Below are 53651 nucleotides of genomic sequence, written 5' to 3' on the forward strand. Positions count from 1 at the left end.
TGATGTATTTATTTCCTAGAGCAGGGCTTTCCAACCCTTATTTAACACAAACACACACCCAGATGAATAAGGTGTTTGCTTTTTTGTTCTCCAAACAAAATAACATAAATAATATAAAATTGTATTTTAGTACAGAGCAGGCGCAAGTATCACTCTCCTAGGAAGTCAAGAGTTGCATCAGGAGGAGGCATTTTACTGAGACTTTTCATCAGTTCCTGCCGGCCAGACCCCTCACACGGTCTACGTGACAGCTGAGGAATTCACATGAAGTCCACAGAAAACGCACATACATGACGATGGTGGACAGAGCACAGAGAGAAGCAGTCAGTGGGTCTCAAAATCAAGGTGTTTTTTATAATAAAGTTATACCAAAAGCACAGCAACAAATGAAGAAGAGTTTATTAGACAAAACGAGAAACCCCTCATTGTGTAACAGCCCTGCCGCCCAGAGCCTGCGACTGTCGACAGTTCAGCTTCACAGTGAACACTGCCAACCGTCCCCGCTCGCGCCAGTGCTCTTCAGGGAGGGTCCTTCCCCCCTCAAGCGGGTCTTCAGACTCAGTGGTACCACAGTGAAATCGTACACGAGCATTGACTAGGCGAGGTTTTAAAACACGTGTCAGGCTGCTTCACAGGTTGAGATGAACACACGGTCTTAAACAGTTCTTAGTACAACATCATGTTCTTAAGGAAACAATAGGAAAGCAATCTCAACGGTTTAAAATGTTAGCACTATTTGCAGCAGCAGATAAAATGCATTCACCTCCGGCCTGTACCGAGGAACCTGGTGTTGGCAAGATTTGCGGCTTAGGAGAGAAACCATGAGCAGGACTTCTCTATAAAACTTCGTGCACTTGACCACCCTTTCATTTCTTAACAAATCCTCCTGTTCTTCAATGGAAACAGGTATCTATTCATCAAGAAAGAAGGTGAGCGCAGTTTTACAGGAAGGAGATGAGATACTTGTTTAAAATACTGGGATGCCAACCCGCATAGGTGTCGTCTCCGGAGACTCGGTGTCACTGTCTGCGGGTGTCGCTGTCAGCTAGAGGAGACTAGCTGTAGGGTGAGCCGGGGTCTTCGGTGGCGAGAAGCCTGCGGCAGCCTGTGCATCTGCTCCAGGAAGGCCCGGGCAGCAGGAGATGAACCGCAGGAAGGCACTCACCTAGGTCACCCATAAAAGAAGAGACCAATCCTGGTGTCATGCCAAGTCTCAGGAAAGTCAGCCATCCACTCTCCGAGCCCCCGCAGCCCCTTCCCCCGGATCCGTCCGTCCATCAGACCCGACAGGGGTGCGGGAGCGTCAGGTCCTCCTGCTGGCGGGCGTGCCGTTCGCTCTTGACCGCTGATGGTCGTATCTCACGGAAACAATAAGGAAAAGCAGGAGGGTGGCTCCTTGAATGGCCGCCAGAAGGAAAAAGTAATAGTTCAAATAGCAGCCGTTGATGTTGCCTGGAGAGAAGGAAAGGAAAAAGAAACAGAGTTTAGAAAGGAAGTTTACAAGATTTTCTTTCTTTTAACTTAGTTCCTACCAAGGTCAGGGTGACTTTTAATGTTGTCATTTAAAAAAAAAAAGGAAGAAAAAAGAATACCCTACCCCTAATTCGAAGTACACAAGTGCTTTGCTCCCAGAGCCACCATGACGTCAACACCAGCTCCAGGCCGGGGCCCTGTCACCAGCCTCTCTTGCTCCACAGACAAGGAGCCCAACTGTCCCCAAGTCAGCTCCAGAAGCGGAGGGTCTTGGTATCCTGGGTCCAAGGTCTGTACATTTATCAAGACCACACAGCAGGCCAGGACACAGCCTGGACATCATGTCTCATAGGAGTCCTGGACCCCTGCACTCCTGCGTTGTCACCTGACATTAGACACACTCCAGTGTACCCTTCACAGGCCAGGGCAGGTGGCTGAACACACAAGCCACACGCTACGGGGAGACACAAGTCTGCTTTTTAAATTTCTCCTTAAAAACTTCAGGTTGCCAAAGAGCTGACATACTGAAAGCCCGAGCACCACGCAGGCATCCTATGTGCAAGGTTCCATTTAATTCCTGATAAACCCTGAGGAGGCAGAGGTTAAGATCATGGACCTCAGAGCTCAACCAACCAGACTCAAACCCAGTGTCATGGTCTCTGGGCTCAGTCTCATTTGTAAGATGTGAAAACATAGCGGCCAGCCCCCCACCCTGCCCCCAGGCAGGAACAGCGCTGCCGTGAGAAGCAGCCAGGGCCTGTTACAGCGCCCAGGGCCTGAGGCCGCCTCCTCAGCAGTACCGTGAGGAGCCTCAGTCTTCACGGAGGTCTGGGGTACCAGGTCTGCACACCAGAGAGAACCGAGGTTTCACAGCACCACCCAGCACGGCCCCTTGGCGTGGAGATGCAGGGCTGTGGGTGAGGGACCACGTCACCCCAGCTCCCTGCAGACGGCTGTCCCCACAGGCCACAGGTGGCCTACCGCTTACACTGCTTGTCACCAAATGAAAAGGGCCTGACACATGGTCAAGCAGAGGGGCGGGGAGACACGTCCATCAGAAACATGTCCAGAGGAAGCTGGCATCTCGGAAGGAAAGCTGTGGTTCTCTCCGACAGGCTTCACAAGCATTTCCACTTAGCTTACTTAGAACACCAGACTTCCTTCCTTCTGATGGTCTCCCTCAGGCTGGGTTATTCTGGAACTTCCTTTTTCTGTCTGAACATACACTCATTAAAATTAGACGTTCAACACTGCTTTCATTAAACAGAATGAACAAATAGATATAATACATGCGTTTTTAAAGAATTCTCACTCAGGTTGTAGAAGACAACGATTTGCTATGTTTACTGCTTTGGGAAGAAATCCAGTAATACCTAGAATTTCTACTAGACTGTGCTATTTATTCAATAGATACTTAAAAGCCGTGGTTAGGTCCTCACTGCCTGCGGGGCTCTGCCCTGGACAGAGACCCTCGCTCCTGGAGCCTGGTGTGCCCGCGCTCACCACGGCACTGGTGGGTGGTGCCAAAGTGCCAACCCTGAAACATTCATCTCCCCAAATGACACAGGCAGTTAAAACTAGCAAAGCTGAAAGCCGGCAGGCCGAGTGGACCGTACACGGCGTTTTCGCTGTCAGGGCGAGTCTCAGCCTGGGCTAGGAAGGGTGTTCAGAACTGGGTCCACCACCTAAAAGCTATCACAATCAGCCTTTGCTTTCTTGGGCCTCTTCTCAGACAGAAGGTAACTGCATACGAAGGTGGTAAACTCTGGGTGTTCTTCATTTGATAAGATAGACTGCTGGGCCCCAAGGAACAGGCTCACGTGTCACCAAACACATGCACGAAGGCATTCCCAGCTGCTCTATCCATGACAGCCTCCAACGGGCGCCGCCCGCAACACCCATGCACAGCACAGTAGATAAATGAGCTGTGACTTATTCGTACAACAGATACTCCACAGAAATAACAAAAGAACCGGTTACTGGGGACGACTCGGAAAACTCATCACTGCATGAAAAGACAGCAGCCGCGGCAGAGGACTGGGAGGCCACAGGACTCAGTGGGCTGACATCACAGCAATTCATCCTGCCAGGGCCTGGGGGCTTAACGCAGCAAGGACAGGAGGAAGGCTTCCAACCGTCCTGCACTTGGGTCGGGATGAAGAGCACACCGAGCTGCGCCAGAGCCCCTCACAGCACAGATGTGCTTCCCAATCTAAATACAGCAAGGACAAGCAGGCCAGGCAGAGGATGGGGAGAGAAGGACACAGTGAAGGGAAACTCAGACCACAGCCCAGGGACCCGACAGGAAGTGATCCACACGTTAGTCGGGAAGCACTGAGTCAGCTCCCACCGCCACCTGAGCCCTGGTGGAGCAGAGAGGAGCAGGGAGGAGCAGGGGGCGTAGAGAAGCTGGCCTGCTGCTCCTCCTCTAGAAGAATCTGGCACAGCTTGGGGGTGGGAGTGGAGTGCCATGGGGCCCATCCTGTCCCCCATCCCCGCCCCAGCAGCCCTGCCCCTAACCGAGAGGGAGCCCTGCCATGCCCTCCTGCGTCACCGTCAATGCACCCAGCTCCCGGCGCTCCAGGCAGAAGGGGCGCAAGCTCTCTGCACTCGAGGGAAAGAGGGGAGACCACCTGCGCTCCTCGACAGGGCAGGCGATCCAGGACACACGACCCGGCGCCTCCCTCTCGTGGAGATAACATCAACACACAGGACCCGGGTCCAGCGCTGGTACCTGCGTGCATCAGCGCTGGAGGTGACCCTCACAGCTGCAAGTATTAAAATTACCTGTCAGAAGGAAAGGATGAATGACAGACAAACCACAAGTTATTAAATTAGTGGTGGGGGGATTAAATCACCGGAAGGCAACAAGGATAACCAAAGCCAACCAATCTACGATGCATTTAAAAATGAAACAGAAACTAAGAAACAGCATCTCCATCTGAAGAACTACAGAGGTTTGATCTCTGTGACTAATCTCTGAAGGAGGTCTGCTCTGTGACACCAAGAACCCAGGAGAACTCTCAGAACCCCTGTGTAACCGAACCTTACCCTCCAGGAGGGGGGCAGCCCCTCCTCACCACAACCAGGCTGGGCCTGCCCACTCCCCATAGCCCTGGTGCTCACAGCTTGACCACATCACCCATGGCGCCCAGGCGGTGCTGGGGGCTCTGGTTTCTGTTACATCAGGGCTTCTCGGGCCTAAACCCTCACCTCAGGACAGGAATTTTAACTGAATCATGGGAGGGCTTTTGGAATTCTGCCATTTCTGGATAAGTCTCTAGGCTTGCATCAGGTTTCCAAGGGGATTTACAACCTACAAGTACCAGGGGACAGCAAATACCACACAACTACACAAGGAAAAGCAACCAAAAGCAACGGTGGTTTTTACTGGTGAAACATATAAAGAAGAAAGACGCCTCCATCTCTGGGTCCGTTTACAGGCGACATCAATCTGCAAGCAGCAGAGCTCTCATCTCTCGCCAGTGATTTTGCTCAAGATGCCACCTACTGGCAATGGCTGTAAAACTCCATTATGATTGATCACGAGTCATATTTGTTTTTAAAAAGGCAACTTATTGTCTATCTTTATTTTAACCACAAGGAATTAAAAGGTACTGTCAGGGAAAGAAAATACAAAACTAAGATAAATGAAGGGAAATTTGTGATACAGATTTTAGTTGCCTCCTAATGAAACAAAGACAATGCTGGACCTGACAGTAGAGAAAGAAGGTGGTCCGCACATCACAGATGTGGGAACAACAGGGGCCACTTGGCCGCTGGTGGCGGATGTGGCCAAGGCTGACCTGGGCAGGAGAGGCTCACCTGCCTCTGGGAGATAGCGCGTGACATGGGTAAACGGGGTGAGGTAGGTGGTCTGATGCAGCTTGGGGAGCAGGGTGGGGGCTCCTGGCCCAGCCCAGAGACACTGATCACATCCGGTCCCAGCTGCCCCACATGACCCAAGGGCAGGGGCTCTGGATACTGGTCACTGATGATGGGGTGGGCAGGGGTGGGGTGGTCCTTACCGAAGTCCGTGTGGCTGCTCATCCACCCGATGGCCTTCAGAGACACCAACGCCAACAGTCCTGAGCCCACAAAGGATCCAACGCCAGAGAAGAAGAAGAACAAGCCCATGATGGCGCTCTGCATGGACTTGGGGGCAGCCGAGTATGCAAATTCCAGGCCTGGGGGGGTGGAGGATGAAGGTTGTTTCTGGAGAGGACACAGCGCTGCCTCTGCACTGCAGCCCTTGGGGACCTGGCACTCTGGGCACAGCCCCCCCCTGCCCTGAGACAGCCCCCAGCTGGCTGCTCGTCTCCCACCACAGCCCCTGGAAACCCCAAGAGGTGGTGGTCACCCCCACCCTCACATCAGAGGGCAGCATTTGACTTGACAGCTCTTGGAATTTCCTGTTCCTCATGGAAAGAAGTTGAAGAAGCCAAATTTCCTATATTCTTAATTGATGTGAGTTTGCAAATGAACCACTGACATAAAATGGGGAAATCTACTCAGGAATTCTACCTGAAAGGCAAAGTGCTTGAGGATGGTTTTGGCAGGCGCATCTATAACCCAGTTCTTGCCGTGATAACCAGACACGGAGATGTGCACTGGGCTGTAAAGGAAGGGCCGCCCTCTTTGATTTATTCTCTCCCAAGTTCATGAGCCAATTCCACGTGAGCACAGGAGGAGGGGCAGAGAGGAGAAAACCACTGCCCACGGCCCGGCCGGCTCTGGTTATCACTCATTTCCTCCTTCCCTCACTCCAGGCAGTGGGAAACAGGCCTGCACAGAATGCACTTGTCCACATGCCACCACAGGATCTCAGCAATAGGGAAGAGAGGCCTGTGAGAACACGCTCTATAAATGAGGTTTCTCCCTAACACATCTAAAGGCAGATACCGCTAGCCGGGCAGCAAGGGACCCGAGGCCTGGCCGCGGCCGCAGGACTGCGGGCTGGGGAGCCAGTGCCAGGCCAGGCAGCCAAACCCCCCGCCCTCCCCCCACCGGAACGGGGCTCGTCCTTCTCCTTTCCTGTCTCCTGTGGACGTGCTGCAGCAGGTGATTTTCATGTTGATGTTGTGTGAATCCTACTTTTACATCAAGAAAGGGAAGCCTCAGCCATATGTCACCCTTTCCTCACCGATTCCCATTCTGAACCACCCCTGCCCACCAACACCCACCAAGCACTGTGCGGTTCCGTCTCGACGCAGCCTAACAAGGGAGGAAACAGCATGGCCTTAATCATGCAGTGAGGGGACTGGACACAGATGCCCCCAACAGGAGGAAACCTCACCTGCGATGCTGGCGAATATTTCACTGACGCCGATTAGCACGTACTGCGGGACCTGCCACCAGATGGGCAAGTCCGCGGCGTAGTACACGACGTTTCCGATGGTCTGGTTGATGGTCTTCTCCTTCACGAGGTCCAGCCTCTTGCTTTCCAAAATCCCTACAATTCATAAGTACTTATAAGTATTTATTCACTAACATTTGTAATTAAACTGAAAAACCAGATCCTTGGGACAAGATGCCTGTCGATGATTCTGAGAAATGCATGAAAGCTTAACACCAGATGACACATATCCCCCCAGGCACCCAAGCTCAGGAATTACCCTTTCCCCCTTTCAGCTTCCGAAGTAGGTCACTGAAAACCAGAGGTCATGTCATCCATGTCTCACACGGGTGTTCTGCAGTGCCTTATAAAACCAGCGTTCAGCGTGCTTAACACAACCCTCAAAGCTCTGGATCGCTCACCTAAACGCCTTTTGCTTCCTTCAAAAAAAGGAGCAAAAGAAAGCTACACAGTACTGCAATAAAAAGATTAATCACGCTATTTACTTACCAGAAGGTAATAAATCTGGAGATGCTTTTCCCTTCAAGGTAACATATTTACGCTGATTCACTGACTGATTATCCTGATTACAACGACTACCACTACCACTACTAATGCCAATTTCCCCATTAGATGGGCTCAACCTTATCAACAAACTACAGTAGTCCCCCTTATCTGTGGGGGATACGTTCCAAGACCCCAGTGGACGCCTGAAACTGAGAACAGTTCTACATCCTACATATATACATATATATACACTATTTTTTCCTTGCCCACACAAACCTCTGATAAAATTTAACTTATAAATCCGGCACAGTAAGAGATTAACAACAGTAACTAAGAATAAAACAGAACAATGATAACAACACACTGTAATAAAAGTTACATAAAGTTGGTGGTCTCCCCAGGTATCTCACTGTACTGTAGGTATTTTCAGACTGGTTGATCCTGGGGTCACGGAAACGATGGGAACCCCAACCAGGGATAAGGGGGATGGCTGCACACTGGGCCTCGCCCCCACCAGTGGCCTTCTGCCCTCAGCAGCAGCCAGGACTCCCTGGACTATCAGTCGTCTGTCAGGTGGGACAGATGGACACAGGAAAATAAGCAAGATCAGAAATAGCTACACTGCAAAAAAAAAAAAAAGATCGAAATGAAGTTTAAAACAACAACCCATAGGATCAAGTTCTTAGAGTAAAGATGTTTTTAAGGAATTCTAGTTGCAAATGAAATAATGGACTCTCATAGCTAATGTATACGTAACAATTGTGTGTTTAAAACAGTATGAGGAAGGACAGGAGCCTGGGTAGAGGAATATTGGAATATACATACATAAGGGGCTTCCGTGGTGGCTCAGTGGTAAGGAATCCTCCTGCCGATGCAGGAGATGTGGGTTCGATCCCTGGGTCGGGAGGATCCCTTGGAGAAGGAAATGGCCACCCCCTCCAGTATTCTTGGCTGGGAAATCCCATGAACAAGGAGCCTGGTGGGCTACAGTCTATGGGGTTACAAAAGAATCAGACATGACTGAGACACTAAACAACAAATATATATATATATCCCTTTTAAGATCTGAGCATGAAAAAGGACCAGGATTTGACGGACAGAGTGAAAGAATCTGCCCCCACACCACATCTCAAATGTCCAAAGATAAAACACATCAAAGGCCCAAGAGAAGGTGAGGCCTCCTAGCTCATTTCCACGTGGAAAGCCCGCATCTCTTCCCTGATGGTGGGTGACAGAGGCAGCTCAGCCCTCACAACTGTCCTGTGACTGAGAAACAGGAGCAGACCAGGTCTGCAAAGCGTCTGCTGCTCTGGAAACGGGAATATGAGGCTCAGCCCAGCAGTTATCTCAGTAAACTGGTGGCGGCATTAAGGGCCTTGCCCAAAAACAGCAGCTTGGCTCCCTGGCAGGGCAGCAGGCAGCACCACTGGGCCCGCAGTGGTACCCTGGTTGGAGCACCTTCAGACGCAAGGTGCTACAGGCTTCCCCTGGGTCAGCCGAGGTCCAGCCGGCCCTGGGCCACCGCCCTCAGACTGGAAGATCACTGCACTGCACGGGCCACCAACCCTCTAGCTTGGAAGGGTTAGATTTAAGTACAGAGAGAGGGAAGAATTCACTCAGCCTGGTTTAGGAGAATAAATACTGAAGCTGGATAATCTCTTGCCCTTCATAAGAAAGGCAAGGGAGCATGAAGATACCAAGTGTGAGTGTTTATGGCGGGGTGTCACTGGTGGGAACCATATACGGGTTTAGTACCAGGAAAAGACACCATTGACTTCTGGCAAGCTGGCAAAGAACAGGAATTTTTAAGCCATAGGACAGAATCTGCGGTGGTCTCATCAGTTAGGAAAACGCAGACTCTTGTGAAGGCTGAGGGTGAAAAGGTAACAGAAATCAAGGGGCAATGGCAAGGGGGACATAAACCAGGACCAAGCCCTGAGACAAGAACATGAGAAATCAACAGAGCGCCTCTTTGGTGGGACCGGAGGAAGGATGGGGAGGTGTGGAGCACACGGCTGACACTACAGAGAACAGAGGAAGGAGCAGGGTCCTGAGAGGCCGACAGAGAACCCGAGCGGTCCTCGGGCAACGGCGGTCCTGCGGGGTCTGGGCAGGCCTGTCCCTGAGAGGCCGCAGAACTAGTGACGGAAGAGACAAGAAGCGTGGGTACAAACCAGTATAAAGACAGGAGCTGGGAGAACCGAGACAGAAGGAAGAGGGGCAAATTCTTCAATTAACAACACAAACTTACATCAGGTCAAACACAAAAGAAAACCCAACACTGTGGGTGAGAAGGAAATGAAGTGTGGCAGCCGCAAAGGTCGGCTAAGAGGAGGGGCGGGCAGTCACCTGGAGGGAGACGGGACAACGGCAACACAAGGGCAGGAAGGAGGCATCAGGAAAACACACCGAGGGTCAGCAAAGGGCCCCTGTGCCCACTCGACCCTGCGCCTGCTGCTCCCTGCTGCCAGCTCATCTACACTCACGACGAGCCAGAGCGAAACATGCAGCAAGAACACCGACCAGGGGTGTTGACTGGGCTTTCACTGGGCCTCCCCACACGGTGCCACTCCCCCATAAACCTTTATGAGTAAAACACCATCACAGGCTAGAAGTGCAGAGAGAATCTGAGGCACACCAGCCCTGCTGGTCATCAGAGCACGTGGACGGAAAGGATGGGGCTTTGTCTTGGCTTCCCAAGTAGCGCTAGTGGTAAACAGCCCGCTTGCCAATGCAGGAGACACAGGAGACGCAGATTCAATCCCTGGGTCGGGAGATCCCCTGGGAGGAGGAAATGGCATCCCACTCCAGTATTCTTGCCTGAAGAATCCCATGGACAGAGGAGCCTGGCTATGGTCCATAGGGTCATGAAGAGTTGGACACGACTGAAAGGACTTAGCACGTAGCACATGCTAGAAATGCAGTGAGAATCTGAGGTACACCAGGCCTGCTGGTCCTCGTCAGAGCAAGCAGATGGAAAGATACGGCTTTGTTTGGTGACGGGTTGCTAACTGGAGGAGACCCAGGGTAGACCCACGTACGTCCTGAACTTTAGGGACACTAACATCTGTGCCTCCTTGGGGCTTAGTTCTAACAGACTCATGCTGCCTAAGAGAGAACAGTATCTCTCTAAGGACACTGTCCTCTGGACTGGACAGTGCTTCCCATTCACCAGAGCCTGCACAGACCGTCGCATCCCTGGACACATGTCATCCCCATCACCCCAGGCAGCACTGGACTCCAGGGCTCCTGCACACAGGATCTGAACTACCACGGCTGACAGCGCTGCAGCTACCCTACCATCCTGTGCAGCACCCCACAAACACTTTTAGAAAGGGATACTGGCCAAAAAGGAAGCCTTGAAATGCATGATACAGGAATCATAAACACGATCTCGCTCAACTCCTCAACTAAAGCTTTCTCGGTAGCAAATGGACAAACAACAGCATCAATTATTATGAATTGAAAAAAGTTCTCTAAAAGTACTCTTGGATCAAAAAGAAAATAAAAACCACAGTCTCAATATTCTCCCGGGGAGAAAAATAGAAACCATTACAACAAACCAAAGTGCAAGGGACCTTGATAGAAAGGCAGTAACAGGCCAATTAAAAGAATAACATGGTCTTTACTGTTAAGCAGGAACGAATAAATAGAAGTGAAGAATTTTAACTCAAGTGATGAGAAAAAGAAATCAGCAAAACACAATGAAGGTAATAAAAGTTAATATCTTAATTATTCACTGAGAAAACATAAAAATAATCAAACGATAAATTCAAGAGATACAGCTAAGGAAAAATTGTAAAATACCGTTTGGGGCAATCTAATAAAAGAGAACACATAAAAAAGTGAAACTGGAAAAGAGGAAGGAAATGCAACAGTTTATTTAAATGACCATTTTTATCTCCTCTCAATTTCTCTAACTCAATAAATTATATTCTAAGGACACTAAAAAATAAAAAGCTTAAGTGATTCAGCAAAAAACAAGATCTGTACAAAACTGAGAAAAAGGTGGAAAAATGATCATATTTCCTTTCAGAGAAGTGATGCACCCTTGTAATTTTCTAGGTAAAGACTCGGAACTTCCTGGGAACAGACAGAAATTTCTCATCCTGTTAAACACAGCCCGCCTCCAGAAACAGGGCATTTACCAACCCTTTAATGAAGCTGTGCAATCCAGACACCAAATTAGACAGAGATGCGTAGTCACTCAGCAAAACAGCAGCAGAGTCCAATCAGACCATCAGGGTCAGCCCTTTTAACAAAGAGGGTTTATTTATTTCAACAGTTAAACACCAGAGGTTAAAATAAATAAAAACATGAGCTGCGAAAGGTGGAGAGGGGAGGGCATGTCATCCTCCTGAAAACCAACGTAAGATATCTGAGAAAAACTCAACATTCATTTCTGCCAAAAATACTCAGTAAACTTGAAATAAAGTTTAGATAGTTAACATCAACATAAACACCTATTTCAAACTAAGAGGTGACAGTGAACTGCGAACAGTGAGCAGCTGAAGGCATTCCGTCAAAGTCTGGGATAAACGGAGGGAGTAGGACTTCCTTGGGGGGGATTTGAGAAGCAAAGTAATTTCACTGGGCATGGCAACCCACCCAGGATTTTTGCCTGGAGAATCCCAAGGACAGAGGAGCCTGGGTACAGTCCACGGGGTTGCAGAGAGTCAGACACAACTGAAGCGACTTAGCACACACAGATGCATGATGGTAACAGTGAGAACTAGAATCCTAAATAACCAACAACAAAGGACTGCAGGTGAATGTTTAACATGGAAGGATGCTTTAGTTTTTTCTTTTTTAACAGCGGGTGACAAAGGAAATACACACACATCACATCATATATAATTTTTCTCATGCACTTGCAGACTGATAGTAGAAGATAGCCTTGGGTGGAATTATAAGTGCTTAAATCTCTGTGTGTGTTGAGACAGACACAGAGACCGAGGAAGGAGGAGAGCAATGAGGGGAGATGCTCATCTGTATTTGGTGGATTTTTTGTTTTAACCTGCCTACAGTTAACAAGTGTTTCTTTATACCTTTAAGGGTTTCTTAGGTTTAGTTTTTAAATCAGGCTCAAATCACTGTACACAACAGGATTTCATTTCTGCAGAAACACAAAAAGTGTATGTGTATGTACACACAGATACACAAACAAAGTCAGAGAGACATGCACCATCACAGCAGTGAGCATCTCTGGGGAAATTACAGCTGATCTTTATTTTCTTCTTTATGTTTCTAAGGTTCCCTTTTCTCCAGTGAGCATCTATTAGTAAGTTAAGAACACATACAATTTTGACGGGGAAAGCACACTTCTCTTTTCCTCAAGCAGAATGGAAGAAAACCCGTTGGGTGTGCCTGATTCTCACCTGAGAAACTTTAAAGAAAGAGCTGTTTCCAGCAGGGATGGCACTAAACAGAAGATTCTGATTTATTATGGATGAACGTAGCAAGTTAAAAGGCAAAATCATCTCTTTCCTATTAAAATGTTAGTCTGCTGTTATGATTTCTGGTTTCCATTCAAAGTTCATTAATGCCCCAGTTAAATAATATTCACTAGAGCTGGAAATGAAACGGCATGAAACACCAGTCACTGCTTACATTAAATTTAATAAACTGTGCCTAAGTCAAGTTATGAGACATTTAAACTCTGTGAATCAGTGATGGTTAAGTTCCTTCCTAATATCTGGTCACTCAGCAAAGAAAGCCTCTTTAAGATCAGCACTGGAGGCGTTTTCCGTGGCTAAGCAAGTGATCTGGATGCTGACATTCAGAGCGGCCGCGGTCACACAGGTGCAGAGCACCTGCCTCCCCACAGGTGCCTGCGGCCACCTGATGGCAGCCTGGTCCTGCTGAGCAGGAAGTGAGCTGCTGGCACTGCTTGTGCTTTTAAAAGGCAGCACTGGGGCTCCCTGCGATCCCCAGTGGGGAGACACAGGGGGCCAGGTTCGACCCCTGGTTGGGGAACTAGATCCCACATGCCACAACTGAAGATCAGAAAGACAGACAGAGAGAGGAAAAAAAGGAAGAAAGAAACAGCAGCGCTGCCCGCCCAACTGGACCCGCTCAACAGACTCCCGTCTGCCGCCACTTCTTACAGAAACAGGCACAGAAACCACCGGGAGGGATGACCCCAGGGTTCTCAGGGCCCAAGAAGCTATTCAGCCATAAACGAAACTGAAAGAGAAGAGGGTGTATTAAAGGAACCAAACCCAGAGTCTGCTAGATGATGCCTGGGAAACCAGCAATCTCTCCTTTCCCACAGGCAGCTGACAAGGATAGCTATCCGTGGGGTGCGACTGGCTGGCTGGGGTAGAGGGGGTGCTCTCCCACCCAAAAAGAGCAGAGGTGCTGAGGCTGAAGTTGGGCTCTCGGCAAGTGCTCAGGAACTCCGCCCCCCGCCCTGCCAGCACAACTGCTCTGCTCCAGGGCGCCTCGCCCATCGCCGATTCCACGTCAGGAAACCTGCCAGAGCCCTGCTGTGACCTAGCTCTTTTTCGCTCAGGCTTATTTGCCCACGTGCACAGAACTGGAAGGGAAACGGGTCACATGGCCAGCACATGGCAGGAACTTCATCCAGAGACGACCTCCCTTTAATCACCTATTTCATTAAGAAAGAAATGTAATTGTCCCCTATGATGTCCCAGCGTCTAGAATATAGATTTCTTAAAGCTAGAGACTCATTTCCGTAAATCTGTTAAGTACTGTATCAATATGTTCACCTGGGCGACAGCCGATGGAGGCTGCGGTGAAGCCTTGTCAGAGAATATTAAATTCCATCTCAGCAGTGCTTAACATTAAATTCCTCATAACGGAGATGATATATAGGTGATTCAGGAATATCAGCTTTTCTTGTCTTGTTATATAACTAAGCTATTTTACGGTTCAATAATTTTCAAATATTAATGAAAGAAGAGTGCCAAAGCAAGGTAAGAAAGTCAGAAACACTTCAGCCTTATCGGCACAAGATAATTCAGCTTATACTTCAGAATCTAAGAATTATGAACTCAGAACCGAGCCCCCAACAGATGTTAGAATACCTGAGCATTAGTTCTTAATAGCCTTCTTTTTTTTCTGGGGGATGGAGGCTGGTTCCAAACCTGTATTTGATTTTTAAAAAAATAACAAAACTTTCTCTCCAGAAAAACGCACATGAAATTTTACATAAAAGTGCAAGGGTTCAGGGCATATGACACTGATTAATGGACCTGACGTTAAGAATCACAGGTCTGAGGATTATTTAACATCTTTAATTTATAAAATTTCCTCTATCTAGCAATTACAAGTGGTCTAAAATCGAAATCAGTAAGAGACAATAAGTCTCCCTTGACTCAACCCAAAAGTCATCTTCCAGAGCATTTCACTGGCTACAGTTCTTCAAGGAAAAAAAATTAGGACTCGTTGGTGATCAGGTGGCTAAGACTCCAGGTTCCCAATACAGGAGGCCTGGGTTTGATCTCTAGTCAGGTAACTAGTGGAGAAGGTGATGGTACCCCATTCCAGTACTCTTGCCTGGAAAATCCCACGGACAGAGGAGCCTGGTAGGCTGCGGTCCATGGGGTCGTGAAGAGTTGGACATGACTGAGCGACTTCCCTTTCACTTTCACTTTCATGCATTGGAGAAGGAAATGGCAACCCACTCCAGTGTCCTTGCCTGGAGAATCCCAGGGACGGGGGAGCCTGGTGGGCTGCCGTCTATGGGGTCACACAGAGTCGGACACGACTGAAGTGACTTAGCAGCAGCAGCAGGTAACTAGAAACCCATGCTGGAACTAAGAGTTCACTTACCACAACCAAAAAGCTTCCACAGCCAAATAAATAAAATACATATTTTAAAAAACGTAAAAGAGCAAATCCTTAGAGAAAAATCTTAAACTTCATATACTACTCCAGTTTAATAAAATAATCCTTATATGTACACGCTTCCTAAAGAACACATGAGTGACTACCATATTCTGAATCACCCACAACGGGAAGCAGGTAGGAGCAGAAACGGAGCTGGCTTCTCACCTGCGGCGAAGGCTGAGCACATCACGAAGAACATCCCCACGGCGATCCTTTTCAAGGATGATGGGAGCAGGCCGTTTCGTTTCAAGATGGGATCGACTAGTTTATCTTTCAGGGGAATTAACAGGAGGATGAGCACAGCATCAAACATGGTCAGCCAGGCTGCCGGAAACTAGAATTTGGAGATGCAGAAGACACGGGCTTATTTTTCTGCGGTGTCAGCAGCTGCTTACTTGACAACTAACGTCTAAATGGGAAAAGCTTATTTCAAAAACAGCTCATTTGTGCAAGTATGACCTCCTAGGAAAATAGTCTGTCTCAAGACACTGGATCTGAGGAAAGGCTTTCATTTCTAAAGGGACGTGATTTGGGTTTTCTGTGCTTTCTGGGGGGAAGAAGAAACAGGTCAAATATTCATGTTTAACTGACAGTAGCAACTTAGTTTGGGCTTCCCAGGTGGCTCAGTGGTAAAGAATCTGCCTGCCAAGCAGGAAACGCAGGTTCAATCCCTGGATTTAGATGGTCCCCTGGAGAAGGAAACGGCAACCCACTCCCGTGTTCTTGCCTGGAAAGAGCCTGGCAAGCTACAGTCCATGGGGTCGCAAGAGTCGGACACGATTTCATGACTAAATAACCACCACAAAGTCAGTTTAATCTAGTAAAGGACATAACCAACGGAAAGACAGTTTCAGAAGTGAGCAAAAATTCCATTGCAATAGGAACATGTTTAGTTCAAGCTACCTATATCATTTACAAAGTATCTGTGACTGGCAGAAGAAATTCTGTCACGTAAACCCCCAACAACAATTTTCACATCATTTCAATTGTTCTCACCGTATGAGGATTGGTTGTAATACTGGAAATTTCTGGAATCTTCAAATGAAGACTCTGTAAAACATACGTCGTCTGCATCTGGGTGTAAAAAGCAGTGTCATTACACGTGCACGGCTGTCACAGGCCTGCAGCGAGCCGCCCCGCCCCCAGAGTACTCTGTGATGAGACTCACAAAGGTCAGGTTGGCAAACGGGCAGGTCAGTCTCTTGGCCACCATAAAAGTCGTCTGGTGGTGAACTTTAAAAGAGAAGTAACGACTACCCCACTGAGAAATTAAAAGGTGGGGCCTGGAAAAACAGAGGTATGCCCATTCTTAGCTTCATTTTTAAAAAGGTTTTCAAAACATTTAAGTCCACAAAAATGAGTCCATAACTAACATCAAGATTCCAAGATCCTGGAGACTTATGGCAAGGAAAGCAGGGAACCCAGGCACTTGAGTGTTCACGGTGGGGGGAAGAGAGGAAATGAGACCTGAATATAAGACTCACTTGAAAATACACTGTCCAGTAAGGTATCAAAGCCAAGAAAACGGGGACAATCTTGACAAGAGCTTTCACATCTTCCACTTTATCTTCCGGGAATGGCCCTCCTCGAGACATCTTACATGAATCAAACAGACTGTGTTTAGAAGATTGCTGAAAGACTCCAATGCCTTCACTTTGGGAAATAAAATGAAGGAATTAGTTTTCTTCCACCCCCAGAAATCAGTTATTTGGTAACAAATTAGGTTTGGGGATAGGAAATGAGCTTGCTGCACTGAATCTGCTCAAACCCCCTTCTGTTACCTACTAATCGTCGCCTACCCATTGTGGCCACCCAAATTACTCCTCAAAACAGGGAGACGTCCGGAATCAGCAGATGGAAGCGCTTCCTAGCCAGAGTGCGACGCTGGCCGCCATCACGGTGGGATCACCCAGCGCTGTCTGGAAGGTGGCCGACCTCATCCCCAGCTTTGTCACACTGGCCACTGGTCCTGTGGTGTGGAGGAAGCCTGTAGCTTCATCTGAAGCTGGTGACACCTACATCAGCTACATCACCGGGTGAGCATTTGAAAAGACGACTGTCCCGATTGTTTGGACCTTAAATTAGGCTATTTATCAAATGTCAAGACTCGATGACCAACACAAAACTCTTACAAAACCGAGCTGGTTAACTGTATTGCAGTCACACTGGTGTGACTGGGAGGGAGGGCTCTGTTACAGCAGAGAAGACATCAGCTCTTCTCTTAAGGAAAAGCCGAGACGGGGAGCGGGTGATGCTCCTGGTGATAATCTGACGGTGTCACCTGGGGGAAGATGACAGAGTGCCCACTGGCGACCCCTAATCACCACCCTATCAGGCACCAGGACACTCATACTAGCATCCCCCTCCCCCCGCTGCAAGGAGGAGGAAGTCAGGGCACAGAGAGGGTAAGAAATGTGCCCAGGGCAACACAGCCAGGGAACGGGGCAGGGATCTGACCCCAGGCGGTCCTGGCTGTAGAACCTGAGGTCCCAAACACTGTATAGCCACCCGTCCCTCTGCTTCCGCCCTCAGGCCTCCCCTCCATGCTCCGGCCCGCCGGTCACAGTCCAGAGCTCTCAGCTGGCTCTGGTACCAGGAGGCCTTCCGGTCCTGGCAGCCCTGCCCACTTGCTCACCCTGGCCTGCCTTACTACACTATTTATAACATGCACAGGTCCCAGGTCTCAGAGGTACCCAACCCAAAATACTCTTAACGGAGAAACAGGCTCTAAGGCCCTTTGTGGTAAAATTGGAAAAAAAAAAAAAAGTTTTAATTGCACACCCTTCTCTAAAACCAGAAATAAATTCCCATTAAGAATGCTTGCAATTCTGGGACTTGGATATAAATGGGAGCTGTCAGCTTTCTAGTTTATAAACTCCCGACCCATTTGACTGAGTCACCAACTACTGTGAATAATTTCTGTCTTTTAACACTGACATTTTAAATTTGAACTTTCTGAGCACAGAAAAATTGAAAACTATAAAATTTAAACCAAATTTTGGACAGAAAAAGTAAATGCAACAGACATTTGCTGAGCACCTACTATATGCCTCATTCTGTTTCTGAGTGCTGAGGAAACACACATAGATAAAGAAAAGATGCATCTCTTGTCCTTATGGAGCTGAGTCCGGTGCGGAAAAATACTTAGAAAAATACACTTAATGTGAAAACACTAAATTCCAAACACATTATTATTCGTACTTTTATTTGAAAAAATTCATAGCTTCTCCTTTTTTTTGGCCAAAGGCGTAAAGTACCTATAAACCTAATATAGATTCTATCAGTGATTACTACATCATGCCGCCGACGCTTCTCTAAATACGTTCAAACGTCAAACAGCAAATTCACTTCACACACAGAGTCATGCACACAGGTTGCTGGCTATAATGCTTACGTTTTCATATCATTAAAGTATTCTAAAAACTATTTTAAGTCACTACACATCTAAAACTTTGCCCAGGGCACACACATTGTTAGTGTTATTATTCTGTAACATACAAGGGTCCAACATGGAGCCACAAGTCACCAACGGCAAGGCACACAGACCAGTGCTCCCTGAGACCCCCGGCCGAGGCTGTGTGTGCAGCTGTGCACCCTCTCCCGGGAGGAGGGGCGGGAGGGGGGGCTGTAAGCTCTCAGATCCTCAACTAACAGAGGCGAAGTCTCTCACAAAGGTGTGGCACTGTTTCCACTCACCAGTGAACTGAGCTGGCGGGCATGGATTTCATGTCTAGAACAGCATTAAAACATCTTCAAAACAGAGACCACCCCACCAAAAAAAACAGAACAGAGACCACTGAGAGCAGAAAGAAACTGGAATTGGGCCAGATGAAATCGGCCCCATAAATAAGGGAATGCTGGGTGGTGCTGTGCTTCCTTCGCTTCTAGAGCAACATTCTGCAAAAGCATCCTGATCAGCTAGTTACCACTGACTGGCCTCTTATCAGCTTACAAGGCCTCACAATGATCCTATGAGAGGGGACCTCTCCAACTGCACAAGAAGGAAAAGAAGGCTCTGCAAGGTCATTGACCTGCCCAAGATCAGACAGCCCCGACCCGTGGATAAGGAGAGTACAGTCAAGAGAATATGCCAGAGCATCATCTTCTCTACAAGCTGGTCCTCTTTGAATTGTGCCAAGGAAGACATCAAAAACCAACATAGAGGGAAAACAGATTCCCAAGCCCCAGTAGTCTTTACCACGCCATTTGTGCATCAAACCACATGTCCACAAAGCAACAGTGTCCTCCTGCACAGGGGTGCCAGGTATCACCCAGAAAGACACTCTGAAACTTTAATGATACATTTTGCTAGTGGGTATTTAATCTATAGGCCAAACATCTGGGATCTGAAATCATGCTTTTGCTGAATTAAAATGAGGCCCCAGTAAAGCACTACTGCCAGCTGCAGAGGCAGCAGGGCTTCAATCATTAAAAACTCTTCAGTGTGGTCCCACCATCAGCTGCTCTGAATTGAGTCTGAACGCGACACTGAATGAGTCTGCGGAGGCCTACCCGGGGACAGCTAAAGCAACCAGAGGCGTTGAGCCCGGAGTGAAGGGGCAGGGCTGTGGGAGCTGTTTTGGTACAGCTTCAGATCCACCACGTGGGAAGAACATGAGACATCTGTGATGGCTCCAAGGACATAAACAGGATACAGGCAGACAAGCCACGAGGAGGCAGACAGACGCGGGTCAGTCTGCAGAACATTCTTGCAACATGGGCCCTCCTGGTGGAGGGGCAGGAGGCTCCCCAGGGCTGAGCAGTCCCTCTCCGACTCAGGGACTGAACACCCATCTCAATGCCCGTCTTGATCAAAATCCTCCCTGAGAGGCTCAGCTCCAAATGGTCCTGAGGACTTTTCTGGGGTGATGGACACATTCTACGTTCTGACTGTAGTTATCTGACAGAATAAATCTGTCATAATTCCCAGAATAGTACAGTTAAAAGGCAAGTCTTTTAATACACGTTAATTTACACGTCAAAAGTAACACCAAAAATTTCTGAGGGCTTTTTGTGAGCTAAGTTCTGGACTTTTCTTCACTACTCTGCAACTAGGGTGACCGAACTTCTGCCAGAGCTTGCCCGGGATTCCCTGGGACCCGGGACTTTTGGCTTTAAAACCTCAGGTTGTGGGCAGACAGTGCTCCACCTGGGAAGTCCCGTGTTAACGGCACGATGGCCTTACCCTACCAGCATCTTAATTCTGCTATCCTGTCCTCAGAGAGCGGCTGACGTGACCACTGGAGGATGGCCACGCTGACCTGCTCAGCTGCTGGCCCTGAAGTGGGAGGCAGCGGCTCACTGCTTATGGAGCACAACGTGCATCTACACCTACAAACTAAGCAACTGCTCGGTTTCTGAGCCAGAGGACTGTCCAGGCCTTCTAAAATTCAGATTTCAGTGTTCATAAATAAAGTTTTGTTGGAACATTGAAAAAAATAAAGAGAAATGTATCAAGTTTAACACTGTCTCTTCGATGCCCTCGGCAAGCCTCTGTCTTTATCCTCTTTACACAGCTAAGCAGGCATGGGCCTCCGTCTACATCAGCAGTAAGTGGAGGGTCAAAGTGCAGGTTAGAAATGAAAAAGCGCGAGCCAGGGAAGGAGGGAGGCCGCTGGCTCATCTTTAAGATGGAGATGGGACACCTCATACTCCTGGCGCTGCTGTGGGACATTTCAACTCCAGCCCCATGGCCCTCCCAACGGTGAGCACAGGACAGACAGAAGCGAGCACTTTATTTTAGAGTGGTTAATAAGTCACGTGGAACCGTCTGTGATGAGAATAAAGCCGCTCACCCGCTAGGACTGGGCTCCCTGATGCGCTTCTGGGGGCGGCAGGAATACACCAGTATCCTGAACATGTCGGTGAAGGCGCTGCCGTCGGGCGGCTTGGTGATGAAGAAGGTCTGGCCACACAGGAAGACCGCGAAAGCGACACCGATGCAGACAGCAGGGATGGCGTAGCCGGTGACAAAGCTCACGTTCTGCTGGATGTAGGCAATGCCCCCCAGCGAGACGATCGCTCCCAGATTAATGCTCCAATAAAACCAATTAAAAAATCTTCGCGTGGCTTCTGGACCCCGATCTTTAACCTAAAATAGCAGGGAAGAAAAAGACTTAAACCCGTGTGATCACCTTTAAGGATGAAAAACATATCTTATGTTTTTATATACGTTGTTTTATGTATATGTGTGTGTGTGTGTGTGTGCTCGGTCATGTCATTCTTTGTGACCCCATCAACTGTAGCCTGCCAGGCTCCCTTGTCCAGGGCATTCTCCAGACAATACTGGAGTCGGTTGCCATTTCCTCCCCCAGGGGATCTTCCCAACCCAGGGATCGAACCCAGGTCTCTTGCATCTCCTGCACTGGCAGAAGATTCTTTACCATTAGCGTTACATGGGAAACCCACTTTACACGTATATATAAAATAGTACGATAAATTGATACAGCTTTCTATCAATTACTGTTGTCATCATAGTCTTTAAGAAATGCAGCACATGGGAATTCCCTGGCAGACCAGTGGTTAGGACCTGGTGCTTTCACTTCTGGGCCCCAGGTTCAATTCCTCTTTGGGGAACTAAGATCCCACAAGCCACGGCCAAAAAAAAAAAAGGGAAAAACAGCACCACAATCAAATGGTGTTTACAGGTAAGCTCAAGGGTCCCTTGACAAAAAATGTGTATTATACTTTCAATTATTACAGATTTGTTAAATATACTTAAATCTTAGAGCATTTCTCAAAGTAGCTCCCAGGGACCACGTGCTTTGGGAATGCTAGGAATGCTCCTTAAAAATACAGATTCACAGGACCTATTATTATCTAGGACCAGCCACTCATCATCTCTGTGGTTGGGGCCCAGGAGTCTGCGTTTTAAACAACTTCCCAGAGAACTTCTACTCAAAGCCATATAGCTCCAAGGCTTGATACATCTGGAACCAGAGGAAAATTAGAGAGTGCAACTAAAACCACGTGCTGTTTTCAGACCAGGAAGCCTCTCGGGATATCAAGAGAAGTTCTGATAAGACCAGGATTCCTTAAAGGTTCAAAGATCACTGACTTCCTGAATGTAGACAAACAGAAGTGCCAGGTTACACAAGCACTTTCCTTGAGACCTACCCAGTGGGAGCCTGTCCTGGTGCGGACAAGACAGTCTGCGTGGGCATGGGCTCCCTGTAACATCCCTCCCTGAAGACAGCTTTTCACATCTACGTGACACCCCGAGAATGTGCTTGAGCCAGTCATTGCTAGCCAGTTCCATCTCATAAAATGTTTAAACAAACCTCCTGGTTTAAAGGCTGATGCTGGATTGTGTACACAGACTGCCGGGTGTTACTGTCTCGGGAACCTCTTGTTGTCTTGTCCTTACATTAGAGGTTATGAAAAGGTTGGACAATTTCTGGTCCAGTAACAGATCTGAATTCTGATCCACAGAGTAATCTCTTCTAAGTAAGAAAGGAGGTTCTCACCGGGGGCCTAAACAACCAGTTATGATGCACAAAAACCATCTTTTTAGCAGCCATATTATGTGACATGACATTTTAACTTCTATTTTTTAAGATCAAAGTACAGGTGTAAATACAAAATCAGAATCATGTGCCCCTCCAAAAAATTTTAATCCAACATGATTAAATATGTTATGGGGTCGCAAGAGTCAGATACAACTTAATGACTAAACAGCAACATGGTAAAAGTTAACATGCGTGAAGAAATTATCTGGTAATCACCGTCTAAAACTGAAAATCTGAGTTTTTAAACAAACCTCACGTCATCAGAATGAGCTTAAACTTGACTCCCTTCCACTTCAGAAATGAACAGAGATCCAAGAAATGATGGCAAGACTAATGAGTGAATAAATGATTTGTATGGAGGATGTCTTATGTTTCCAAGAAAGAGAGCTCCCTCTGAGGACACAATGCATTTGTTTGTTTATTTAGGCTGTGCCATGTGACTTCTGGACTTTTATTTCCCCATCCAGGGGTTGAACCCATGCCCCTGCAGTAAAGGCGAGTCCTAACCACTGGAGTACCAAGGAGGTCCCCATAATGCATTCCAATGTCACTAAAATGGACTCAAATATTCGTGATCTCCTGGGAACAAACCAGGGGAAGAAAAAATTGTAAGCAGGCCAATGGCTACAGAGAAAATGTAACTAAAGATAAGAAAACAAGTAATTAGGGTGGGGGACAAACTTAAAAGGGAAGAGGGCCAGTAAACAGAATATCGAAAATTAACACAACTTCTGCATTAACTGAAATATATCAGGGCCCTTCCCACTGTCTATAGAGGCACTGTGCACATCCTGGTGAACTTGGCAATCAACTGATTTGAACATCGAAGTGTAATGCACCCAAATTACTTTAAAAACTTAAGCCTATTACTAAAGCCCTAAATAACCATATAACCAATAATTTTCTGGAACAAATGGGAAGCTGCCCTTGTAAACTGCAGATCACATGCCTCCGTGCCCTGGACTGACACCCTCAATTCACGTCGGTCACATTACATCACCATCTGTACCCTCGCCTCCCGCCCCACCAGATCAAGGGCAAACAAGACCATCATGTGACTGGTCAAAAGACACCACTACACCACTGCTGCAACTCAAAGAGCAGCTGCAAGAACAGGATCCTGTGCAGTGAGTCAAACAGTAGGCTGATTTGGAAAAATTCCTTTAAACACACACGAGCGCAACTTTTCTTTCCTCTAGGTGAAATGTAGCTTTGCTCTGGTTGTAAAATAAGTTCTTTCAGTCTGCTATTTCAAATACAGGATCCATCCCTTAAGAACGATTGTGACCTCTGAGAAAGGTTAAGCACTGGGGGAAAGGTGGGGCTGACAGAATTCAGATCAGCATCGCCCCTGGACTCTGTGGTGTAAGTCTTAATTCCAAAGCCAGCCAAGGCCTCCTTCTCAGAGCTGCATAGCCTGACCCCGTTCATCTCTCCCTCAAGACTGCTTCCCAGAAGCCCTGTGTCACAAAGGCGTAAATGATAGAGAAGCCTAAAAGGTACCTTCTGCGCACCATTCAGCCACAGAAAAGAATGAAATAATGCCATGTGCAGCTACATGGACGGACCTGGAGATTATCACACTAAGTGAAGTCAGTCAGGCAGAGAAAGACAAATGCTACGTGATATCACTTATATGTGGATAAATGAATTTATTTATAAAACAGAAACAGACTCTCAGACATATAGGAAACAATCTTACGGCTACCACAGGGAAAAGTTGGGGGTGGCATAAATTAGGAACTTGGATTAACAGATACTCACTACTATACATAAGACAGATAAACAACAAGGTCCTACTGTATAGCACAGGGAACTATGTTCGATCCCTTGTAATAGACTACAGTGGAAAAGAAACAGAAAAAGGATATGTATAAATGTATAACCAAATCACTTTGCTGTATACCTGAAACACAACATTGTAAATCAATCATATTTCAATCAAACAAAAAAGCTCCTGGGAGCTCCCTGGTGGTCTAGTGGTGAGGATTCAGCAGCGTGCAGTGGCCCAGGTTCAATCTCTGGTAAGAGAAGTGAGATCCAGCAAGCTGCAGGGCACGGCCAAGATTAAAAAAAAAAAAAAAAAACCTTAAAAATACAAATAGATTTCTTCAAACTCAGACAGGCCAGGAGATGCCAAACTAGCTCCTCTTGAAGAACAGATTACAGGCCTCACGCCCAGAGGGCAGGCTCCTGGCCATACCTCCCCACACCTGCAGGGGAGGGAGGGGAGACTTCTGAAATCCCCTTCAACCAGCCAGCACCTGGCACAGAGCAAGCACTCCAGCTGAAGGGTACCAACATTTTCGTTTCCACTGAGATTCAATTCTCACTATAAAATTCACCCTTTTGAAATGTACCACTCAGTGTTTTTCAGTCTTCACAGATGTCCAACCACCACAGCTTTCCAATTCTACCTTCTCATCACACCGGCAAGAAACCTGGTTCTGGTCACAGTGGCCTCCCCTCCCCCATTTCCTGACTCCCGGCAACCACTCATCTCTTAAGTCTTTATGGATCTGTCTATTCTGGACATTTCATATAAACAGAATCCTATGATATGTGGTGTTTGGTGCCTTGCATCTTTCAACGGCATGATGGTTTCAAGGTTCATCCACACTGAAGCAAGTACTTCATCTCTCTTTACTGTTGAAGCCTATCCCGCGTATGTCCATCCATCAGTTGATGGCCATCTCCTTGCTGCTGCTGCTGTTTAGCGGCAAAGTTGTATCCGACTCTTGCGAACTCATGGACTGTAGCCCACCAGGTTCCTCTGCCCACAGGATTTCTCACAAAGAATACTGGAGTGGGGTGCTATTTCCTTCTCTAGGGAATCTTTCCAACCCAGGGTTCAAACCTGGGTCTCCTGCTTGGCAGGCAGATTCTTAAGTTTAAAAAATTTTTAAACATACAGAAAAGTTGGAAGAACAGTAAATCATACACACCCTTAGTTCTTTTTCTGTACATATACAAAATACTCTTTTGGCTGAACTATTAAGTTGCAGCATATTTCACCCCAAAGATTTCATCATGAATCTCCTAAAAATAAAGCTGTCTTCTACAAGACCACAAACCATCATCTAAGAAAATTAACATCAATGCAACTTTATCTACTATGTGGTCTGTAATCAAGTTATCCCAGTCATCCAGATAAATGACTTTTAAAGAAGGTGGGCTACAATCGCAAAGCATGTGCTGTGTATGGTGGTCAAATCTTTGATAGCCCTGAATCTGTTCTGCATGACAGTGTCAGGTTAGAAGACATTGGGTCAATTCTCTTGCAGAACAGCACATTTCTTTTTAATGTCCACGTTTAATTACACATCAAAAGAGTCCAAATTCTGTCATGCCTTCTAGAGAACTTCTATGGGACCACTCATTCTTTTAAGGAGTATTGATCACTTATCTATTATCTACTGGAGAGCAGTCATTTTTAAGTCAGACTTTCTGGGTTCAAACCCAGCTTCCCCATTCACTTGCAGTGGACCAGGGCTGGTCAAACCTGCTAAGCCTCTGTTTATTGCAAAACAAGGATAATTATGGGATATAAATTGTTGCGGGGTTTTATATAAGACAGTGTAGGAAGAGCACTCAGTACGGTGGGGCATAACCTACACACTCAGCACGCGCTGTAGTCCTGTGGCCTGCTCTTTAGAGATGGAGCGACTGCCCTGGTGGTCCAGTGGTTATCGATCTGCCTGCTAATGCAACTACTGAAGCCTGAGCACCACAACTACTAGCGCGCCCTAGAGAGTGTGCTCCGCGATAAGAGAAGCCACCACAATGAGAAGCGTGGACAACGAAGAGTATGGCCCCCAATCCCTGCGACCAGAAAACGCATGAGCACTGCAATGAAGACTCGGCACAGCCAAAAAAATACTAAATAAATAAATTAAAAAAACACAAGATGAAGAACTCCCAGTCCTGGGCCTTGAAAGTTGGCAGAACCACCACAGAATGCCCATCTCAGCTAAAGTATACATTAAGAAATCAAACCTGCACATAAACCATGGTGTGCCACTCACTGCCTACAAAACAAAAGAAATACATCTTTTTGCACTTTCATTTCCTCATTTTAAAAATAGGTCTAGATTCATAAGAGATTCAAATGAGTTCAGGTATGTAAAGCACATTCCATGGTGCAGAGGAAGGAGGTTAAGAATTCAGGACATTAGGCAACTATTATCTCCAGCATCATTATAAGGAATCGCCTTACCATAACAGCCTTTCACAGGTGTGATTAATGTTCAGATTCAAAGGATGCACGTTCTTGCATCCTGGCTCAGTCACATACTAGCTCTGTAACTTTGGGCAAATGATGTCACCTCTCGAGTCTTCATTTCTTCATCTGCAAAATGGGCACAGTTAACAGCAGAGGCGTCCTATAAACTGGCAAAGTACTCAGCACAGGGCCTGACGCACAGGAGGCTCTCTGTAAATGCTGGCAATCACATGGCTACTTGGCCCAGAAACCTAGGAGTTGCCTTCTCTGCTGCATAAGATGAGCCAGCAATTCTGGCACCCTCTCTGCATGCAAGGCAGGAGACCTGGGTTCGATCCCTGGGTTGGGAAGATTTCCTGGGGAAGGCAATGGCTACCCGCCCCAGTATTCTTGCCTGGAGAATCCCATGGACAGAGGAAGCCAGGCGGGCTACAGCCCATGGGAGGTTGCAAAAGAGACACACACGACTTGGCCACTAACCAACAACCATCACCTTCGTAACATCCTAAATCCACCACTTCATCTCTTGTCCATGGCCCCTGTCCTACTGCAAATCTCTAATTTCTCACCTGGCCAGTGCAACAGACTCCTACCTGATCTGCCTGGTGTCAGCACTTTCCATACAACTGAGGCTCTATCAGTTTAGTTCAGTCGCTCAGCCGTGTCCGACTCTTTGCGACCCCATGAATTGCAGCACACCAGGCCTCCCTGTCCATCACCAACTCCTGGAGTCCACTCAGACTCACGTTCATGAGTCAGTGATGCCATCCAGCCATCTCATCCTCTGTCGTCCCCTTCTCCTCCTGCCCCCAATCCCTCCCAGCATCAAAGTCTTTTCCAATGAGTCAGCTCTTCACATGAGGTGGCCAAAGTACTGGAGTTTCAGCTTTAGCCATCATTCCTTCCAAGGAAATCCCAGGGCTGATCTCCTTCAGAATGGACTGGTTGGATCTCCTTGCAGTCCAAGGGACTCTCAAGAGTCTTCTCCAACACCACAGTTCAAAAGCATCAATTCTTCGGCGCTCAGCTTTCTTCACAGTCGAACTCTCACATCCACACATGACCACTGGAAAAACCATAGCCTTGACTAGACGGACCATTGTTGGCAAAGTAATGTCTCTGCTTTTCAACATGCTATCTATACCAGACTGCAAACTTTTTCTGTGAGGGGGCAGGGTGTAAACAGCTTACATTTTAAGTAACATTCAGTCTGTCACAACTACTTGATTCTGCTATCCTACTGTGAAAGCAGTCCCAGCATGGATGATAGGTGACCAGGTAGGTGCAGGTCTGTGGTCCAATAAAACTTTATTTATGGAGGCTAAAATCTGAGTTTTCCGTCAGTTTCATTTGTTACACACACACACAAACTTTCTTTTTTTCAAAGACCAAAAAAAAAAAAGCACCTAAGAATCATTCTTAAGAAAGTTGCGGGCTCTCCAAAAACAGGAAGTAGACCAGATTTGGCTGGCAGGCCACAGCTGCCAGGCCCCTGCCCTACAGAGACTGAATATTTTTGAAACTAAATCAGATCACATTACCCTCGGCTCAACCCCATAAAAGGCTTCCTACTGTATTCAAAACAGACCTCAAATTCTTTACAAAGCGTCACATCACGAAGCCCTACCTGCCACCTGTTTCCATTTCTTTTCTGTTTGAGACATACTTGTCGACAACCTTCTGTAAGTTCAAGGCGTACAATACGTGTACGTGTTGTAGGTGTTGCACACAATACGTGTACTGAAGTGTTCCGTGCTGCAAAACGACAGCTACTGCAGCTGCTATGACAAGCAGAGCAGCCCTCTCTTCTGGCCCCAATTCGCACTTGCGGATGCCCAGTACAGAAACGCCTCTGTCCCCGCCCCCGGGACTCAACTCCAAAGGCCCCTCGGTTGGAAGGAGGTCCCCCGAGTTTGCAGCTCCGCTCGCTAGCGCCCACCGCAGGCAGCCCGAGTGGTAACCTGGGTTACCGGGTCCGCGGCCAATCCCGCCCCCTCGCCTCGCACCTGCCGACCCCTCACCTGGTCTGCGCCAAAGGGCGTGATGTTGGCCTTGACCGCGCCCACGCCCAGGCCCACTAGCGCGAGCGCGGAAAGCACTGCGGGCGCGCAGTAGCGAGCGGGTGCGTCGGTGCACGGCGGCGCCGAGCAATTGCGGACGTTCGTAGGGCCGGGGGCCCCGCAGAGCGCCGAGCGTGTAGCGGGCGCGGCCAGCAGCGGGAAGGCCAGCATGCCGAGCAAGTAGAGCGCCAGGCTGAGTAGGATGGCGCGCGCCCGGCCAAGCCGCGCATCGGCGAGCCAGCCCCCGAACGGCGACACCAAGTAGGTGAGGCCCATGAAGAGCAGCAGCGCCTGGCTGGCCTCCGCGCCCTCCCAGCCAAACGCCGTGCCGTTGAGGAACAGCACCAGGTTGGCCGTGACGCCGTAGAAGGCGGCGCGCTCCAGCAGCTCCGTCAGCAGCACGGCCGCGCACGCTGCGCGCCGGCCGGCGAACGCCGTCCGCCGCGCGCCCAGCAGCGGCGCCCGCTCGTCGCCAGCGCCCTCCATGCGCCCACTCGCGCGCCGCCCGCCGGGCCGCTCTGCCGGATTCTGTCCTGCTCTGCAGCCGCCTTCGCCGCCGCCCTTCTCGCGAGACTTGTCCCGCCAGCCTCTTCGGCCCGCCCCACGACCGTCCCCATAGGGCGAGCCCGCCGCGAAGGCCGCCTGGACTTCCGGTCGCGCCCCGGAAGTCTGCCCGGGAGGTGGCCCGGCTTCCGTCAGCTGCAGTGCGGGAGGGTGGGGGCGTGACTCCAGAGAGGGTTTTAAAAGTAAAAATCAGAGTCAATCGCTCGGAGGTTCCCAGATTTCTTGCAGTGATCTCAGCCTTTCCTTGCCCTCCAGGCCAGTGTACTCAGGCTGGCCCCTGCACCCGCGCCGGCTTCCTGGCCCTGGAATGTTGTCTCTCTTGTCTCTGGGAGCGGATAGTTCTTTTGGCTGTTGTCCTGTGCATTGTAGGATGAGTAATGGCATCCCTGGCCTCTAGTCTCCATTAAATGCCTGTTGCACTCTGTTCCCCAGTTGTGACAATCAAAGCTGTCTCCAGATGTTCCCAAACGAGCCATGAGTGCAAAGTAGTCGGCACTGAGAGCCGCTGCCTGAGAACAAGCTCAGAGCCGATTTCCTTGTCACATGGCTAGCATTCTGTTTTCCTTCAGCCCTCAACTGGAGTGGTGACTCCTTATAAACATTTCCTGACCAGTCCATCTAAAGTGGATTCCAAGCCCATCCTATTAACCTGTTTTAGTTTCCACATACTCTCCGCCACGTTTTTATGCTTATTCCTTTGTCCGCAGCTTGTACGTGGCCCCCACAATTATGAACTCTATGGCAGCAGGGTTCTTGTGTGTCTTTTTCGTCACCGTGCTTCACCCCCGCCCCCATCCTCCCCACCCCACCGCCGGGCACCTATGTGAGACACTGTCACAGTGCCACGGGTACTGCGTGGGACACTGCACCAGTGGCGCAACTGAAGAAGGTCCTGCAGAAACAGTCCTCAGCATGCTCCAGAAACTGGGAAACAGGGCTACAATGATTCAGTTCGAGCAAGACCACATCCTCTTCTTCGTCCATCCTTAAATCAGGTGCTTCTGCTGCTGCTGCTGCTAAGTCGCTTCAGTCGTGTCCGACTCTGTGCGACCCCATAGACGGCAGCCCACCAGGCTCCCCCATCTCTGGGATTCTCCAGGCAAGAACACGAGTGGGTTGCCATTTCCTTCTCCAATGCATGAAAGTGAAAAGTGAAAGTGAAGCCGCTCAGTCGTGTCTGACTCTCAGCGACCCCATAGACTGCAGCCTACCAGGCTCCTCCCATGGGATTTTAAACTGTGGGCTTGCTGGTAGGTCATCTGGGTAAGTAGTCCTTCCTAAAAGGCTTGAAGCAGCATGTATTAACTTTTTTATTTTTCAAAATGTCTGACATCTTGACTGTAGCAGAGCAAGGTGCTGGCACACAGCGGGCAGTAGATAAATATTTAATAAATATTTAATGAGAGATAACTGAATGCCACCATAGGACTTTTCCCACCACATCCATTAGTGCTAATTTTAAGCTGTCAGCTCCAGTGTCCCTTTCCTGATCTTCCCAGATTTGAACAGATCCCCCTTTTATATGTCATTAGAAGACAGGATACAATTTCACACCACCCATGATAATTTATGCTTATTTGTTTTGTGAAGATGTTTAGTAGCTGTCCTTAAAGCTCAGAGTGCTAAGATTATGTTTTTTCTGCTACTATATTCCTACAATCTAGGACAGTACCTGCCAGTGATAGATATGTGTGGAATTAAATGGATAAATGAATGACTATTTGTTGAATTGTAAATGGTGTTGGAAGAACTTGTTATGTTCACCTATTCTTTTTTTTTTTTTTGAGACTCTTGTGATGTTCTGCAGCATATATTAGTATCCAAATTTTGCCTAGTGGAAAAAGCAACCCCCTCAAGATTCCTGTCCCGAATCCTACATCTAGTAGGCATTAGAATTTAGACTTGAGTAAAAGGCTCCAAAACTAATTCCTAGTCCAGTGCTTCTTCCACACTCCAGCTTGTAGATAAGTCAAAAACTATGAGTCTCTTTTTTAAAGACTGACAGCATGATACACTCAGACAAAGCACAGAATAATATTAGCATTAAACATGGAATGAAAATAAAGCTCTTCAAGTGGAATCACATGGTGACTTAGTAATGGCGCTCTGCCCAAAACAGATGTGCCATTTTGAATGACAGCCAACTAACCCAATTAGATTGTCTCATTTAAGAAGGATAAAGCCAGGCAAAATGGGGGACAGTGGGGTGGGGGGAGGGGAGAGGAAGGCAGTTATAGAATTCAGGATGTGCACCTAGGACTGGTGAGCACTTGTACCTGGTCCTCGGGAGGTATGCCATGCACCCCAATGTCTGTACCCAGAGGCTGCAAAATATATTCAGCGGGCAGGAATGTTTTCCTTTGATTGTGGTGTTTAAAAGAAGTGAGTCAAAACCACATAATGCAAGATTCAGTTTCTTTGAAGTGTCCAAAATAGGCAAATCTATAGGGACAGAACTTTAGCTAGTGTGTGATACCCAGGTGCTGGGGGGATGGAAAGATTGAGGGGTGACTGCTAAAGCCTGTGCATTTCGTTTTGCAGTAGTGAAATATTCTGAAATCATGATGATAGTCGCACAACTCTGTGAATATACTAAAAACCATTGAATTGTACATGTTGAATGAATGAACCGGATGGTATGTGAATTGCATTTCAATACAGCCATTGCCCAAAAAAGTGAGCCAACAGCTAAACACTGGGAGGTTTCACATGTAAAGTTAGATGCCCTGCTGCTCTTGAAAAAGCAGGCGGAAGCCCTGGCAACACTGGGACTTGTGGCTGCCTGTGACACGAGTGACCACTCCCCCAACCCCCTACTTGAACTACGATGCTGGTATTTGTGTCTTTACATATTCTTTGCAGGCCACAGTGCCAGAGGGCTGTCTGTGACCTGCCCTTGGTGAAGAAGCTGTGGCAGAAGTGTCCCTGAGCTAGGTCTCAGGGTAAACCTTGAGAAGTTCTGGCAGCTTCCACTTTTGTACCTTGGGAGTCCTGGACCAAGCTACCTTGCTGGAGAGACCATGTATTGGGAAAGATTCTGCAACTCCATGGAGAAGGGGTCCCAGCACCCCAGCCTTCCAGCAGGCCTTCCCGCTGAAAGAAGACACATAAGTAACCACCAGCAAGAGCAACAGGAAAAACTACCCCACTGAACCTCCACCCAGATCACAGAAAAATGAACGGATTGAATAGTTGTTATTATTTATTTTTTTTAATCTTTTTGTCTGTGTAGCATGGGAGGTCTTAGTTCCCCAGCCAGGGATTGAACCAGCAGTTCCCAACAGGGAAGTCTTAACCACTGGACAACCAGAAAGTGAAAGTCGCTCAGTCATGTCCAACTCTATACAGTCCACGGAATTCTCCAAGCCAGAATACTGGAGTGGGTAGCCTTTCCCTTCTACAGGGGATCTTCCCAACCCAGGGATCGAACCCAGGTCTCCCACATTGCAGGCAGATTCTTTACCAGCTGAGCCACAAGGGAAGCCCAAGAATACTGTAGTGGGTAGCCTATCCCTTCTTCCACAGATCTTCCCAATCCAGGAATCAAACCGAGGTTTCCTGCATTGAAGGCAGATTCTTTACCACCTGCTATGAGGGAAATCTGGACCACTAGGGAGGTCCCTAAATAGCTGTTACTTTAAACCACTAAGTTCTGTGGAGGTTTGTTAGGCAGCATGAGAAAATGAAAACATACCTGCATTCTCCCATAGCCACCATCTGCGACTCCAGGTAACCACTCAACCTTTAGATGGAGCATACACTGTCTAGCTCACACATGTCATCCCAACTCTCTGTTGTCTTATTTTTTCCACAGTAGAGAAATTGTTCCCCATGTCTACACTGACTGCTGTCCAACTGAAACTAGTTCAAATTGAATAAAATGAAAAATTCTGTTTCTCAGTCACACCAGCCACATTTCAGGTGCGCAGTGGCCCCAGGTGATGGGTGGCTGCCGTTGTGCACAGCACAGTCGAGATCACTCCACAGCTACAGGAAGTTCTACTGCTCTATATGAATGTGCAACAGGCATTGTTGATTACTTGTTACCAATGTCCACACCCTCTTTCTCCTTCCAAACAATCCTAACCCCACCCTGCTCTCCTTCAACTACCCATGTAGTTCAGGAGAAACTAACTTCATGTTTGTCTCTGTCTCTGTACCAGTGCTAGATCTCTGATGCTTCTTCCTTTTTAAATTTAGGTTTTTTTTTTTATTACTTATTTTTTGTCTTCACTGTATGGCATGTGGGATCTTAGTTCCCCGACCAGGAATGGAACCAGTGGCCCCTGTATTAGGAGCACAGAGTCTTAACCACTGGACCACCAGGGAAGTCCTTCTGATGCTTCTTCACAGCTTTCAGAAACCCAGACTGTAGCCATTCAGGATGTGAATTTCCACCAGGGCCCAGGAGAAGACAAGTGACATAGATGGGCCCAGTCAGGCTAAAGGAAAGGACTCTTACTCAATGACTGCAAGAGAAATACACTCTTCCAGACTGGGAGTGAATGAGAATGCCCATAGACCTAGTTGCCAGGGACGGCTGTTTCACAATCACGTGACGAATCAGTGTAGGACGAAGCCAGCTTTGTGGATGGCGCAGTGATGAATCAGGGAGATGTCACATAGCAAAAGAAACAAAAGATAGTAAATCTGACATTGTTTAAGCCACTGTGCTGGACTTCATGTTAGTATGACCCAAAACCACCTGTTGTGATTCGATCAGAACATGGGAAAACTGGGATTTCCCTGGTGATTCAGTGGCTAAGACTCTGTGCTCCCAATGCAGGGTGCCTGGGTTCTATCCCTGCTCAGGGAAGTAGACCCTCACATGCTGCAACTAAGAGTCTGTATGCCGCAACTGAAGATCCTGCACACTGCAACAAAGACCCTGCAGCCAAAGAAATAAATAGATTCACACGGGTGTAAAGCAGAAACTAACACAACATTGTAAAGCAATTGTGCTCCAATTAAAGTAATAATAAAATTTTAAAAAATGGGAAAATAAAAAATAGAATAAGGGAAAGCAGCCTGATATCCTACCCCTTCCCCCCAACACATGGTCCAATTCGCTTTTAGAGTTTTCCACCTGGTCCCTGTAATCAGTGACTTTGCAGACTGCATACTAAGCCCACAATGATTGTATAGCTAAAGGGTTGATATACATTGACTCTCACCTCTTTGTTGGGTACATATATGATCCATGCCCTCTTCCTGAAAATAGTTGTATAAGTCTCTCCCCTGCACCTAAAACAAATAAATATGTAAAGGACCAAACTCATGTGGCAAGCATCCAGGGATAGGTGACATCACATTATAAAGTTCTTTGGGCAGCTTCTCCCCCTCCAGGGCCCTCTGGGAAAGAGGATCTTACTGCAAGGACGCTTGTAGTATAGATTGACTTTGGAAATGCCCTGTTTGCTCAAAACACAAATGCCCTGTTTCCTCCACCACCACCCTGCCCCCTGTGCCTTGCTCAATGCAGAGCTCAGAGAAGATTCTCTCAAAAGGGAGGTGTTCAGAAACCACCAGAGGCTGAGGACATTTCAGGGGCTGCCCAATCTCTCTGACTCTTTTTCATGACATTTCTGCTTCTTGTTTCACATCTGTGTGGCTTACCCCTTGCGACCAGACAGTGGCATGTACTTACTTAGTTTCAGCTTCCTCAAAGTGCTGGTTTACAAGTAGTCATAATGGACTTTCTGCACGTCCGTACATCACTCATTTGTTCAACAGACTGCCGAGCACCTTGCCTGCATGTCACAACAGCTCGGTGTCAGCACCCATGGCCGATCCTTCTGCTTTTCTGGTTTCCCAGTTCCCTACAGAGGAGCTCAGGCACAGCTCATCTTTTGTGCATCATTAGCTTTATTAGACTCACAGGTCATGTCATTGGTCTTCCATCACTCCATGGAGAGCTATCAGAAGTTCTCTTTATTACAGGGAATCCCTATTGCAACAGTTCTATCTGGCTGCAGATGGTCTAGGTAGAAGCAGAAAACAGGACTGAAAACAGAGTCAACCAACAGAGTGGAATCAAGTCTTATTTTCTGAAGCCCAACCAAAGCTACCCAAACCTGCCTTGGTGGGAATTAACTCAGCTCTCAGAATGACCTGTATTTTATTTTTACAGAGGATGTGAGAGTGTGTGACCACGAAGATGGGTTTTGATTTGACTTTTTTGAAACACTCGCTATGTTGGACCTTTGGAGTAGCAACCTCTGCTTCTTGGGTTTTTTCCCTCCTGGCTTTTAAAAACCTGTGGGACATCTGCAAAAGTCAGACATTCACCAATAGAAAGGGGGAGGTAGAAGAGGGAGTGACAGAGTATGTGAAAGAAAATGAACTTCTGTTTCCTCCTATTTGAAGAAGTAACAGATGTGAACACATAACAGATGTGGACCATGCCTAACCATTCTCTTTGCACTCCCACTTTAAAATGTTTCTTATAAATACCTTAATTTATGTTGCAGTTGTAAAATAATTGCTAGTTATAAGTGTATTTATTTTTTAATTAGGCCTTACAGGAAAGATAAATGGAGATGAATCCAAAGGACAAAAATTGAAGCCCGTATTAATACATAAAGTAACTCAGCATGTGAAAATTAAAGGCATTTCCAATCCATGGGGAAAATAATAGATTATTCAGTAAATTTTGTCAGCAGAGAATAAACATGTGTGGGAAATAGGCTTCACATATTGTACTGACATAAATTCTAGATAGACAAAATAGTATCATGGACAAATTGAAAACATAAAAGCGTTAAGGGAGAATATAGGCAAATATAAAATCTCAGGGTGGGGAAAGCTTTTCTAAGCCTAAGGCTAAAACCATAAAGGAAAAGTTAATTGATTTGACTCCAAAAAGATTTAAAACATACTTGTAGAAAAAAAAAAATTCAGTTGACAGCAAACAAACTGAAAAAAATTTTTGAAATACATATGACAAAGTTATTGTCCTATTACACAGAGTTCTTTGGAATCCTATGAAATGTATTGAATAAGCATCCAATAAATAAAACTGGCAAAGTGAATGTCCAGGCATTATTGAAGAGAGCTGTCCGTTGGGCTTCTCCAGCCTCTGTTCCTGCTCTGGCAACAGTCCCTGGATTTTCTAGGGTCATCCATGCTCCCTGTGGTTCTAGTAGGACTGGCAGAGAGTGATCAGAAGTGGTCATGTGACCTATGCCCATCCAATCAACAATAGTTCATCTATTGCTCTACAGTGATTGGATCAAAGATAGACATGTGACCCAAGTCAGTTTAATCAGAGCTAACCCCATGACTTATTCTGGAGTAACCAGGAAGAAACATTCCCCTTTCTCCTGGATTTGGAATTTTAAGGATATAAGCCTGGAGTTGCTGGGGACCATCTCGTAAAACCTAAGGATGAAGCAACCCAGAAGCAGGCGGAAATGAAGAGAGAAAGCCCTTGTTTCAGCGTGGCATTTTCTAGGTCTTAGTTCTGACCCTGACTCCCCTGCCTCCCACCCCAGACATTTCGATTTTGAGTCCATAAATTCTCATTTTGATTAAGCAAGCGTGACTTTCTTTATTTGCAGTTGAAAAAGTGCCAGTTAATACAAGCAATACATACACAGAGAGAAAAGCAAAAATGCCAATGCCCTTCATGGAAGAAAAAAAAATCACATTTCACCAATATTTTAAAAATGCAAAAAGAGAGAACATTTCATCACTAGAACAGAAAAATACCCAGAATTGGCAAAGCTTGGGGAGATGAGTGTGCTTGTAAATGACCAATACAAAGTCAAATTGTACAACTTTTCTGGAGGACAATTAGTCATTTGTATCAAAATCACATTTGCTTACACTTGGAATGTGCAATTACATTTCTTGGAACATAAGAATGTGGCAGAGACTTAGCTATAAAATGCTCATTGCAATGCTGCTTGAAATAACAAAAAGATTAGAAACAGCAAAGATTTACAATCAGTTCAGTTGAGTTCAGTTCAGTCTCTCAGTTCTGTCCAACTCTTTTCCACCCCATGGACTGCAGCACACAAGGCTTCCTTGTCCATCATCAACTCCTGGAGTTTACTCAAACTAATGTCTATCAAGTCAGTGATGCCATCCAACCATCTCATCCTCTGTTATCCCCTTCTTCTCCTGCCATCAATCTTTCCCAGCATCAAGGTCTTTTCAAATGAGTCAGCTCTTCCTATCAGGAGGCCAAAGTATTGGACCTTCAGCTTCAGCATCAGTCCTTCCAATGAATATTCAGGACTGATTGCCTTTAGGATGGACTGGTTGGATCTCCTTGCAGTCCAAGGGACTCTCAAGAGTCTTCTCCAACACCACAGTTCAAAAGCATCAATTCTTCAGTACTCAGCTTTCTTTATAGTCCAACTGAGAGGGTAAGAGACAGGAAAGCCAGGGGTCTCCAAATGGAGGAAATAGGCTGAAAGTGTCAGACATTTTTATCTCTCTTAAGTGGCAGGAGGAAACAAACTAGTGATATTTTTTCCCTTCTCTATACAAATTTAAAAGGTTTTTCTTAAACTATTGTGTTGCTATAATGACACATGGTTTCACCTGAAGTTAACTATTCTCAAACCTTGACTTAACCAATTTTGAAAACTCAGTAGTGGCCACAGGACTGGAAAAGGTCAGTTTTCATTCCAATCTCAAAGAAAGGCAATGCCAAAGAATGCTCAAACTACTGCACAATTGCACTCATCTCATATGCTAGTAAAGTAATGCTCTAAATTCTCCAAGCCAGGCTTCAGCAATACGTGAACCGTGAACTTCCTGATGTTCAAGCTGGATTTAGAAAAGGCAGAGGAACCAGAGATCAAATTGCCAACATCCACTGCATCATGGAAAAAGCAAGAGAGTTCCAGAAAAACATGTATTTCTGCTTTATTGACTATGCCAAAGCCTTTGACTGTGTGGATCACAATAAACTGTGGAAAATTCTGAAAGAGATGGGCCAGACCACCTGACCTGCCTCTTGAGAAATCTGTATGCAGGTCAGGAAGCAACAGTTAGAACTGGACATGGAACAACAGACTGGTTCCAAATAGGAAAAGGAGTACGTCAAGGCTGCATAATGTCACCCTGCTTCTTTAACTTCTATGCAGAGTACATCATGAGAAACGCTGGACTGGAAGAAACACAAGCTGGAATCAAGATTGCCAGGAGAAATATCAATAACCTCAGATATGCAGATGATACCACCCTTATGGAAGAAAGTGAAGAGGAACTAAAACGCCTCTTGATGAAAGTGAAAGAGGAGAGTGAAAAAGTTGGCTTAAAGCTCAACATTCAGAAAATGAAGATCATGGCATCTGGTCCCATCACTTCATGGGAAATAGATGGAGAAACAGTGGAAACAGTGTCAGACTTTATTTTCTTGGGCTCCAAAATCACTGCAGATGGTGACTGCAGCCATGAAATTAAAAGATGCTTACTCCTTGGAAGAAAAGTTACGAGCAACCTGGATAGCATATTTAAAAACAGAGACATTACTTTGCCAAAAAAGAACTGTCCAGTCAAGGCTATGATTTTTCCTGTTGTCATGTATGGATGTGAGAGTTGGACTGTGAAGAAAGCTGAGCACTGAAGAATTGATGCTTTTGAACTGCGGTGTTGGAAAAGACTGTTGAGAGTTCCGTGGACTGCAAGGAGATCTAACGAGTCCATTCTGAAGGAGATCAGTCCTGGGTGTTCTTTGGAAGGAATGATGCTAAAGCTGAAACTCCAGTACTTTGACCACCTTATGCGAAGAGTTGACTCATTGGAAAAACTCTGATGCTGGGAGGGATTGGGGGCAGGAGGAGAAGGGGACAACTGAGGATGAGATGGCTGGATGGCATCACTGACTTGATGGACATGAATCTGAGTAAACTCCAGGAGTTGGTGATGGACAGGGAGGCCTGGCGTGCTGTGATTCATGGGGTCGCAGAGTTGGACACAACTGAGCGACTGAACTGAACTGAACTGAACTGCCCTTCTACAAGATTCAAGTCAGTCGTTTTATGGCCTGGGATGAATCATCTGGTGCCAAGACTATCCCAAAATGCATCTTATGGATGGTGGACCTCGTGCCATTCTGGGATTTAAGACATTCCTTTCTTTCATTAACAGACTGCCAGTGACTATTTAGGGGCTTCCCTGGTGGCTCAAACAGTAAAGCATCTGCCTGCAATGCGGGAGACCTGGGTTCGATTCCTGGGTCGGGAAGATCCCCTGGAGAAGGAAATGGCAATCCACTCCAGCACTCTTGCCTGGAAAATCCCATGGACTGTACGTCCATGGGGTCGCAAAGAGTCGGACATGACTGAGCGACTTCACTTCACTTCACTTCAGTGACTATATAACATCCAGCTGAAGACTAGCAGTGGGGTACTCTCTCTGCCCCCTTTTGATGCCTGTGTTAGAAGCTTTCTCAATCTCCTTTATACTTTAATAAAACTTTATTACACAAAAGCTCTGAGCGATCAAGCCTCATCTCTGGCCCTGGATTGATTTCTTCTCCTCCAGAGGCCAAGAATCCTGGCATCTTTTCGTTCAGCAACAACCTTTCATCTTGGGGGCTCATCCGGGATCCTTCAGGACAAGGTAAGGATGCTGGGAGCTCCAGTTCTTGGTTCTCCTAGCGAACACATTTCCTGCTGTACTTTACTAACTGTACGGTGTGGTTGTGTGAATGAATGAAACACCGTGCGCGAAGCAAGTGAGGAGCCCTGCTCTGCGGTTCCACAGTGATCTCATACAGCTTATGGCAGAAACCTGTTGGAGGTTTATACCGACCTGCCAATGCCAAAAGGCACCCAACGTCTCCTTTGGGGACCGACCAGAAATGGGAAAAGCATGTGGACTGAACTCTCTCGGTCAAACTTTTCAGTCTCTTTAACCATTTCATAACTCCTTGGGAATTAGAAGTACTAACCTAATCTATCAGATCATAGACTTTCAAGGGACTTGTGATCTATGCTATTAATTACTGTGTACTCTTACTTAGGTCCCAAACTTTGATTGGTAGTCAGGAAGCGCCTTAGCCTCACTAGGAATCAAAAGTTTGGAAGCTAGGTGGAGCTCTAGCTCCAAGAGCATCTCTGAGGTTAAAAGGTTACTCAGATTGGAACTGCAATGGGATTTTTCCTTTGGTAATGCTGGCTCTGCAGATGGTGACTGCAGCCGTGAAACTAAAAGATGCTTACTCCTTGGAAGAAAAGTTATGACCAACCTAGATAGCATATTCAAAAGCAGAGACATTACTTTGCCGACTAAGGTCTGTCTAGTCAAGGCTATGGTTTTTCCTGTGGTCATGTATAGAGGTGAGAGTTGGACTGTGAAAAAGGCTGAGCGCTGACGAATTGATGCTTTTGAACTGTGGTGTTGGAGAAGACTCTTGAGAGTCCCTTGGACTGCAAGGAGATCCAACCAGTCAATTCTGAAGGAGATCAGCCCTGGGATTTCCTTGGAAGGAATGATGCTAAAGCTGAAACTCCAGTACTTTGGCCACCTTTGACTCATTGGAAAAATCTCTGATGCTGGGAGCGATTGGGGGCAGGAGGAGAAGGGGATGACTGAGGATGAGATGGCTGGATGGCATCATGGACTCGATGGATGTGAGTCTGAGTGAACTCTGGGAGATGGTGATGAACAGGGAGGCCTGGTGTGCTGTGATTCATGGGGTCGCAAAGAGTCGGACACGACTGAGCAACTGAACTGAACGCTGGCTCTTAGTGGACCAGAGGAGCCTCCTATACTGGTGTGGTGATGCTTGGAAGGAACATCTCAGGTTTATGTTGGTATTGGTCTTATTGTGGTCAGAAATATACTCAGGGTTGTGCACAGGCACTCAGGTGACGAATGTTTCCCCCAGCAGTCTTAGCTTGGGAGGCATTCCAGAAGGTTACTCTGATTGCACCCCGGGTGGCATCAAAGACAAGCAAGGTTTTAATGGTGAAGAGCTGGATGTCAATCAGGGATGCCCATCAGGTCTACCCCTGGTGCATCCCCACCCTGTCTCAGTGGTAGAACCGGGAGGGGCGAGTGTGACACCTGTGAAGTCTGTCTACACCCCCATGTAGAGCCGGGAGGGACACCTTCGGTAGAAAGATGGCCCTGGTCGCTTTTTTTCTCTCGTACAGATGGAAGCTAACAACTCCAGCCTCACTCCTTTGAACTGTATCCTGAAAAACGAATAGATCTGATCCCCAGGGCTTAAAGAAGACATACCTGGTCTTCCTACGTGATACTGCATGGCCGCAGTACCCACTGGAGGATGGCGAACGGTGGCCGGTTGGAGGGTCTCTTAAGTATAATACTGTTTTACAATTAGACCAGTTCTGTAGAAAACAAGGAAGATGGGATCAGAGTCATTTTATCAAATATATTCTTGAAGGACTCAGGCAGGCGCTTTCTAAGCCTTTCAGTTCAGTTCAGTTTAGTCACTCAGTCGTGTTTGACTCTTTGTGACCCCATGAATCGCAGCACACCAGGCCTCCCTGTCCATCACCAACTCCCAGAGTTTACTCAGATTCATGTCCATCAAGTCAGTGATGCCATCCAGCCATCTCATCCCCTGTCGTCCCCTTCTCCTCCTGCCCCCAATCCCTCCCAGCATCAAAGTCTTTTCCAATGAGTCAACTCTTCACATGAGGTGGCCAAAGTACCGAAGTTTCAGCTTTAGCATCATTCCTTCCAAGGAAATCCCAGGGCTGATCTCCTTCAGAATGGACTGGTTGGATCTCCTTGCAGTCCAAGGGACTCTCAACAGTCTTCTCCAACACCACAGTTCAAAAGCATCACTTCTTCAGGCACTCAGCCTTCTTCACAGTCCAACTCTCACATCCATACATGACTATTGGAAAAACCATAGCCTTGACTAGATGGACCTTAGTCGGCTAAGTAATGTCTCTGCTTTTGAATATGCTATCTAGGTTGGTCATAACTTTTCTTCCAAAGAGTAAGCATCTTTTAATTTCATGGCTGCAGCCACCATCTGCAGTGATTTTGGAGCCCCCCAAAATAAAGTCTGGCACTGTTTCCACTGTTTCTCCATCTATTTCCCAAGAAGTGATGGGACCGGATGCCATGATCTTAGTTTTCTGAGTGTTGAGCTTTAAGCCAACTTTTTCACTCTCCTCTTTCACTTTCATCAAGAGGCTTTTTAGTTCTTCTTCACTTTCTGCCATAAGGGTGGTGTCATCTGCATATCTGAGGTTATTGATATTTCTCCCGGCAATCTTGATTCCAGCCTCTTCCAGTCCAGCGTTTCTCATGATGTACTCTGCATAGAAGTTAAATAAGCAGGGTGACAATATACAGCCTTGACGTACTCCTTTTCCTATTTGGAACCAGTTTGTTGTTCCAGGTCCAGTTCTAATTGTTGCTTCCTGACCTGCATACAGATTTCTCAGGAGGCAGGTTAGGTGGTCTGGTATTCCCATCTCTCTCAGAATTTTCCACAGTTTGTTGTGATCCACACAGTCAAAGGCTTTGGCATAGTCAATAAAGCAGAAATACATGTTTTTCTGGAACTCTCTTTCTTTTTCGATGATCCAGCTGATGTTGGCAATTTGATCTCTGGTTCCTCTGCCTTTTCTAAAACCAGCTTGAACATCAGGAAGTTCACGGTTCACGTATTGCTGAAGCCTGGCTTGGAGAATTTTGAGCATTACTTTACTAGCATGTGAGATGAGTGCAATTGTGCTGTAGTTTGAGCATTCTTTGGCGTTGCCTTTCTAAGCCTTTAAACTATGGCAAATTGGCAAACATAAAACAGGAGGAGAAGGAAGCTCCTGGTAAATTCCTAGATAGACTAAGAGAAGCCCTTCGCAGGTTCACTGAGATTGATCCCAAAAGTGAAGAGGGAAAAGTGATCTTAAAAGATAGATTTCTCACTCAGTCGGCTCCAGATATCTGCTGTAAGCTATTAAAATGGGTGTATGGACCAAATCAGTCTTTAGATAATCAGTTACAACTGGCTCAGACAGTCTATTATGGTAGGGAATATGAGGGAAAAAAAGAAAGAAAGAGAAAGACAAAGGAACAGGCAGAAGCCTTCGCAGTGGCTATGAGAACCGTTCTTAAACAGTCTGAGAATAATGCCCAGAGGGACCCAGGTGAAAAGGGGTGGGCTTGCTATTACTGTGGAAAGGAGGGGCACCTCAAGCGGGATTGCCGTCAGGCATCTAAGCCACCTCCGGCTCCATGTCGGGTCTGCAAAGGACCACACTGGAAGAGAGACTGCCCCCAGAGGTATAGGTCTCCGGGGTCGGACTCTCAGGACAATGAGGACTGAAGGTGCCTGGGGTTCCCCACACAAGCTCCCATCCTAATTATACCTGAGGAACCCCGGGTATTAATAACTGTGGGGGGCCAATCTGTCTATTTCCTCTTAGATACTGGGACAACTTACTCTGTGCTTACTGAAGCCCCTGGCCCACTTACTTCCCGATCTGCTTCTGTAATGGGACTGTCTGGACGAGCCAAAAGGTATTATTTCAGTTATTCTTTATGCTGTAACTGAGATTCTATGCTATTTTCACACAAGTTTCTGACTGCCAGAATCTCGTATCCCTTTTGGAGAGGGATATACTGAGCAAGGTCCATGCCTCTGTTTTCATGAATATGGAGCCCTCCCTTTCTCTCCCTGAACAAAATGTAAATCCTAGAGTATGGGCTAATGGAAAATCTGTGGGTCGAGCACGAAATGCTATTCCTGTAGTTGTCAAGTTCAAAGCCCCACACTTATTTCCACATAAGAAGCAGTGTCCACTGAAACCTGAGGTTAAGGAAGGGTTGAAACCCATCATCAAAAATTTAAAGGAGCAGGGACTATTAGTTCCCTGTAACAGTCAATGCAACACTCCTATTTTGGGTATAAAGGAACAAGCATCTTTTAAGTTCATGGCTGCAGTCACCATCTGCAGTGATTTTGGAGCCCCCCAAAAAAGTCTTTCACTGTTTCCATTGTTTCCCCATCTATTTGCCATGAAGTGATGGGACCAGATGCCATGATCTCAGTTTTCTGAATGTTGAGTTTGAAGCCAACTTTTTCACTCTCCTCTTTCACTTTCATCAAGAGGCTTTTTAGTTCTTCTTCACTTTATGCCATAAGGGTGGTGTCATCTGCATATCTGAGGTTATTGATTTTTCTCCTGTCAATCTTGATTCCAGCTTGTGCTTCTTCCAGCCCAGCGTTTCTCATGATGTACTCTGCATATAAGTTAAATAAGCAGGGTGACAATATACAACCTTAACATACTCCTGTCCTGATTTGGAGCCAGTCTGTTGTTCTATGTCCAGTTCTAACTGTTGCTTCTTGACCTGCATACAGACTTCTCAGGAGGCAGGTCAGGTGGTCTGCTATTCCCATCTCTTTCAGAATTTTCCACAGTTTGTTGTGATCCACACAGTCAAAGGCTTTGGCATAGTCAATAAAGTAGAAGTAGATGTTTTTCTGGAACTCTCTTGCTTTTTTGATGATCCAGCAGATGTTGGCAATTTGATCTCTGGTTCCTCTGCCTTTTCTAAATCCAGCTTGAACATCTGGAAGTTCACGGTTCACATACTGTTGAAGCCTGGCTTGGAGAATTTTTATCATCACTTTGCTAGCATGTGAGATGAGTGCAATTGTGCAGTAGTTTGAGCATTCTTTGGCATTGCCCTTCTTTCAGATTGGAATGAAAACTGACCTTTTCCAGTCCTGTGGCCACTGCTGAGTTTTCCAGATTTGCTGGCATATTGAGTGCAACACTTTCATAGCATCATCTTTTAGGATTTGAAATAGCTCAGCTGGAATTACTTCACCTCCACTAGCTTTGTTCATAGTGATGCTTCCTAAGGCCCACTTGACTTTGCATTCCAGGGTGTCTGGCTCTAGATGAGTTATCACACCATCGTGGTTATCTGAGTCATGAAGATCTTTTTTGTATAGTTCTCCTGTGTACTCTTGCTACCTCTTCTTAATATCTTCTGCTTCTGTTAGGTCCATACCATTTCTGTCCTTTATTGAGCCCATCTTTGCATGAAAAGTTCCCTTGGTATGTCTAATTTTCTTGAAGAGATCTCTAGTCTTTCCCATTCTATTGTTTTCCTCTATTTCTTTGCATTGACCACTGAGGAAGGCTTTCTTATTTCTCCTTGCTATTCTTTGGAACTCTGCAATCAAATGGGTATATCTTTCCTTTTCTCCTTTGCCTTTGGCTTCTTTTCTTTTTACAGTTTTTTGTAAGTCTTCCTCAGACAGCCATTTGGCCTTTTTGCATTTCTTTTCCTTGAGGATTGTCTTGATCCCTGCCTCCTGTACAGTGTCAAAAACCTCTGTCCATAGTGCTTCAGCCACTCCATCAGATCTAACCCCTTGAATCTATTTGTCACTTCCACTGTATAACTGTAAGGGATTTGATTTAGGTCATACCTGAATGGTCTCAAGGTTTTCCCTACTTTCTTCAATTTAAGTCTGAATTTGGCATTAAGGAGTTCAGGGTCTGAGCCACAGTCAGCTCCCAGTTTTTGCTGACTGTATAGAGCTTCTCCATCTTTGGCTGCAAAGAATATGGTCAGTCTGATTTGGGTATTGATCATCTGGTGATATCCATGTGTAGAGTCTTCTTTTGTGCTGTTGGAAGAGGGTGTTTGCTATGACCAGTGCATTCTCTTGGCAAAACTCTGTTAGCCTTTGACCTGCTTTGTTTTGTACTCCAAGGCTAAATTTGCCTGTTACTCCAGGTATCTTTTGACTTCCTACTTTTGCATTCCAGTCCTGTATAATGAAAAGGACATCTTTTTTGGGTGTTAGTTCTAGAAGGTCTTGTAGGTCTTCACAGAACTGTTTGGTTTCAGCTTCTTCAGCATTACTGGTTGGGGCATAGACTTGGATTACTGTGATATTGAATGGTTTGCCTTGGAAACAAACAGATCATTCTGTCGTTTTTGAGACTGTATCCAAGTACTGCATTTCGGACTCTTTTGTTGACTATGACGACTCCATTTCTTCTAAGGAATTCTTGCCTACAGTGAAGTGAAGTGAAAGTGACATCGCTCAGTCGTGCCCGACTCTTTGCGACCCTGTGGACTGTAGTTTACAAGGTTCCTCTGTCCATGGAATTTTCCAGGCAAGAGTACTGGAGTGGGTTGCCATTTCCTTCTCCAGGGGATCTTATAATAATGATTATCTGAGTTAAATTCACCCATTCCAGTCTATTTTAGTTCACTGATTCCTAAAATGTAGATGTTCACTTCAGAAGGCATTGATTAAATGAATTACAGTGCATACATACTCTGTAATATTATGTAGTTATTCACACGATACTATAGAAGTGGGTTCTAAGTATTGCTGATATGTTTTTGTATTACTTTCCTGTGAGTGAAAGTTGCTCAGTCATGTCCGAATTCTCCAGGCCAGAATAGTGGAGTGGGTAGCCTTTCCTTTCTCCAGGGGATCTTCACAAGCCAGGGATCAAATGCAGGTCTTCAGTATTGCAGGTGGATTCTTTACCAGCTGAACAACAAGGGAAGCTGCATAACAAATGACCACAACCTTAGCTGCTCAAACAACACTGACCTATTTGGAGGCTTTGCAGTTCAGGAGACTGGGCGGGACTGACTGGGTTCTCAGCCCAAGGTCTCACACAGCTGACATTAAGGTGTGGGACAAGGGTGAGAGGTCACCTAGAGCTCCTGTACTAGTGGTTGATTCTAGTTCTTTGAGGTGGTTGTGGGAGGCAGGGAGTAGGGGTATCCATTTCCTGCTGGCCGGCATCTGGGGGTTGCTCTCAGCCTCTACTACCTTCTAGTACTCCTTGTCATGGGACTTTGTTTATGCCCAAAGCCATCATTAAAGAATCTCCCTGACAGCAAATCCTCTCTCCTACTTTGCACCTTTCCATCATCAGGAAATGCCCGGTCTCTTTAAAGAGACAGTGGGTTTGACTTAGCTTGCATAATCTCCCTATGGAGGGCAACTGATTAGTTTTGTTTGATATTTTTGCTTGTTTGGTTTTTTTGTGGACCATAAGTCTTTATTAAATTTGTTATAGTATTGCTTCTGTTTTGTGTTTTGGTTTTTTGGCTGCAAGACATATGGGATAGCTCCCCAACCACAGGTCAAATCCATACCCCCTGCATCGGAAGGCAAAGTCTTAACTGCTGGACCACCAGGGAATTCCTATGGGCGACTGCTTTGGGGATTTAATCACTTTTGCAAATTCTCTTCATAGCATCACCTGGATAAGTGTTTAAATTGGAAGAATGTAAAACAAGAGGTGGGAAATCTTGAGGTAGAATGTTGCCTATCATAATTGTCAAAAGAGCAGTGACCCCCCCCCCCACCAAAAAAAGTGTAGAATGTTTCTACCTTTTGTAGCAGTCACAAACACAAAACAGAATAAAAATCAGCCACAATAAAATAGTGAGTCCAAAGCAGAGCTAAAAAAAAAATCACAGTAAAAAATCCACACTCCCTGTGTTACTTTGGGAAGTTTCTATGCCTGTTTCCTCATCTGGAAAGTGGTGAGAACCATAGTACCTACCATCTAGGACTGGGGAAATGTCCAGGAGTATGCTGAGTATTTAGAACGTTGCCAAGCTCAGGGTCTGCAACCACTGCTAGGATGATTATATTTGCCTGTTAAGTCTGGAAAAACCTGAAACAGTATTAATAGCGCTGCTCTCAGTGGGATGCTGTGAGATTTTAAAAACCTGTTTATCTGTATGGCTGTATAATAAAACTTGGTCATGTAATAAAAATAAGTTGACAACCTGGAAGAATAACTATGGGCCTCTGCAAGCAACAGGTTGTTACTGGAACATCTTCCGTTTAGTAAAGCTCCAGTACGCCCAGAATTGGACCTGTGTCTCTTGCATAATTAGAAATAGGAAGCCATATATGTCAGACTCACTGTCTCCTTCAGCACTGATGAGGATCTTTAGGGTGAGCATCCTCCTGCCGAAAAGTTATGAAAAGAGTCTGCTCAGCCATCAGAACAGCAGTGGGAATCAAAGGCCTGCTTTCTTGCCCAAAACTAAAAGGGAGAAGCACTTAGTCCTGGTTGACTTCCTCCTGTTCATTAAACAACACTAGAAAGAACTAGTTACTCTCAGACTAACAGCTTTTTTTTTTTTTTTTTTTTTTTGATCACCTTCAAGTGCTGTGAGTGAAAGCCAGGAAAAGGAAACATAAGCAGCACACTTAAACCACAGTTCTACATATATCTTTTTTTTCTTTTAATGAAGATTTCTCACTTTCCTTCTCTCTCCATCTCTCTCTCTCATACACTCACACACACACACACACACACACACCACATTTGTAGTTCTCAGTACTAAGGAGAGGAATGAAGATGCAAAGATGGAAAACTCTGGGGACTTCCCTGGCTGTCCAGTGGTTAAGACTACACTCCTCCACTGCAGGGGGTGTGGGTTTGATTCCTGATTGGAGAACTAAGATCCCACACGTCAGGGTGCAGCCAAGGGTGCGGGGCGGGGGTGGGGGTGGGGCAGGGGGAGGAAATTTAAAAAGATGGAAAACTCTGATGGAAACAAAGAAGCAGAATACCTCATTTATTAATGTCAAGAAGGGTTGGGGGAGGGGAGATGGGGGAGTGGGGGATGAGGGGGAGATGTAAGTGTTGACTTTTTTTCTAAGTCACAGAGCCATTTTTAAAGCCAACATGCCCACAGTGACCTCCCTTGAAAATGCTATCACTTTTATGCAGGGTAGATAATAAATTTTCATTTTTTTCCCACCCAGAGCTAGGAACTAGCGAAATAGTCTGAACAAACACTATGATCAAAAAAAAAACACACACATACATGTTATGCCCAGAGTCCGAGTCCCCAAAACTGAGAGAATAAGACGTCCACAGCAATGCAAAAGCATGAAGGGGTTTTATTTCTAGCTCGAGCTAGGGCTATCGCCACATCCAACGCAGTGGAGTGGAGCAAGGAGCCCCGAGCCCAGATTTACAGCAGTATTTATAGGTTTTAGAACAGAGAGTTGGCAAGGGCTGATTGGCTGCAGGAGGTTCCTAGTATTTACTAATTGGCTAATCTTTATTGGCTGCAGGGGAATGTGTTTTACATCCTGATAAACTCAAACCAGGTTACGGGGAGTATGCTGATTGGACAAGTCCTGGCATCCGAGGGGATGACCTCACTGGGCAATGACTCAGCCTTTCCCGTGAGTCCTACCTTAGTCCCCGAAGCCTATCATGGCGTTTGTTAGGTCCCAACAATACATAAATTTTGCATTATGTATATTTTAAGACCCTTATGTTAGAAGCATCTGGAGAAAACTCCTACGAGATGCCAAGTTCTACCTCCTCTCCACCTCATAATTATTTCTATATTATTCAATAATAACACAGTTGTCTTCGTACCCTTTTATATTACCTACCTGGGAAAATCATAAAAGACTTCATCAAAAAGAATGAATTAACTATGATTCTGTTTATAGCTTTTCTCATTTTACAAATGGGTAAACGAAAGCCATGAAAGGATAAAGTAATGGTCCCCCAAAGATATGTCAGAATATCTTACCTCATGCAACAGGTGTATTCCAGGAAAACTGAATAAAAGTGAGTTTCAGCCTAGCAAAGCCTACTGTGGCAGCACTGACTTTAACTAAAAATATCAGAAATGCATTCTCAAGGAAATAAAATCTCACAACAGAGCAAATTCAGGGATTTTACTTAACTTAACAAGCATCTATTGATATCTGTTTTCTGGTGCTGGACAAGCGAAGGTGAGCACTTCACCCTGATCACAAAACATAATGAGGTCAGTAGAGAAGAGACAGAGAGCATTAGGGGCGGGGAGGTAGAGAACAATCCCAGATGAGTCATTGGGGACCTTCATACATGCAGCCATCTGTGAAAAGGAGCCTCTGAAATGGATTAAATGGTGGGCATGGAAAAGAATATTTTTGGTCACCCAAGGTCACTGTTTTATTCAGGGTGGCAATATACCCAGCTAACAGACTGCATTTCCTAGCTGTCTGGGATGGACGATGTGGTCATGCACACAGTAAGATAAAGTCATAAAGGCTGTGTGAAATTCCAGGAGGAGCCCTTAAAATGAAATACAGCGTTATATCCTTCCTTCCTGCTGACCTGGAATGTGCATGTGATGGCTGGAGCTCCAGCAAGCATATTACACCTAGAAACTATCTTAAGAAAAAAGGCCAGACATTATGATGCTGGAGTAGAAAGAAAAAAGTCTCTGTCCTTGGTGACTATGGAGCCAAGATATAAACTTCAACTTCTAACAACAGGAATACAGATTGAGCTCACAAAGAAATTGAAATGCACCTACAACCACTGTGGTAAACTGGGAAGCTCAGGTCCCATCTGTTAAACAAGGAGGCCACTTGACTGAGGGCTTAAATGCCCTAGTGCTTCCTTAACCACACCAAAAGAGAAAAAGTGAAAGTGTTAGTGGCTTAGTTGTGTCCCACTCTTGGCAACTCCGTGACTGTAGCCCACCAGGTTCTTCTGTCCATAGAATCCTCCAGGTAAGAATACTAGAGTGGGTAGCCAGCCATTCCCTTCTCCAGGAGATCTTCCCCACCCAGGGATGGAACCCGGGTATCCAGCACTGCAGGCAGATTCTTTCCATCTGAGCCAATCAAACCAAAACCTAAGCTGTAAATGCCTCAAGGTTACAGAACTGAAACCTAAGGATAACCAATCCCAGAGAGCCAACTAAGCTTTCAGCAACAAGATAAGACTCTACACATGGACATCACCAGATGGTCAATACCAAAATCATATTGATTATATTCTTTGCAGCTAAAGGTGGAGAAGCTCTATACAGTCAGCAGAAACAAGACTGGGAGACTTAAATTGAAGAAAGTAGGGAAAACCACTAGACCATTCAGGTATGACCTAAATCAAATCCCTTACAATTATACAGTGGAAGTGACAAATAGACTCAAGGGATTAGATCTGATAGAGTGAAGAACTACGGACAGAGGTTTGTGACATTGTACAGGAGGCAGTGATCAAGACCGTCCCCACGAAAAAGAAATGCAAAAAGGCAAAATGGTTGTCTGAGGAGGTCTTACAAATAGCTGAGAAAGAAGACACAAAAGGCAAAGAGGAAAAGTAAAGATATACCCATTTGATTTCAGAGTTCCAAAGAATAACAGAGAGAGATAAGAAAGTCTTCCTCAGTGATCAATGCAAATAGAGGAAAACAACAGAATGGGAAAGACTAGAGATCTCTTCAAGAAAATTAGAGATACCAAGGGAACTTTTCATGCAAAGATGGGCTCAATAAAGGACAGAAATGGTATGGACTAACAGTAGCAGAAGATATTAAGAAGAGGTGGCAAGAATACACAGAACTAAACAAAAAAGATCTTTATGACCCAGATAATCATGATGGTGTGATCACTCACCTAGAGCCAGACATCCTGGAATGCGAAGTCAAATGGGCCTTAGGAAGCATCACTATGAACAAAGCTAGTGGAGGTGAAGTAATTCCAGCTGAGCTATTTCAAATCCTAAAAGATGATGCTTGAAAGTGTTGCACTCAATATGCCAGCAAATTTGGAAAATTCAGCAGTGGCCACAGGACTGGAAAAGGTCTGTTTTCATTCCAATCCGAAAGAAGGGCAATGCCAAAGAATGCTCAAACTACCACACAATTGCACTCATCTCACATGCTAGTAAAGTAATGCTCAAAATTCTCCAAGCCAGGCTTCAACAGTATGTGAACTGTGAACTTCCAGATGGTCAAACTGGTTTTAGAAAAGGCAGAGGAACCAGAGATCAAATTGCCAACATCCATTGGATCATCTGAAAAAGCGAGAGTTCCAGAAAAACATCTCTTTCTGCTTTATTGACTATACCAAAGCCTTTGACTGTGTGGATCACAACAAACTGTGGAAAATTCTGAAAGAGATGGGAATACCAGACCAACTGACCTGCCTCTTGAGAAATCTGTATGCAGGTCAAGAAGCAACAGTCAGAACTGGACATGAAACAACAGACTGGCTCCAAATCAGGAAAGGAGTACGTCAAGGTTTCATATTGTCATCCTGCTTATTTAACTTATATGCAGAGTACATCATGAGAAACACTGGACTGGATGAAGCGCAAGCTGAAATCAAGATTGCCAGGAGAAATATCAATAACCTCGGATGTGCAGAAGACACTACCCTTTGGCAGAAAGCAAAGAAGAACTAAAGATCCTCTTGATGAAAGTGAAAGAGAAGAGCGAAAAAGTTGGCTTCAAACTCAACATTCAGAAAATAAAGATCATGGCATCTGGTCCCATCACTTCATAACAAATAGATGGGGAAACAATGGAAACAGTGAGAGACTTTTTTGAGGGGGGGCTCCAAAATCACTGCATATGGTGACTGCAGCCATGAAATTAAAAGACGCTTGTTCCTTGGAAAAAAAGTTATGACCAACCTAGACAGCATATTAAAAAGCAGAGACATTATTTTGCCAACAAAGGTCCATCCAGTCAAAGCTGTGGTTTTTCCAGTAGTTATGTATGGATGTGAGTGTTGGACTATAAAGAAAGCTGAGTGTCGAAGAATTGATGTTTTTGAACTGTTGTGTTGGAGAAGACTCAAGAGTCTCTTGGACAGTAAGGAGATCCAACCAGTCCAACCTAAAGGCAATCAGTCCTGAATATTCTTTGGAAGGACTCATGCTGAAGCTGAAACTCCAGTACTTTGGCCACCTGATTCAAAGAACTGACTCATTTGAAAAGACCCTGATGCTGGGAAAGATTGAAGGCAGGAGGAGAAGGGGTTGACAGAGAATGAGATGGTTATGGCATCACTGACTCAATGGACATGATTTTGAGTAAACTCTAGGAGTTGGTGATGGACAAGGAGGCCTGGTGTGCTGCAGTCCATGGGGTTGCAAATAGTCGGACACGACTGAGCAGCTAAAGTGAACTGAACTGAACTGAAGTTCCTTACTTTGCTTCTGCCTTTTAGTTATAATAGCCTCTCCCCTATTCCTGTCTGTGGAGAGCTCCTGGCCACTTCTGGTTCGGTACTGCCCAATGGGAATGAATTTTTGCTAAAACTTAAAATTATGCCTTCAGTCAGTTCAGTTCAGTCACTCAGTCGTCTGACTCTGCGACCCCATGAATGACAGCACGCCAGGCCTCCCTGTCCATCACCAACT

The 53651-nt window shown here is 46.1% G+C and overlaps 1 protein-coding gene across 1 annotated transcript; it reads right to left on the reverse strand.

Moving 5' to 3' along the window:
* SLC15A4 (solute carrier family 15 member 4) lies at positions 334-29509 on the reverse strand. The gene is made up of 8 exons (XM_018061409.1): positions 28921-29509; positions 20965-21260; positions 16654-16822; positions 16166-16243; positions 15335-15503; positions 6770-6925; positions 5502-5660; positions 334-1452 (listed from the first exon to the last, which is right to left on the reverse strand). The coding sequence occupies exons 1-8, from the start codon at positions 29443-29445 to the stop codon at positions 1304-1306; spliced, it is 1701 nt and encodes a 566-aa protein (XP_017916898.1). The 5' UTR covers positions 29446-29509; the 3' UTR covers positions 334-1303.

This window comes from Capra hircus, chromosome 17 (genome assembly GCF_001704415.2).
Source record: "Capra hircus breed San Clemente chromosome 17, ASM170441v1, whole genome shotgun sequence".
NCBI lineage: Eukaryota > Metazoa > Chordata > Mammalia > Artiodactyla > Bovidae > Capra > Capra hircus.

Excerpts from the sequence above, each read along its gene's own strand:
- SLC15A4 (XM_018061409.1), bottom strand. The coding sequence starts at position 29,445 with ATGGAGGGCGCTGGCGACGAGCGGGCGCCGCTGCTGGGCGCGCGGCGG. Across the intron at positions 15,504-16,165 it reads TTACAACCAATCCTCATACG|TTTCCGGCAGCCTGGCTGAC; the intron begins GTGAGAACAATT and ends TCCAAATTCTAG. Across the intron at positions 6,926-15,334 it reads GTGCTCAGCCTTCGCCGCAG|GGATTTTGGAAAGCAAGAGG; the intron begins GTGAGAAGCCAG and ends TATGAATTGTAG.